This window comes from Mytilus edulis, unplaced genomic scaffold (assembly GCF_963676685.1).
Source record: "Mytilus edulis unplaced genomic scaffold, xbMytEdul2.2 SCAFFOLD_194, whole genome shotgun sequence".
Taxonomy (NCBI): Eukaryota; Metazoa; Mollusca; class Bivalvia; order Mytilida; family Mytilidae; genus Mytilus; species Mytilus edulis.
This window is the reverse complement of record NW_027267280.1, coordinates 1-64,250: the sequence shown is the minus strand read 5'-3', so window position 1 is coordinate 64,250 and position 64,250 is coordinate 1. Positions and strand designations below refer to the sequence as shown.

General features: G+C 32.6%; 2 protein-coding genes across 2 annotated transcripts; both read left to right on the top strand.

Moving 5' to 3' along the window:
• The first annotated feature begins 32,328 nt into the window (after window positions 1-32,328).
• LOC139505102 (ATP-dependent RNA helicase glh-1-like) lies at window positions 32,329-33,344 on the top strand. The gene is made up of 2 exons (XM_071294914.1): window positions 32,329-32,563; window positions 33,196-33,344. The coding sequence occupies exons 1-2, from the start codon at window positions 32,329-32,331 to the stop codon at window positions 33,342-33,344; spliced, it is 384 nt and encodes a 127-aa protein (XP_071151015.1).
• Window positions 33,345-48,517: 15,173 nt separating this feature from the next.
• LOC139505103 (E3 ubiquitin-protein ligase Mdm2-like) lies at window positions 48,518-61,370 on the top strand (the record flags this gene model as incomplete). The annotated part of the gene is made up of 8 exons (XM_071294915.1): window positions 48,518-48,544; window positions 52,333-52,518; window positions 52,714-52,788; window positions 53,329-53,462; window positions 55,234-55,345; window positions 59,118-59,244; window positions 59,465-59,517; window positions 61,158-61,370. Coding segments are annotated over exons 1-8 (912 nt in total), but the record flags the coding sequence as incomplete, so codon positions are not given.
• Window positions 61,371-64,250: the final 2,880 nt, after the last annotated feature.

The following is a 64,250-nucleotide window of genomic DNA, read 5'->3' as shown; positions in this document are numbered from 1 at the left end:
GTGTTTTCCCTATCAGGAGAATCATTTTGTTTTAGAAATACTGTTATACCGTTCGTCATCACGTTATTTCACTATGTTAAACCTTGGTAATCTAAAAGTCGTAAAGACCCTTTGATATTAAAATTTAAGGAAGTAAGCAAGATAATATTATATTCAATCGGCAGATATGACACACAAATATGTTTAGAAATGAACATTTGGTTACGAAAACCCTCACAAAGTATAACGTCAGAGTATCCCCCCTTTTTTCTCTTCGTATGCATGGTGATTCTTTAAAGATTCATGAACAACTCAAGTATGAAAATGTGAAAAAAAAAACATTATTTTACATCTTTAATGTGTTTATCTCTAGTTAGAAACTATCAAAATGTCGATTATTTCTTTCCCGGCATTTTTACACCGAAAAGGGGAATAATCGATCTGAATCAATTCAGTGTTTAAATGTCGCCGAGTAAGGACTTCAATATCATTCATCTATAAAGATCGCATTGGCGCACCCCATTAACATTTCTTGATCTCTTTAAAACTTGGCATATGCTGCCTCTGAATTGGTCATTTTAAGGAGAAATTTTCGTTTTTGGTTATTATCTTGAATATTATTATAGATACAGATAAAGTTTAAACAGCAATAATGTTCAGCAAAATAAGATCTTCAAATAAGTCACCTTGAACAAAATGGTCAGTTGACCCCTAAAGGAGTTATTGCACTTTATAGTCATTTTTTACCAATTTTTCGTAAATTTTTGGTAAAGCCATTTTTATTATTCGTGATTATAAAGACTCATGACAGTTAGAAAACATTCCGAAGCAAACATTCAGTATAACATAGAATTCAACATAATGTATTTAATGACGTAAGAAACTGACTTCAAGTGGTTATGTAAAATGATGAGATACAATCTCCCAGAAGCAATTTGTATGTCACCCTCCATAGAATCCATCAATAGCTAGCTAAACCTCTCAAGTGTTGTATAGCTGACAGGTGTCATCTGACCTTGACCTCATTTGTATGGTTCAATGGTCAAAGTTAAGCTTTTGAGGGTTTTTTTATGGCCCTGCAAAGAAGTTGTTGGTGCCATATAGTTTTACCCTTTGCACATGTTGCACTTTGAGAATTTGTTGTAAATCGTTAAAAATCACAGTTATAAGGACTTTTTTTCTAAACACCTTCAGATATGGGGCTGATTTTTATATGTGACTTAACCATGATGAGTTACAGATCAAGTTTAATTTTAATTCAGCTCCACTAATTTATGCCGAAATAACGGGCTTTGGACTTTGAGAATTTGTTGAAAATCACAGTTTATATACAGTCTTTTTTTTAAAAGCCTTCAGATGTTTGGCTGATTTTTGGTATGTGAGTTGTTCATGATGAGTTACAAGTCAAGTTCAAGTTCAGTTCTGCTCCACTAATTTTTGCTTAAATTAAGGGCTTTGGACTTTGATAAATTATTCAAAATCACAGTTATACAGTTTTTTTTTCTATACGCCTGCAGATTTTGAGCTGATGTTTGATATGTGAGACTACCATCATGTATGTGTCCACATGTGTTTATATTGAAATTGCGTATTTTTCAACTTTTTGTGATGGGGCCATTCGTGTCGCTTTGACACATCTAGTTTTTTTCCAATACTGCCGGTATATGCAATAGGTCAACTATATTTGGTGTATGGAAATATTTTATGATCTATATGTCATTCCTGTGTGTTTTATTTGACCTTGACCTCATTTTCAAGGTTCATTGCTGTGTTAAGTTTTGTGTTTTGGTCTGTTTTTCTTAAACTATAAGCAATAGGTCAACTATATTTGTTGTATGGATGAATTGTTAGGTGTACATGCCTGCCTCGCATGGTTCATCTGACCTTGCCCTCATTTTTATGGTTCATTGGTCAATGTTTATTTTTGTTGGTTAATGTTAATTAAGTTCATGTGACAGTTGTAATAAAGCTTTCTATTTAGGGCTTTCAACATAGGCGAGACATTTCAGCATGTGCACTTTTGTCTAGATTAAGTATGTTTCTTAGAAACTAAAAGCAATAGGTCAACTAAATTAATTTAAATTTAATTTTTGAATTTCAAATATATATAGATAAACTAAAAGAGATTTAGCCATTTACAGAATTTGTGGTCTGGTATATTTTTTCAAGTAAATTTGTAGTAGCATCTTTTTAGCTCACCTGGCCGAAAGGCCAAGTGAGCTTTTCTCATCACTTGGCGTCCGTCGTTGTCGTTGTCCGTCGTCGTCCTGCGTTTACTTTTACAAAAATCTTCTCCTCTGAAACTACTGGGCCAAATTTAACCAAACTTGGCCATAATCATCGTTGGGGTATCTAGTTAAAAAATTGTGTCCGATGCCTCGCCCAACCAATCAAAATGGCCGCCATGGCTAATAATAGAACATAGGGGTAAAATGCAGTTTTTGGCTTATAACTCAAAAACCAAAGCATTTAGAGCAAATCTGACGAGGTAAAATTGTTTATCAGGTCACTATCTATCTGCCCTGAAATTTTCAGATGAATCAGACATTCTGTTGTTGGGTTGCTGCCCCTGAAATGGTAATTTTAAGGAAAGTTTGCTGTTTTTTGGTTATTATCTTGAATATTATTATAGATAGAGATAAACTGTAAACAGCAATAATGTTCAGCAAAGTAAGATCTACAAATAAGTCAACATGACCAAAATGGTCAGTTGACCACTTTAGGAGTTATTGCCCTTTATAGTCAATTTTTAACCATTTTTCGTAAATCTTAGTAATCTTTTAGAAAAATCTTCTTCTCTGAAACTACTGGGCCAAATTTTACCAAACTTAGCCATAATCATCATTGGGGTATTTAGTTTTAAAAAATGTGTCCGGTAACTCGGCCAACAAACCAAGATGGCCGCCATGGCTAAAAATAGAACATGGGGTAAAATGCAGTTTTTGGCTCATAACTCAAAAACCAAAGCATTAAGAGCAAATCTGACACGAAGTAAAATTGTCGATCAGGTCACGATCTATCTGCCCTGGAATTTCCAGATGAATCGGATAATCGGTTGTTAGGTTGCCTCCCCTGAATTGGTAATTTTTAGGAAATTTTGCTGTTTTTTTGTTATTATCTTGAATATTATTATAGATAGAGATAAACTGTGAACAGCAATAATGCACAGCAAAGTAAGAACTAAAAATAAGTCAGTATGACCAAAATAGTCAATTGACCCCCTAAGGAGTTATTGCTCTTCATAGTCAATTTTTAACAATTTTCTTAAAATTTGAAGATTTTCAATAACATTTTCCACAGAAAGTACTGTTATAGATAGAGATAATTGTAAGCAGCAAGAATGTTTAGTAAAGTAAGATCTACAAACACATCACCATCACAAAAACACAATTTTGTCATGAATCTATCTGTGTCCATTGTTTAATATTCACATAGACCAAGGTGAGCAACACAGGCTCTTTAGAGCCTCTAGTTTACAAGAAGCAGAGTTGGTTTTAAACATTGAGGCTTGTATAGGGTATATTGGGATACGGGATATTTGCCATTTTAATTTTAGGGATATGGGATATTTGTCCTAAAAGTAAATGGGATATGGGATATTGATGCATTTATAAGGATATTGAACTTTTAACATGAAAAAAAAATGTGGAATTTACAATTCAAGTACAGAAATATTTACATCTCACTTGATAGTCCTTGATAAAATTGCCAAAAAAGTTTAATATTAAAGGTCATTTTAGTGCTTTGTGGATTTTAATTGAGTTTATGGTCGTTTTATTTAAAAGTCATCCAAACCCAAGCGAAAAGTATTGATTTATATGCTCATGTGTACTGATAATTTTAAAAGTATTTGTTTTGCTTTCTATACCTCGTTCCTTATTGTTAATTTTCCTTTTTTAGATGGTGATGTTCTTTTGGCACTATCTTACGGTGTTTGTATATCACAACTCCTCCGCTTTGCCCGTGTCTGTTGTAACGTTTTTGATTTTAATGAACGAAATATATGTATTACTGGTAAATTATTAAGTCAGGGATTTCGTTACCACAAATCACTTAAAATCTTCTACAAATACAAATCGGGCGCGAACATGAAGGGTGCGAACGTGTAGAGTGCGAAAGTATATTGGGCGCGAACGGTATATAGTAATTTATTAATATTTTTAATTATTTTTAACTAAAGTAGGGAAGGCAATTCAAGATGGCAACTTGGATCCCTTTAGGATTTTTCAGTATACGGATATGGATAGTAAACTGCACATTGCCAGAAAACAAAGAAATAGTGATGGCAACGTTAGATGCGTTAAGGGCATACGATACAGTTACAGGGAAGGTAATGACGTTGCTAATGTAAAATGTTATTTTTGCGACGTCAAACTATGGCATATCGGGAAAAGATGCATTTTTCGACTGATTTTTTCATTTTGCAAGGAGATTATGTGACCCAAATTTTATAAAACTGTAAATAGCGCAATTTTTTTTAATTTTGATAAACATGCAGCAAAAAATTACGTTTTTTCCTCTATTGATGAACATTTGATAAATATAGAGTTATTTCGGAATAAAAATTGCATAGTTTTTAATGATACTTATAAAATACAGAAATTACCGATTATTTAACAAAAAACAATTTGTGTTTACCTTTACTCTTTCGAAAAAGAAAATACGGACACAAATCTGAATTTTGAGCAAATATACAAAATTTCGACCTCATTTTACTCAAAAAGTAGCACATGAATTTTAAGGTATATTTTTTATTACATATTTGATTTAATCAGGTAAAAAATAGCCTATAGGCAAATTTTCATCAACTTGTAAATACAGGTTCAAAACTATCGTATGCCCTTAATAAATTCATGCAAATAGAGAGAAAATAGTAAAAAATAAATTAAAAACATTGATTTACCAAATTTTAATCTGCTAACCGAGTCCCTGTGATTTAGAGCTGGGAACAGTATATCTAACATATATATTCCTGTTTAAAGTAAACAAACGCTATCTAATTTTGATGGTCAAACATAGAGTAGCCTCATTAAAAGTCTAGATGTCAGCAGTGTTTAATAAACCGGGTGTGAATCAAACACTTTTAAAGTGGGGTGGGGGTAAAGCAAGCCAACATTTGAAGATACTATCAAATAGGTTATTTGTTTCACATATTTAAAGTTCTTTAAAAGGGGGTGCTTCCTGTCCCCTCCATCCCATAAAAACTAACCCGCCTTGCCAAACAAACTATTAGATGTAATTCATGTTAATATAGCTGTACAGTGGAGCCTATAGAAAGTTTGCTATTTCATAACCAAAAATCAACATATTTTTGGAAAATGACGCTTCAGCGGCATTGTTCCGATACCATTGACCAGAACAACAGGAAGTCGATTATTGCCTCCGCCTACCGTACTCGGTTTCATATTTACTATTTTACACACTAACTGGTATCTGCTTGTATTTCGCTACACTCGAACAAAGTGTTGTAGTTGGAAGGGCACCAGTTTACATACTTTGTTTTATTTACAACAAAAATGTTGACCTGTCTATAGAAAGGCTTGTATAGTCCGCGGTTTTATTCACCAAAATTGGACCTTCCAGAGGGGGTGCGGACAATAGAGTACAATAAGCAAGACATAAGAGAACAGGTTCAATTTCGCGGCGAGGTGGTTGTTTTCGTTCCGCCATCATTGATATTGTAGAGGGCACTCTCATCATTTTTCAAACTAGTAATTTTAACTCATCCATATTAATAAGTTATTTCTATTTAATATCAAATTAAAACTGATTAATATAAAAACTAAACCTTTCATTACAAATTTCTCGTTTGTTTTCAATGCATTTGAAATAAACTGGTATCTGCTAGATTGAAACGATCCAAACATAGTAAAAAAGACAACCGTAAACCAGCTTAGAATTTGTAAACTACAAAACGTAATCGGTTTATTGTTCATTCCGTTTTGGTGTTTCATACCGACTTGTGTGGTTTGTATAAGCTTAAGACCCTTCAAACATTAATGTGATAGGTATAATAAAGACTTTTTTACAAGAGGATGGAACTGTTTTACTTTCAAAGTCGTATTATAGTGATATAATATACCTTATATACCACATGTACCCTGGTGGGTGTAACACAGGAGGATGTTATACACCTTATTTACCACATGTTCCATGGTTGATGTAACACAGGAGGATGTTATACACCTTATATACTACATGAACCATGGTTGATGTAACACAGGAGGATGTTATACACCGTATATACCACATGTACCATGGTTGATGTAACACAGGAGGCTGTTATACACCTTACATACCACATGTAACCTGGTTGATGTAACACAGGAGGATGTTATACACCTTATATACCACATATACCATGATTGATGTCACACAGGAGGATGTTTTACACCTTATATACCACATGTACCCTGGTGGGTGTAAAACAGGAAGATGTTATACACCTTATATACCACATGTACCTTGGTTGATGTCACACAGGAGGATGTTATACACCTTATATATCATATGTGCCACGGTTGATGTAACACAGGAGGATGCTATACACCTTATATACCACATGTACCATGGTTGATGTAACACAGGAGGATGTTATACACCTTACCACATGTACCCTGGTTGATGTAACACAGGAGGATGTTACACACCTTATATACCACATGTGTCCTTGTTGATGTAACACAGGAAGATGTCATACACCTTATTAACCACATGTACCTTGGTGGGTGTAACACATGAGGATGTGATACACCTTATATACCACATGTACCCTGGTGGGTGTAACACAGGAGGATGTTATACACCTTATTTACCACATGTACCATGGTTGATGTAACACATGAGGATGTAATACACCTTATATACCACAGGAACCATGGTTGATGTAACACAGGAGGATGTTATACACCTTATATACCACATGTGCCATGGTTGATGTAACACAGGAGGCTGTTATACACCTTACATACCACATGTAACCTGGTTGATGTAACACAGGAGGATGTTATACACCTTATATACCACATATACCCTGGTTGATGTCACACAGGAGGATGTTATACACCTTATATACCACTTGCACCCTGGTTGATGTCACACAGGAAGATGTTATACACCTTATATACCAAATGTACCATGGTTGATATAACACAGGAGGCTGTTATACACCTTATATACCACATGTGTCCTGGTTGATGTAACACAGGAGGATATTATACACCTTATTTGCCACATGTACTGTGGTGGGTGTAACACATGAGGATGTGATACACCTTATATACCACATGTACCCTGGTGGGTGTAACACAGTAGGATGTTATACACCTTATTTACCACATGTACCATGGTTGATGTAACACAGGAGGGTGTTATACACCTTACCACATGTACACTGGTTGATGTAACACAGAAGGATGTTATACACCTTATATACCACATGTACCCTGGTTGATGTCACACAGGAAGATGTTATACACCTTATTTACCACATGTGTCCTTGTTGATGTAATACAGGAAGATGTTATACACCTTATTTACCACATGTACCCTGGTGGGTGTAACACATGAGGATGTGATACACCTTATATACCACATGTACCCTGGTGGGTGTAACACAGTAGGATGTTATACACCTTATTTACCACATGTACCATGGTTGATGTAACACAGGAGGATGTTATACACCTTATATACTACATGAACCATGGTTGATGTAACACAGGAGGATGTTATACACCGTATATACCACATGTACCATGGTTGATGTAACACAGGAGGCTGTTATACACCTTACATACCACATGTAACCTGGTTGATGTAACACAGGAGGATGTTATACACCTTATATACCACATATACCATGATTGATGTCACACAGGAGGATGTTATACACCTTATATACCACATGTACCCTGGTGGGTGTAAAACAGGAAGATTTTATACACCTTATATACCTCATGTACCTTGGTTGATGTCACACAGGAGGATGTTATACACCTTATATACCAAATGTACTCTGGTTGATGTAACACAGGAGGCTGTTATACACCTTATATACCACATGTGTCCTGGTTGATGAAACACAGGAGAATATTATACACCTTATATACCACATGTACCATGGTTGATGTAACACAGGAAGATGTTATACACCTTATTTACCACATGTGTCCTGGTTGATGTAACATAGGAAGATGTTATACACCTTATTTACCACATGTACCCTGGTGGGTGTAACACATGAGGATTTGATACACCTTATATACCACATGTACCCTGGTGGGTGTAAAACAGGAAGATTTTATACACCTTATATACCTCATGTACCTTGGTTGATGTCACACAGGAGGATGTTATACACCTTATATACCAAATGTACTCTGGTTGATGTAACACAGGAGGCTGTTATACACCTTATATACCACATGTGTCCTGGTTGATGAAACACAGGAGAATATTATACACCTTATATACCACATGTACCATGGTTGATGTAACACAGGAAGATGTTATACACCTTATTTACCACATGTGTCCTGGTTGATGTAACATAGGAAGATGTTATACACCTTATTTACCACATGTACCCTGGTGGGTGTAACACATGAGGATTTGATACACCTTATATACCACATGTAAAAAAAGAAAGACTTGTATAGTCCGCGGTTTTATTCACCAAAATTGGACCTTCCAGAGGGGGTGCGGACTATAGAGTACAATAAGCAAGACATATGAGAACAGGTTCAATTTCGCGGCGAGGTGGTTGTTTTCGTTCCGCCATCATTGATATTGTAGAGGGCACTCTCATCATTTTTCAAACTAGTAATTTTAACTCATCCATATTAATAAGTTATTTCTATTTAATATCAAATTAAAACTGATTAATATAAAAACTAAACCTTTCATTACAAATTTCTCGTTTGTTTTCAATGCATTTGAAATAAACTGGTATCTGCTAGATTGAAACGATCCAAACATAGTAAAAAAGACAACCGTAAACCAGCTTAGAATTTGTAAACTACAAAACGTAATCGGTTATTGTTCATTCCGTTTTGGTGTTTCATACCGACTTGTGTGGTTTGTATAAGCTTAAGACCCTTCAAACATTAATGTGATAGGTATAATAAAGACTTTTTTACAAGAGGATGGAACTGTTTTACTTTCAAAGTCGTATTATAGTGATATCTGTTATGTACGGATTCGACTTTCAACGGTTAATTTCTTCTTTAACACGTGCTTTTTAAACTTCCTGTTTAAACATCGCAAGTTTCAAAATTGTTTTTTAAGTGAATTAAACTTATTTTAACAATCATGACGCGTTTTAGAATCATTTTTACGCAGTTTCTACTTCTGTTTGATGATGGAAAACAGCTTTTCTCAAGAAAATACGGCAAACGATCGCAGAGGATTTGAAATATACAAGTCAAATCGGCACCTGGTTAAATCGGCATCTAGTCAAATCGGCACCTATTTCAAGTCAATTCGGCATCCAATAATATTTGTTATAATATTTTCCATTCAATTGATAAAATAGTTCAGAAAAATAAATATATACAAAATGTACATGAACCCCCAAAAATGTGAAAGTTAATATTTTTGGACAATCCCTTCCTAAGGTATTTATATCTTTTTGCTTAAATACTGAACAAAATTCTGGCAACCCCTTTCTTATTTTTACTCTTTTTGCTGAAAACACTGTTAAAAATATATGTTTAACATGGGTGACGAATTGACTATATCAGGTGTCGATTTAAACAGGTGCCGATTTGACTATACCGGGTGCGAATTTAACCAGGTGCCGGTTTGACTACAATTCTTTGAAATTACCTGAGTTTCATTAGACCTTTGATAACAGTAACAAAACGATTATTTACCTAAACTTTTGTGGGGAGAAGGGGGTTCTGAATATGTACCAGTGAGAAATATACAAGCCTTTCTACGGTATTTATTTGAACAATTCAGGTAGTCTTGACCTATTCATTTGTCTTTAAAAAAAACAGCCAGTTGTCATCTTCACTTCACACACACACATATACAAATATCAATTGTATGCTTACGAGACATGCTGCATTGTTAAACTAATTACGGTATGTGAAAATCAAGACTTGCATAAAAATTATACCAATATTAGAGACAGTGGCGTCATTTTTCCTCAGAGCTTTCAGCTCTTTGATTAAACTCTATTTGTTGGTTCTGGGAGAGAATCTTGGTCAATTTAAAATATAGGACAACAGAGTTGGTGTATGTGGGTTCGATTCCCACCCTAAGCAATCATTTGTTTCAGCTGGTGCAAAGTGGGCAGTTTAGCTTAGTGGCCCCACACTGACTTTGTTGTTTCTATCAAAAAATTCAGGCGGCCGCGGCCAGGTCTTGACATTTTTTTCTTTTGAATTCCTAAACAACAAAACCATGGTATAATTGTGAAAATTATACCATGGATAGCTATGGTATAATTTTCGGTTATTGAGATTTATACTCGGGTTGCACTCCCATAAGTTACATTGTACAGCTATAGGTTTATGATTATATATTATAGGGAGATGTGATATGAGTGCCAATGAGACAACTCTCCATCCGAATAACAATTTATAGAAGTAGAACATAATGGGCCAAAGAATGGTCTTTAACATGGAGCCTTGGCTCACACCGAACTGTATTTGCTTATCTAGAGCGGAAATTATTCACAGCTTGATTTGACTTCTTGACTTGAAGTTATTAACCCTAAACTGGTCCGGAATTTCATCTATGGCTTCACATGTACAACAATCCCTACGGCTATGCTTTTTGTCCATACTAGGTACAAATGATTGGCAATTGCATAAAGTTGCATTGACTTAAAGACCCAGGTGGTTTAATTTATGAAACTTGATGGGGTAGACTGACTTTTCAATCCCCCTTCTTTAATTCATAAAAAAATCCTACCGTTAGCTTTTGTCCATACCAGGTAAGAATGATAGGCAATTACCCAAGGTTGCCCGGACCAGCAGACCCAGGTTGTTAAAAATTATAGAATGCTTTAATTGATGTCCAAAGTTAGGGTAAGGTGACCCTACCACCTCCGTTCTTGAGTTCTTTAAAGATTTTCTACGGCTAAGCTTTTGTCCACACTAGGTACAAATGATAGGCATAAGCATAAAGTTGCCTGGACCTTAAGAACCAGGTGTTTAAAGTTATGGAACTTTTTTTTATTGAGATCCGAATTTGATGTCGGCTGACCTTTACATCCCTTTTCTTTAATTTATTAAAGCAATCCCTACGGCTAAGCTTTTGTCTAACTAGGTACAAATGATTGGTACGCCAGACGCGCGTTTCTTCTACATAAGACTCATCAGTGACGCTCATATCAAAATAGTTATAAAGCCAAACAAAAACAAAGTTGAAGAGTATTGAGAATCCAAATTCCAAAAAATTGTGCCGAATACAGCTAAGGTAATCTTTGCCTGGGATAAGAAAATCCTTAGTTTTTCGAAAAATTCAAAGTTTTGTAAACAAGAAATTTATAAAAATGACCACATAATTGATATTCATGTCAACACCGAACTGCTGACTACTGGGCTGGTGATACCCTCGGGGACGAAACGTCCAACAGCAGAGGCATCGACCCAGTGGTGTAAATAGTTATCAAAGTTACCAGGAGACCCAGGTGAGTGAAGTTATAGAACTTTTTTGATAATGTCCAAATTTTAGGTCGGCTGACTTTTCCAACCCCGTTCTTTAATTCATCAAAATTTGCCTATGGAAAGCTTTTGTCCACACTTGGTACTTATGATAGGCAATTTCTTAAAGTGACCAGGAGTGAAGACCTAGGTGGGTATTCATATGGAACTTTTTTGATTGAGGTCCAAAGTTGGTAGGGTGACCCTACTACCTCCCTTCTTTCCTTCATTAAAAATTCCCTACGACAAAGCTTTTGTTTACAGTGATAAATAGTTTTACAAATAATAGGCAACTGCCTTAGGTTGCCTGAACCCAAAGACCCAGGTGCGTAAAAGTACGGAACTTTTTGAATTGAGCTCCAAAGTTGGGGCAGGGTATCCCTACCACTTCCCTTTTTATAAACTAAAGAAGGGGATGGAAAAATCACCCTTTCATAACTTTGGACCTTAATTAAAAAGTTTCATGACTTTATCCTCCCGCGTGCAGTCAAGCTTATGATAACCCTTTATCCACACATGGTACCAATAATAGCCAATTGCCTATCATCGGGTTGCTTTGTCCGAACCCCCAGGTGGTAAAAGGTGGGACTATTTTAATTTAGGTCCAAAGTTATGGAAGGGTGACACCACCTCATCTATTCTGCAATTCATAAAAAAAATCCCTACAGGAAAGGTTTTGTCCACACTTAGTTCAAATGATAGGAATTTTGTTTAAGGTTGTCTGGACCCAAAGACCAAGGTGGGTAAGGTTTATAAACGTTTTTGATTGAGGTTAAAAGTTTAGGTAGTGTGCCCCTACCAACTCCCTCCTTTAATTTATCAAAAGTTCCCTACGGCAAAGCTTTTGTCAACAATAAGTACAGAGGTTGTTTGGACCCAACGACCAAGATGGGTAAAGTGTTTTAACGTTTTTAATTGTGGTGCCAATTTGGGGTACGGGGACCCTACCACCTCCCCTCTTTAATTTATAAAAAAAATCCCTGTGGCAAAGGTTTTGTCCACATAAGGTACAACTGATAGTGGATATTGCATAAGGTTGCATGAACCAAAAGACCCGGGTGGGTTAAGTTATGGAACGTTTTTCAATTGAGGTCCAAAGTTGGGGTAGGGTGTCCATAGCAACTCCCTTCTTTAATTCATTTAAAATTCCCGACGACAAAGGTTTTGTCCACCTTTGGTACAAAAGATAGGCAATTGCTTAAGGTTATCTGGACTTTAAGACCCGGGTGGATAAATTCAAGGAACTTTTTTAATTGATGTCCAAAGGTGGGGTAGGCTGATTTTTCCATTCTCTTTTAATTCATACAAAACTCCCTACGGCTAAGCTTTTATCCACACTAGGTACAAATGATAGGCAATTGCATAAGTTTTCCTGGACCTAAAGACCCAGGTGAGTTAAGCTATGGAAATATTTTGATTGAGGTCCAAAGTTAAAAGAATACATGCTCTGAGAATACATGTCAGTTTTCCAAATCCCATGTACAGAATGAGGATAAATCATGGATATCTATATATTAATAGATCAAAAAAAAGAGGGACGAAATATACCAGACGGACAATCAAACTGCCAACGAGGTTCACGTTTTGTTTTCTTATTTTAATTGCTTCACGGGAATATAATATACGAAATTTTTATATTTAGAGAGCTTATATTTTTCTGCATTTTTTAAACTCGTCTATAAATAAAATTAACCTTTGAAGTACATTATCATAACATTAAAATAAATTGCAAAAAATACCAATTAGTCCAAAATCAAGATATTTATAAATATCTTCGAAGTTGGGATTGAGAACTTTGTTTTCTTAAAACATATCTTTTTTGCAGTTTAGCAAGATTCTTAAATTGAAGAAAATACAGTTCTAAAATTTACATTGGTGACATAAAGTAAGAATTGTATGTATAGTAAAAATAAATGTGACATACATATTCGATTCGTTAAGTTGTCACATATTTATACGCATAATTTCTACATGACGTAATGAAATAAACAGCCTCACAATTATTTTTGGGTTTTCCCGAATTTCCAGAATTTGACAAATCTGTGTGTTTTTTCAAAGTGAATAAACAAAGACACAACTTATGGATATAGAGGTAAGATACAATTGAATTGTACAAACATATCAATTGTTTTTGTTTCATTTGAGTTTTAACTTATTTCCTGATATTTATTCGTTGACGTAGTTTGAAAAGGTTTCATCGAAACTATTTTTACATTTCTCTCATGAACAGTTTCCGGTTAATTGAAAAGTATATATATTCACCAAAGTAGGCATGGGGTTTAAGTATGCATTTCCCTGCAAATATATTATATTTTTCTATGAAAAACTTATTTGTTCATTGAATTACGGTATTATTCTTAAAGGCTTTTACATTATCTTTCAGATGCACCAAAAATTAACTCAATTGCGTTTATTTTAGTTAAATGCCGACACTTCGAAATTTGAAGACGTATATATATGATGACCTATGCGCTTGCTTCAAACTATAACTTAAGTGTACGGTCTTTAATCATATATATCTCAATTAAACTGATGTATATCTTGCTTTTTATTTATGAAATAGATAAAGTGTAAAATACCTTGATTTTTTGTTTAAATTATATAAAACCAACTTTCTTAGTTAATTTAAAAGGTAATTTTTTCTAGCAATGAATCTCACGTGATCAAATACGTCACTTGTACTATGTTACGAGTTATCAAGGTATGAGACTTCCAAATAGAATTTTATTTGTATTATTTGTTCATTGTCAGTATCATAGATATAATAGATAGGTAGTCCATGCATCTAGTTGTAATTGTTGGCGAGATGAGTTGTTGACCTACTTAACAATACCTTATTTAGCGTAGATTTATCACAGACCCTAGCGGATCTAGAAATTTTCATAAAGTAAGGGCCCGCTCTTCTCATTCTTTAGTGATTCCACAGTGGCGGATTCAAAAGGGGTAAGATTTTTTGTTCCCTATACAATCCCCCCTTTTTGTCCTGGGTTAGGAACCCTTTTTTAAAAGGCACTGGCTACGGTTACATGGAAATGTAACAATAATAAAAATATTATTGTTACATTGAGACTAATTGCCGGAATGCAAAGTTGGGTGAGGAACCGATTAATTACAAATGTAACAATAATTACTGAGGCTACGGTTACATTACGTTATTGTTACATGAAATACAGCAATGGACGCTAGATTGATTAAACTTAAATCTTCTATAGTTGTACTGCTTCATTCTTTCATATGTACTAAACAATACTTGTAATTTAATACTGATAAATAATAAAATATTATTATTCAACAAATGGTGTACAACTTGAATAGTTTTACTACGTATTAATGGTTTTGATGTTCTTAAAGATACTACTCAAGATTAGGAGTGTGACTGTCAAAGGCGAAAAATATAGTTCAATGGTTTCACTTTTTTAAAGTATTTAACTGCACACCTACTCTTATTACTGTCATTATACTTTGGACCAATTTTGTTTATGGTGGAAAAAAAAAATAAAACTTGGGATGCGTTTTAAATGAAACTGAAACAATATCAAGACATACATTTCATACAGCTTTATAACTTGACGCAAATTAATAATCAAAAGCAAAGTTTGCTAATTGTAACTTAAATACTAAGAAATTCTGTATGTACACGTATCCGTGGAGGACGTAATTTCGTTCATCAAAAATGTGTCGGACTTTAAAACAACTTACTGGATTTGTAGAAATTGTCATTGTAAATATAAATAAATTGTATGTTATAAATGTATGTAATAAATGTCCTCAACTTTTATTATTTAGTACATATTACTAGTCCCATCGTACATTGCTTTTTTTTTTATGTAACAATAACTCAATGTAACCGTAGCCTCAATAATTATTGTTACATTCGTAATTAAACAGGTCCTTACCCAACCATGCATTCCGGCATTTAGTCTCCAATGTAACAATAATATTTTTATTATTGTTACATTTCCATGTAACCGTAGCCAGTGCCTTTTTAAAATGGATTGATCCGCCTGTGTTTCCTCTATATTCAACCATTTGTTTAGAAATAAAACCCTGCTTCCCTTAAATCTACCTCTGGGCTCTGGGTTATATCTCCAATTGAGGAAGAAAAAGGTACAATAAAGGCCCTAAAACTCGTGATTTTTAGTACGGGTATGGATAGTAAACCCCATATCGACAGAAACAAGTTACTGTGCATTTCAGGGGCAGTAACCCAACATTGGGTTGTTGGATTTTTCAGAATAATTTCGTGCCAGCAGTTAGTGCCAACCTGTTGAATAATTTGACTCCTTATCAATTTTACTATAACTACTTTAGTTTCTGAAATATGAGTAAAACACTGCATGTTATCCTTATTTTCTATTTTAGCCGAATGCGTGACCAGGTGACGGTCACGTTTCTTGGCCACAAAAGAATCAAATTATATACTTTAAGCAAAATACCATAAGGACCAATATAACACGTTTACATCAAGAGCAAGTAAAAACGACTGAATCACGATCGAGTTTTCGGGCCTTTACTCACAGGCACTTGTTTCTGTCAATATGGGGTTTACTATTACCCATACTAAAATTAAAAATCGAGTGATTTTTTAGTACGGGTATGGATAGTAATCCACATATTGACAGAAACAAATGCATGTGCTGAAATGTTATTGAATATAGATCTATATATAGTAACAGTATCTATCCGTTACTCCAACTGCCCAAGGCGTTTTGAACGCAAATGCTGTGAAACTGTTTGACAAATATCTTTCAAACTTTGATGGTTTGTATGCAATCATATTTATAAAAAAAACAAAAAAAAACAGAAAAACACAGATGTGGTATGATTGCCAATTAGACAACTCTGCACAAAAGAACAAATGACACAGAAATTAACAGATCTTTATAGGTCACTATAAAGCCTTCAACAATACGCAAAGCCCATACCGCTTTGTCGCCTTTGAAAGACCCCAAAATCACAAATATGAAACCAAACGACAAAACTACATGTATATTAATGTAAAAACAACTGAACGAAAAACAAATGTTTAACACAGCAACAAACGACAACTGAATTACAGGCTCCTAACTTGGTACAGACAAATATATACAAAATGTGGCAGGGTTAAACATGTTAGCGGAATCTCAACCCTACCCTTAATTCGGACAGTGATGTAACAGCATAGCATATGAACGAACTATATGTCCATTCTCAATTTTATAAAATTGTGTTGAAAAAGGCTAAATACATATAACAAAACACATGGACCTGACATGGTACTTGTACATTCCAACAACAAAAAGTACATATCTGAGAAGACTCGCAGTCAGTGACAGCTAGTTCAAAGCCAATAAAAACAAGAGTGCACACACTGAAATGTCTCGCCTTCTTTACTAATCATTGATATTATGTTGATAGTCCTAAGTATAAAGCTTTATTACAACTGTCACATAAACGTTACATTAACCAAGATAACTAAACAAAGACCAATGACTCTTATAAATGTTTTCTATTTTTTCATAAGAGGTACCTTTAATCTTTTCACATACTATGAGTTTTAAATTAGTTTTTTCAGGACTTACAGAAATGACTTTAAAATTGCATATAAGCAACTGCTTAGATAAAGCATTTATATGTTTTCCTGTTCGTGTTCCACTTAAACATGCTATAGGGACATTGTTGAAGAAAGATTTCAGAACTACTAATTCTGAAAAACTTTTTCTGAATTCTCTTCCCGGCCCTGAAAAATAAAAACATGTTTTATATAATGGGTAAAGTTAATAATAAGACTAAAACTAAATAACTTATGTTTTTTATGTTGTTTGTAATATAAGTATATTTAGAAAATACTGTGAACAGTCTAACTTTAAAATCAATTCTGTGTGTGTGTGTGTTACACACATTATGTTACATTACCGGTATATATTTTATAATCAAAAGCATTTATACTGCTGATGACAGGTACTGTTTTGTATTGATCATTTCATTTAACTGAATGTGATGCTATATAAATTTTACTGAATGTAATGGTACTTAGATTGAATGTAATTCTATTTTAATGAATGTGATGATATTAAGATTTATTGATACTTCTTTTTAACTTAATGTGATGCTATTTAGATTAAATGTAATACTACATTTGTATCTAAATGTCAAATGAATGTGATTGTATTTAAAATTAGTTGAATACTATTTTTCTGAATGTGATTTGAATTGAATGCAATACTATTCTACTGAATGTGATGATATTTTAATTGAATGCAATACTATTCTACTGAATGTGAAGATATTAAGCTTGAATGCAATACTTTTCTACTGAATGTGAAGATATTAAGCTTGAATGCAATACTATTCTACTGAATGTGATATTTTAATTGAATGCAATACTATTCTACTGAATGTGATATTTTAATTGAATGCAATACTATTCTACTGAATGTGATATTTTAATTGAATGCAATACTATTCTACTGAATGTGATTTAAATTGAATGTAATACTATTCTACTGAATGTGATGATATTAAGCTTGAATGCAATACTATTCTACTGAATGTGATTTAAATTGAATGTAATACTATTCTACTGAATGTGATGATATTAAGCTTGAATGCAATACTAATCTACTGAATGTGATGATATTTTAATTGAATGCAATACTATTTAATGAATGTGATGGTATTGAGATTTATTTTTCAGCCCATGAATTTTATATGAATCTGACAAGTAATTGTTGGGTTGCTGTCAATAAATTTTAATTGAATGTGATGCTCTTAACTAACTTAAGTGTTATGCTTTTTTGATTTAATGTTATTCAACATTAATTGAATAAGATGTTATTTTGATAGAGTGTAATTCTATTTTGAATGAATATGCTATTTTGATTGTATGAGTGTGATGCTATTTGAATTAATGTAATGTTAATTTGATTGAATGTAATGCTATTTTAATTTAATGAGATACCATTTTGACTGAATATGCTGCTACATTGATGTACATTAATGTTTTGATTTATTGCTTGACTGCTGTTAAATGTAATAATAGGTATAATATAAAGAATTTTCCAATCTGTTTAAAACATGGTATATTAACTTTATCTAAGAAACTTTGTAAACACAATTTCCTTTGTTTGTATGCGTTCTGTATTTGTGACAGAAATTAATACAAGTGCAAGAATAAATGTGACAATCACAAGGAATATTTGCAAATTCTTCGCAAAGAAATTCGCATCACTTGTCCACAGATGTTTACTTGTGTCTTTCTGCATTCCGACACATTACAATTCATGCAAGCAACCTGTACAATCAAAAAACTATGTCAATAAATATTGCCCTCAATCATATAAAATGGTATGTGATATAGTGATTATATGAATTAGAAAAAAAGATTCTGTGATTCTTATTATTTTTATGTGGTGCATGTATGAATATATTGGTTTTCTATCTGTGACTCTATTTATTTTGATGTTTGTTCAAATATGAATTAATAGTATTTGTACATGTATGAAATAGTGAATAAACAATTATTGTGTACTCAAGGTAAATTGTATGATTTAATGTATTGTACCTATAGATACTGTAACAAGTTATATATCTGTTAAAAAAAACTTGTGCAAATACATATGGTCCGAGTACACAGTTATCGTCCCTTGATTTTCGTTGTCCACGAATATAGTCCCTAGTGTGGACAGTGTGTTACTTGTCAATTATTTTTATACCCCTTCCAAATTTATTTATTTATGTTTTATGCCTCAAGTAGCAAGAAGGGGGATAAAATTACACTGTAAAAAAAATTGATTCATGAATTATAATGTAAAGTAGTGATTTGGTTCAGTTGAAAAAGGTCAAAAATTAGCATTTCGGAAGCTGTCAAAAGATTTCAAGACCCCCTTCACATAAAATTGTCCATATTTGGAGTTAGAGCTGATGAAGTTTTCTATAATTTTGATATAATTTGTCCCAAAAGTAGTACAACACACTGTAAAAATATTATGGAGAAAGCGCAGGTGGAATTTTTTTTTTTCCATTTATTGTCTAAAGGAAATGCACTACGAAATAACTGTGTACTCGGACCATATGATTAAAATAGGGTGGTTGGAAAAATTCTTTTCCTTGTTCAAAGAGAAGTTATGAAAGGCTCAAGTTAACAACTTTCTGTTATAATAAAAAAAAAACATTTTGACATTTCAAATTGAGTTATTTTCCTTAGTCCATAATGTTACCTTAAAATCTCTTCTGTGTAAACATGCCAACCAGGCTGTAAATCAGTAATAAATCGAAAAGAATAATGTATTCCACTTGAAATTGAATTAAATTAATTTTGTTAAATTATCAGAGTTCTGATAAGAGTGATTTTATGGCTACTGGTAATCTGTACTGCAATAGTGTGCATAAAACTACAAAATAACTAACAAAGAACATTTTAACTGTCAATAACAATTTCAGAAATTATACAAAATACAAAAGCCTTGAAAAAAATCTAATGTTCAACAATGGAAACTTCTGAATTACCAGTCATCAATTTTGTGCATCAATGACAATTGTGCCAACTTTTCCCTCCAATGCTCGTAACAATTTAACACCATTTTCTGCAACTAACTGTCCCTCAGGGTGTGTCAGAATGATACTGGCACTAAGTGATTCCTGTATGACTATATTATATACATAGATAAGTAATTTGTTCAGTTTGAGAAGTAAGGGCTTGACCTCAAAGGGATTCGATCCCATGCATCACGCAACCCTTCAATGAACATCAATGCCAATATACATTTAAAAATGAAGATAAAGGCACCAATATGAGGAGAATCTTTTTCACTTTTGAGTATTTAATATTTCTTAAATAATACAGTAATAAATGTGAAAACTTTCTTAGTTTCTCAGACAGTTGATTTGTCATTAATCAAGTTAATGTTTCATTTCGGCAGAAAAAGATAAACCTCAATTATAATAAAGAGGTCTTTCCCATACTGAACTTATTACAGAAAATAAACTCAAATTATTAAAGTTATTTTAACATTCACATTCAGAATTGCTAATAATGAAAACATTATAAAATAATTCCTTCTTATTCAGAATCAGGTATTGTTTAGAAACAAATGCAAAAAAGTATATGTTGCCTTCTTGGTGTTATTGTTTTATGCTACATTTTGTATACTGTTTGGTTGCTATTCATCATGTACATATTGATAATACCATGAATACATACCATTTTCACAGCTGTCTTTGTTGTTCTCAATGATCTGGCACTTCTGCACTTATCAATATCATTGACAAATGGTTGCAAGAAATGAATGATGGTAATTTAAATCTAGCAATTTTATTAGATTTTAAAAAAGCTTTTGATTTGGTAGATCATGATATTCTTTGTTTAAAGCTTGAAATTTATGGATTTAGTGAGGCTACTGTTAGTTTTTTTAAGTCATACCTCAATAACAGAAAACAGCAGGTAAACATTTGTAATGTTTATTCTGAACAACAACATATAAAATTTGGTGTCCCCCAAGGTTCTATACTTGGTCCCCTATTGTTTGTACTATTTATAAACGACCTTCCCTTATGTATTGAAAATTGTGAAACAGACCTATATGCTGATGACACCACTCTTCATAAATCTGGGAAAAACATAGAAAACATACATGATGATGTTCAAGAAGATTTATACAGGGTTGAAGAGTGGTGTAAAATGAACAACATGTTCATTAATGCAAATAAAACAAAATGTTTGGTTACTGGAACAAAACAGAAACTATCAATTCAGACTTATCAACCAAACTTGATAATAAATTCAAAAGTCTTACAAAATTCTTCATGTGAAAAATTATTAGGTGTTAAAATTGACAGCACACTTAACTGGAAAAATCAAATTGACCAAGTTTGTGCTAATATATCATCCAGAATATACCTTCTTTCTAAAATAAAGAAGTTTTTAGATATAAATGCAAGGAAAACATATTACAATGGGTATATTCTTCCCTTAATTGACTACTGCTGTATTATTTGGGGTGAATGTAAAAATGAAGGGAAAACAAGAATTTTAAAACTCCAAAAAAGAGCAGCAAGATTAATTCTAGATGCAGATCCTTTATCCCCCTCAGCCCCCTTATTTAAAAAACTTGGGTGGATGACAGTTGACAATAGAATAAATTACCACAAATATTTACTTCTATATAAATGTATGCGTATGGAAGCACCAATGTACCTAGTTCAAAAGTTTAAACTGAAATCAGATAATAATCCTTACTCCTTAAGAGGTGTCACTCAAGGTAATCTGATAGTTCCTAAGCCAAAAGCTGAACTATTTAAGAAATCCTTTGCTTATTCTGGATCAGTATTATGGAATGGACTACCACACAAAATGCGTAAGGCTCAAAACACTTTTACTTTTAAGCAAAGTATCAAGAAGTACCTAACACAATCCTGATAAGAAATATTTGCTACAATCATGACAATGCATTTGTAATGTATATTTTTTTTTATTTTCATTTGATTTTTTTGACTACATGTATACTTCTTAAACAGCATTATATCTTATGTTAATAACAATACATTGAACTACATGACTGTAAATTAACTATTGTGTAAATATCTGTTTTGATTGTATTGTAATTTGTATGTGAGGGCCTCAGGGAAGATTAGTTGATTGTAACTGACTGAGTTTACCCTCTTTAAATAAAGAATTTATTATTATTATTATATTACTTCTGGCTAAGCTGAACAACCTTAACATTAATCTTGTTCAATTTTTTACACAGAACACCAGTCTAACAAAAACTGGGTGATCTAAGGTGCCCAGGAAAGGTAAGCAAATCCTGCTCCACAAATGGCATCCAATGTGGTTATACTTGGATACAAACAAAAATATGGAAACAATTATTCAGTATATCTATCAAATCGTGTTACAGGAAGCACTCTTACAGTTAGGTGTGTACATGTATTTTCCCATTTTGGCACCTGTGGATTTTTGAAATAAGAGAGCAAGTGTGCAATAAAATTCTTGTTTGGATAGCTGAGGATTAATTTATATGAACATCAAGATTATGTAATGTATGTATTAAATAGAGGCTGTTTTCTGTATGTCAGTCAGTATTTGATATATCCATACCAAACATTGGTCCAGCATATATTGTAACGTTCTTTTCAATTTTTTGGGGGGAACAAACCTTGTGATTATACATGTATATTAAGAAAAAAAAAGTAGGCGAAATAGACCCATTTTTTATTTGATCATGTCATAAGGTAGATTACTGTCAACAGTTTCTGATAAGGAAACACTCAAAGGCATTGAAATTCTAGTTCATTTTAAAATTGAAATTTATATGGGGGATATGTGACATTTTCACCCCCTTTTCGCAATATTCCATGGTAAATAAATGCAGAATGTTGCCATGAATACACATAGAGGAATTATTTTTCACCATTTTAACTTTTGAAAATCTATGGAAGATACTCATTACATACATATGCACATGTATAAGCTTTCGGGTCGATCCGGCCCCAAGTCAATCCGTCCCATGTCGATCTGGCCCCCCCCGTCGATCCGGCCTCTCAAAAAAAAATTTTATAAGGATAAGGAATAAAAATAAAGATATAAATTAATTGTAATTCATAAATGTTTATGATTTTTATTATATACAACCCCCAGGATTTGATTGAATTAAGTGATTACGAGTGGCATTACCTTAGTTCACAATCATCAGACAATTGTTGAATAAACAGACCAATTATAGACTAATGATTTCGTTTATATATACTGTTCAAATTTGTCACAAATTCCTCCATATAGTGAATATAGTTTATTCATATTTTATTTTGGGGCCGGATCGACGTAGGCTGGATCGACTTGGGCCGGATCGACTTTGGGCCAGATTGACTTGAGACCGGATTGGTTTGGGGTTGGAACGACCGGATACCCATGTATAACACAAACAGCTAGGTTAATGTATTAGAAAGCCAGGAATAGAGAATGATAAAACATTTTGTGGTTCAATTTTAATTTTATTTTCTTACGGTGAATTGTGGAGTGCTACCATTATATAACTAAACCACAAATCAAAAACAAAGTTAGGAACAACCCTTCATATATATACTTCTTATATCTAGGGGTACATTTCAATTTTGTTGTAAAAACCCATTTTTGTTACAAAAGGGCACACGTCTGTATTTTTGAAGATAAAATAGCCTTGCCAGACCTCACAATTATTTGAACTCATCTACAAATGATCTACAATGAATGTTTCCACATTTAAGTTATGTTTTTCTTTTTAATATATTATAAATGATCACTTGCAGACTTGGCCCTTGTCTGAGCCCAGGGACAGTTACTGATTTCAGGCCTGAGTGATTCTTTTTGTTAGGTGGTGTTCCGAACCCAATTTAGGAGTGGACAAATATTTAAAAGAGCCGTCAAGATCGAATTATAATAAAAGTTAGAGTGTACAAAAATATATATTTTTACGATGTTTCATGTTTTGATTAGTTGATGGAATTAATATACTCACTGGGCAGTGGGCAACAAATGGAATATTATATTATATTATACTCTTTCCAAACCCAACAGGCAGTAATGTTCATGAACTTTAATGTTCATGAACAATTCATGAACAAGAAAGGTTCATGAGCATTTAAATGTTCATGAACAACAATGATCATGAACCCTTTCTTGTTCATGAATTGTTCATGAACTTTGTTCATAAATTGTTCATGAACATTGAAGTTCATGAACACTTAAATGTTCATGAACCTTTCTTGTTCATGAATTGTTCCAGTAGATTCCACTGGAATTATCACTGGTAAATCCACAAACTGATTAACTAATATAAAAATTATGTGTGATATATAAACTTCTCTTCCTTTCTGTAATTCAAAACTTGCTGTCTCTGTATTTCCAACAATAATTGCTGAATAAAGGTATTAAAATGGAGTCTGCATAAAATCTGTTTCATATCATTGCTGGCAGCTCATATTTAATCCCCTAAAAGTACAAAAATATCCACAAAGAATCAATTGTTCAAGAGGTAATGATTGTATGAAGCAATACATTCAATAGAAACAGCATTATGCATCTTAAATTGCATTGGAAGTTTAAGTTAAACTCAAATTTAGTACCCCCCCCCCCCTCTTTAACCCTTGAAGATGAAACTGGCGACTTAAATTATTATTAACGTTTCACCAAGTTAATTTACGATGAATATTATTCACACAATTTAATTTCTACATATCAGATTATCATATATACCCATGTACCATTTACATGTCAGATTACGATATGTCTGTTATGAATGTGACAACAATATATCAATTTATCATTCTTCATTAATTTATTGTCTGCCTAAACTTTCTGATGTTTTGCTCAGATTAAAATCCTAAATGTTTTATATTGCCTCAACAAATTGTATTTCATAATCATTATATGTTAAATCAAATACTTATCTGAAAACATCTGCGTTTGGATTCTCCATTTTTGTTATCCAGCGTAATCATATTACGTCATATTTGCAAGTGCGTTTAAGTCAAGGTGTCAATCTCGTCCCATATAATATCGGCCCGAAGTTGATTCGTCCCTGTTATGGTATTTCAGTGAACTTCTCAAAATCGGTCGACCGTTGGACTACGGAAACAGCCGATTTGCGGGGTTTACCGGTTTGTAGAAATTTAAAATCACAAGAGTTACTTCCCCTTAATATGGGTGTTTGAGAATGTTTTGAAAATGTATTTCACTTTCATTAAAATATACGTTTTCCTTTAAAAATTTTAGTTTTGTATATAATATCTATCTTAAAATACAGCTACAACTTCTATTTCATCTTATTTTATTTTTTTATTTTGCAGGAATAAAAAAATAAAAACACCATACATTTATGATATTTCACGAATAATTAGGTAAAATGTTCTACTCTAAACAGTCGAAACGGTACCTATGATACTCATTTATACGTGTGATGTATCAGTTATAAATGTTACACCTAGTGATTCATCAAAACTTCATGAACATTCATAAATACTTTTAATGAACATTTCATGAATTTTTATGAGCAGCTAGTGATTCATCAAAACTTCATGAACATTCATAAATACTTTTAATGAACATTTCATGAATTTTTATGAGCAGCTAGTGATTCATCAAAACTTCATGAACATTCATAAAATACTTTTAATGAACAGTTCATGAATTAAATTCATGAACCTTCATTTATGAATCATTTATGAATTTTCATGTACCATTCATGAACATTCACGAACCATTCATGATAGTTCATGAAGTCATGAATTTCTTCTCGCCGGGGGAGGAATATACAACATTTTTACCAGTGACAAACATTAGATAAGAACATTTCAAATTTTAAAACATTTTATTATATTTTATTTTATTTTATTCTCAAAAACTGTATGACTTTATTAACATATTTCATTCTCTTTCACTAAATACATTCAATACATGTAACCAATAACAACATGGACAATAATAGAACACTATGACGTCAAATATTTGATGCCGCATTTTAGTACTTCAGAGCTTATTTTTATGTATACTATGTCCTGATGACGCCGATCTAATCGGTGAAACATGTCGACTTAATAAAAATTGCAGATAACTTAAGTGTTGTTGTCAATCTAGTGGCTATTAGATTTTTTCTTTCTTTTGACAACCCTGCATACCGTCGGTATCCACTTAAGGAATCTCTACCTTCACGAAACTTCAGAGGCGTTGGTTCAGCAATCCGCTATTTATTAATATAGTACAAAATTCCATACAAACAAAAATAATTTTGACATATTTAATTTTTTTTCAAGAATGTTGAAAAAAACCTACGCTAGCATTAGGAGTTGGTGGCAGTGGTAAAGTCAACGTAGCGTAGTAAAGAGGACTCAATCAAATATTCATTCTTAATAAAAGTACAGAAAAAATGTTTCATCTTGAAGAATTTAGGACTTTTTTTTTTTTTTACATATATTGCCACTAAATGGAAGTAGTCTGTTTTCTGGTGTTTATTCTTCTCACGGGTAATCTTGAAAACATAATATATATAAAAATAAGATGTGGTATGATTCCTAATAAGAGATCAAAATGACACAGAACTTTTCTTTTATATGTATTCAATTATATTTTATATGTTAAAAAGAATGTGTTCATAGAACACCCATGCAGCATTCACAGTATCATTTTCGATGTTCAGTGAAACATGAAATTGTGGTCAAAACTGTAATTTGGCATTAACGCTAGAAAGATCATATGATAGGGAACATGTGTACTAAGTTTCAACTTGATTGGACTTCAACTTCATTTAAAATAAACCTACCTTAACTAATAACTGAAACCCAAAGAGGGACAGACAGACGAAGGAAATTTTTAATCCACAGACCCAAATGTAATGCTCCTACAACAATTATATAGCTTTTTCAAAATAGAATATATTTATTCTTATTCTAAATCTATATCTATATCTATTTTTTTACCCAAAATCATGGCATATTTCTGGAGAAAAGTTGGTCATTCTCTTCTTCTGTGTCTTTTGATACAAAAAAGTGGAAAAACAATGTTTGCTAGATGAAATAAAACCAAATAAACGAGAAAATGAGGAAAACCAATTTCTACAAACTGAGGCTTCATTTTGAAATAATTCATCAATCAAATCAAAACTATCTGAACCAAAAACTAATTTTAATTTAGAACTAAAGTCATAATCAGAACATTTCTTTCCATTGAAATTAAATTTAACAGAAATTCCAGAACTAAGACAAAAACAGCAATCAATTGGGTTTTCTTTTGTTGGTGTGGTATCTGCATGATCTGTATTTTCCATTTAAAAGAGATGACAAAATTGTATATTTTTGGTAATTAGAATTATCTGATCATTTTAATGTAAATATTGAGCAATGAAAATGGTCTCCGAACAATTGGAAATAATCAACATGATCAATCAAATTTATATTTTTTCTCATTAAAATGTAAGAGTTCAGAATAAAATAAAATCTGAAATAACTCATAAACTGTTATAACTTGTACCAGATGGGATGATTAAATCCAATAGAATTTGTCTATGTATCTCATCATGTGATATATAGAACCAATGAAAAGAACTAAATTCAATAAGAAACATTTTACTTATGGCCTAGCCAAGATCAGATGTGCATTTCATATTGGGTCTATGTTATAGGCTTGTAAAGACCATGAAAGACAAGAAGATAAACTTTACACAAGTAATACATCTTTGAACTGAAGAAGAGAATGTAGGGCTTCACAATGAATATCAAATATCATGTATAGGTGTTACCGTTTTGAAAAAAACCCACTAAAATACACGCTGAAAATGGGCAAAATTTCACGTTATGTTGTTTCATTTAAAATTTCGCTGTTTTAATCAATTGGTCCGAGAACACAATTATTTCGTAGTGCATTTCTTTTAGAACATAAATGAAAATAAAAAAAATCCCACCTGCGCTTTCTCAAAGAAATTTTTACAGTGTGTTGTACTACTTTTGGGACAAATTATATCAAAATTATAGAAAACTTCATCGGCTCTAACTCAAAATATGGACAATTCTATGTTTAGGGCGTCTTGAAATCTTTTGACAGCTTCCGAAGTGCTAATTTTTAACCTTTTTCAGCTGGACCAAATCACTACTTTCCTTTAAAATTCTGGACCCAAATATTTTTACAGTGTAATTTCACTCCCCTACTTGCAATTTGAGGCATTAAACATGGAGAAATAAATTTGGAAGGGGTATAAAAATTAATGGCAAGTAACCCACTGTCAACACTAGGGACTATATATATATTCGTGAACAACGAAAATCAAGGGACGACAATTGTGGTCTCGGACCAATTGATAGTTAATAAGTTAACTTAATTTGAACTACATTACTGGTTCATTGCTATAAACAATTAATTCATCTTTCTTTTACTGTTTGTTGCAACAAAAAATCTTCACTGGTTACAAAGTTATGATAAAAAGTTGAATACTATGCGCTTGTTATGAAATTTTGTACTTTTGTTTTTAGCTTGCTCAGTGTAGTGATAAAAGAGAAAAATAAATCAAATTTATGCTATTATGTGTTTTGTTTTCTCTTCTAGTATATACATTATCAAAAACTAACTCATTTATCAAAATTGAAGTACCCTAGCTGGAGATATATATGCCATCAAAGTTGAATATACAAATAAAGTGAAAAAATGTCTTGTCCGTAGACATGCATTCCCTAGTAAACTGGAAGCATTATTACATTAATGTTGCATTGCTAAGTTCCTGTTCTTTTGTAGATATGAAAACACTACTAACATTTTTTTCTACCATCTATTAATAGAGGGAAAAATTCAAAAATATGTCAGAATGTCTTGTCCGTAGACACATGTCTTGTCCGTAGACATGTCTTTTTATCAATATTGCTTGGCTTTATGGGTCTTAATTAGTCCTATGTGTTGTTTAAACTTAGAAATATCTTATTTCTAATAAATAAATGGTAATTTAAGTGTTCTCAATTTTTGTAAAATTACTTTACAGGAGTGGATTTTAAAAAGTGTCAGATTATCAGTCATAAAAAGCATACCTTATTTTACTTCAATATTGTTTATTCCAGTTGCTGCATACCTTAAAAGATTAACTAAATCAAATGAAGAAAAAGTATTTTTCTCTCTCTAACTTTATCTTTTGCATTTCAGTATTAACAGCAGATGAGGAAGTGTCTACAGACAAGACACTTGTACATAACAAGTATTAAATTCAATTATTTGTCTGCTATGGAACTTAAATCTTATTTATAGGTGATGAAAGTTATCTATTCAAATTAAAACTCAGTATTTTCAACATAAATATAGTCACAATTGATTCTAACAGATTTTTTTGACTGAAATTGTCTTGTCCATAGACATTACCACAATATATTTGTATCCAATTTCCTTGAGTTCAGCCTAATATGATAGGTAAAATGTATGTTATTTTTTCAAGAGAACACATTTAACTATGTCAAAATTGAGTTTTAATAATAGTTTGATTGTTTTAAACAGTCAGAGATATGGATTTCAGTTAAAAGAATGTGTCTTCATTTTGGCTTAATCAATAAATTATTGAGCATGTTGAGATATGTAAAGAATTATGGGTACATTTTTATATTTTTCAAACTTAAAAAACACCGCTTAAAACTTAATTAGTAACTTTAAATCTTAACTTTAACAATCATCTTTGAAAGCATTTAATTGAATATCAATAAAATGTCTTGTCCGTAGACATTAACAAAATGTATTTGTTTCCATTTTCCTCGAAGTTAAGCATCATTTGATAGATAAACCTGATAAAATGTATGGTTTTTTTCAAGATAACACTTTCAGCTATATCAAAATTAGGTTTTAATAATGCATTTCATTAAATATGAATACAATGTCTTGTCCGTAGACAAAACATATAAATTGTATTGCTAAGTTTGATTGTTTATTGTAAGAATATGCATCAAGTTATTTTAATGTTCTATACACCAAAAGAAAGGGTTCTTTTGGAAGTTTTGTTATTTATAGATAATTTTAGATACAGTTTTATCAGATAAGATTAATGATCAAAGAAAGCTACTGTTGTTTGAAATAACTGTGAGTCAAACATGTTCTTGTTAATTTTTTTTCAATTAAAATGTTTGATATTCAATAGTTCTAAACATATTTTGTTGTCTTTGTCATTGACCAAAAATCTGTCACTGGTGACCATGTCTTGAAGGCAACCATTAAAGAAAATTATACAGTTTTTAAACAAAAACTGCATGTAATTATATAAATGCTTCCAGTGTTAGCCTAACGATGGCAATTTTTCATAATTTAAACCATTTTTGAACCAAAATATCAAAAGAGTTTTTCAATGAGGTGATACTCATTTTTGACTTCATGTGAAACACAAAATGCACATATCTGATCATGCTGATTGTGGCTAGGCCGAAATAAAACTGATAAATATTATTACTTTAGAAACATTTTTGCAAATAACAGTGAAATGAAAACTGAGACATTTCTGGATTATCCAAGAACTTGAATTATTTTCACAGAAATAAAGAAATGTACAATTATGTAATTCCCAAAGCCGTTATACAATGATTTTCAAGTTTTTCATATAACATTTTGGAAGCAAACTTTACAAACAACTGACATTGGCAATTTTGTAATATGCCTTATTTCAAACGTTTTGATTGGTCTAACTGTTTGCTATTTTGTAATACCAAAGATTTTCTCCCGCCCATTTACAACATTTTAGAAGCCCAGCGACGATATAATAGCATTTCAAGATGTCATAATTATTTGGACTAAATTACACAGTGCTTTATTTAATATGCAAAATACGCATAAGTGCACATCCTTTAATGATTGAAAGGGGAAGACATCTTAATATTCCTAGAGAGGAAAGATACTGTCCTGTCTACATGTAAAAATGGGGAAATTGAGGATGAACAACATTTCTTATTTAAATGTAATAGATATACCTCAAAGCGAGAAATATTAGAAAATAAAATAAATGTTATATTTCAAATACAGCGGAACATTACCGCTGATGAAAAAATATCTCTATTGGTCAATAATAGCTCAGCATTATTACTTGGACTGTCTTCCTCTTTCATATCAGAATGTCTAAATATAAGAAATAGTGAACTTATATAATACATCATTTTGTAACTTTTCATAATTTAGCATGATATGTTATCATGGAACCTTTCATTCTACCATGTCAATTATTATAGTTGTATGTAACGCCATAGGTCTTAACCATTTATTGTTATAAATGAGTTTGTGCCAATAAAAATATTTGTATTTGTATTTGTAATAGAATATTACTTTCTGTTTGGTGGAATTATGAAATAGAAGTCAAAGGGGGGCGTACGTCCTCTACGCCCTCCTCTGGATCCGCCACTGACTAAGTAAGGTTGTCTATCAATAATATCACTAACCTGATGACATTAGATATGGCACAAAATGTGCACCCGAATATAGGTATCTTGTTTTGTTACCCCCATTGAAGCAATGGTTACATTGGTTACATTGGTTACACACATGGACCTTAAGTAAATGATATGCAATAGTGACTTAATCTGTTGCAAACTGTACATGCATGGCTGTCCATGGGGAATCCAGTAAAAATTTGTAACAAGCCTGGGAAAGTTGGGTTACAATGGTTACATGCATGGGAAATCAGGTTACAATGGCTACATACATGAAGAATAGGGTAACAATGTAACATGCATGGAGAAATCGGTTATAATGTTTACATGCATGGAGAATCAGGTTACAATGGTTACATACATGGGAAAGTCGGGTTACAATGGTTACATACATGGGGAAAGTCAGGTTACAATGGTTACATGCATAGAGAATCAGGTTACAATGGTTACACGCATGGAGAATCAGGTTACAATGGTTACATACATGGAGAATCAGGTTACAATGGTTACATACATGGAGAATCAGGTTACAATGGTTACATACATGGGAAAGTCAGGTTACAATGGTTACATGCATGGAGAATCAGGTTACAATGGTTACACGCATGGAGAATCAGGTTACAATGGTTACATGTATGGGAAAGTCAGGTTACAATGGTTACATACATGGGAAAGTCAGGTTACAATGGTTACATGCATAGAGAATCAGGTTACAATGGTTACACGCATGGAGAATCAGGTTACACTTACAATGGTTACATACATGGAGAATCAGGTTACAATGGTTACATACATGGAGAATCAGGTTACAATGGTTACATACATGGAGAATCAGGTTACAATGGTTACATGCATAGAGAATCAGGTTACAATGGTTACACGTATGGAGAATCAGGTTGCAATGGTTACATACATGGAGAATCAGGTTACAATGGTTACATACATGGGAAATCAGGTTACAATGGTTATATACATGGGAAAGTTGGGTTACAATGGTTACATGCATGGAGAATCAGGTTACAATGGTTACATACATGGGAAATCAGGTTACAATGGTTACATTCATGGGAAATCAGGTTACAATGGTTACATACATTGGAAATCAGGTTACAATGGTTACACGCATGGAGAATCAGGTTACACGCATGGAGAATCAGGTTACAATGGTTACATACATGGGAAATCAGGTTACAATGGTTACATACATGGGAAATCAGGTTACAATGGTTACACGCATGGATAATCAAGTTACAATGGTTACACGCATGGAGAATCAGGTTACAATGGTTACATGCATGGAGAATCAGGTTACAATGGTTACATACATGGGAAAGTCGGGTTACAATGGTTACATGCATGGAGAATCATGTTACATTGGTTACATACATGGGAAAGTCAGGTTACAATGGTTACATACATGGGAAAGTCAGGTTACAATGGTTACATGCATGGAGAATCAGGTTACAATGGTTACATACATGGGAAAGTCAGGTTACAATGGTTACATGCATGGAGAAGGGAAAGTCAGGTTACAATGGTTACATACATGGGAAATCAGGTTACAATGGTTACACGCATGGAGAATCAGGTTACAATGGTTACATACATGGGAAATCAGGTTACAATGGTTACACGCATGGAGAATAAGGTTACAATGGTTACACGCATGGAGAATCAGGTTACAATGGTTACATGCATGGAGAATCAGGTTACAATGGTTACATACATGGAGAATCAGGTTACAGTGGTTATATACATGGGGATTCAGGTTACAATGGTTACATACATGGGGATTCAGGTTACAATGGTTACATACATGGAGAATGAGGGTTACAATGGTTACATACATGGGGATTTATGTTACAATGGTTACATACATGGGGATTCAGGTTACAATGGTTACATACATGGGGATTCAGGTTACAATGGTTACATACATGGAGAATGAGGGTTACAATGGTTACATACATGGGAAAGTCAGGTTACAATGGTTACATACATGGGAAAGTCAGGTTACAATGGTTACATGCATAGAGAATCAGGTTACAATGGTTACATACATGGAGAATCAGGTTACAATGGTTACATACATGGAGAATCAGGTTACAATGGTTACATGCATAGAGAATCAGGTTACAATGGTTACACGTATGGAGAATCAGGTTGCAATGGTTACATACATGGAGAATCAGGTTACAATGGTTACATACATGGGAAATCAGGTAACAATGGTTACATACATGGGAAAGTTGGGTTACAATGGTTACATGCATGGAGAATCAGGTTACAATGGTTACATACATGGGAAAGTTGGGTTACAATGGTTACATGCATGGAGAATCAGGTTACAATGGTTACATACTAGTACATGGGAAAGTCAGGTTACAATGGTTATATGCATGGAAAATCAGGTTACAATGGTTACATGTATGGAGAATCAGGTTACAATGGTTACATACATGGGAAATCAGGTAACAATGGTTACATACATGGGAAAGTTGGGTTACAATGGTTACATGCATGGAGAATCAGGTTACAATGGTTACATACATGGGAAAGTCGGGTTACAATGGTTACATACATGGGAAATCAGGTTACAATGGTTACACGCATGGAGAATCAGGTTACAATGGTTACATACATGGGAAATCAGGTTACAATGGTTACACGCATGGAGAATCAGGTTACAATGGTTACATGCATGGAGAATCAGGTTACAATGGTTACATACATGGAGAATCAGGTTACAGTGGTTATATACATGGGGATTCAGGTTACAATGGTTACATACATGGAGAATTTGGTTACAATGGTTACACGCATGGGGAATCAGGTTACAATGGTTACATACATGGAGAATTTGGTTACAATGGTTACATACATGGGGATTCAGGTTACAATGGTTACATACATGGAGAATGAGGGTTACAGTGGTTACATACATGGGGATTCAGGTTACAATGGTTACATACATGGAGAATGAGGGTTACAATGGTTACATACATGGGGATTTATGTTACAATGGTTACACACATGGGGATTCAGGTTACAATGGTTACATACATGGGGATTCAGGTTACAATGGTTACATACATGGAGAATGAGGGTTACAATGGTTACATACATGTACATGGAGAATGAGGGTTACAATGGTTAATTACATGGTGATTTGTTTATCTTTTGATGTGAACTTCCTTTTATATGAAATAAATTTTAGATTTTATGTTTCTGAGTTATGGGGTTAATTATCATTAAAAAAAAGAGGGATCTTCAAGTTTTCGAACAATAACTCAAGAATGCTATCATTGACTTGCAAGAACTTCTGCTGAATTGTTTATATCACAGACATATAATATAGAATTATATGTCTCAGTTCATATCTGCATGAACTCCCTTTAGATTCTCATAAATTTTAGATTTTACGTTTATTGGGTTTCTTCAGGGTTAATTCACCGTCATAATAATTAAAAGAAGGATGATTTCCAAGATTTCGACAAAAAATCAAAAATGCTTTCAGCAGTTCTCATAAAACTTTGGTGAATTGTTTATCATCTATTGATGTAAGCTCCTTTTAGAATTGTTTTAATTTAAGATTTTACATATCTATTCATTGAAAAAAGGGGAATTTCCCAGTTTTAGAACAATAACTCAAAAGAATTTAAGGGTTCCATGGAACATAGTGTCTCGCCTACTTTATGAATGTAATTAATGTTTAGAGAACTTTAACTGCAGATTTTATGTGCTGTTAACTGGAAGAATATATAGAAAAACTGGAAATATATTTTTACAAAATTTCCTTCTGCATACTATAGCTATTAATCATAAATAAGCTTCTGTCCAAGTTTGGTACCTTAGAAATCCAGGATAGTTAAAGAAAGTTATTAAAATTTTAAAAACTTTAACCACTGATTGAATATTTGTGGACGCCCTTGATGCACCCGATGGAATGTAGAATCGCTATGTCTTGCTTTTTTCGACAAAAGTCAAAGGCTTGACAAAAATGATTTAAGGAATTGTCATGAAATTGTAAATTGTTTATATCTATTTATGTGAACTCCCTTTTGATTTTCAGAAATTTCAAGTATGCCATTGAGAAGTAATTGAACATTATTCTTTGCAAATTTGACAGGCGTATCATGCGCTCATGGTGCAGATGTTTATTTTATTTGGCCCTAGCCATATTTGATGACTGTCATTTGACACTTGTGATGTATTTTATCAATTGTAGATTAAATTTTATGTAACATATGTTCATTTCTCTGTTTAGAAAATTGTTCATAAGCCTTGTCAAAAGTAAATCTATAAAATTTTAATCATATATTTCTTAAAATACAAACTTTTTTTTAAAACAAGTTTGTATACGACCGCAAAAAAATATTTTGCGTCCTATATCACTGTATATTGGGTGATGTTGTCGTTGTCTGCGTCGTACAAAGACACATTTTGTTTCCGGACAAAAACTTAAGTGTAATGAATGCATCTCTATGAAATTTTACCAGAAGGTTCAATACCACAAAGAAAAAGTGGGGGTTTTTGGGAAGACTGGGTATGAGTTTGTCTCAACATACTCTAAATGTGCTTTTCAAGGTCATAACTTAAAAGTCTGTTTTTGTCCAGACATACTTTATACTTTATGATATAAAATCTGTTTGAAAATGTCTTATGCATGTACAATCTGAACTGACTTGGTGTCTTCTGTGAGTAAAATAAAAAAAAAAATATTCTGAGACAGACCTCAGAGACTAAGTATAACACAGTAGTCTCGGGACCAACTTAGTGAAGTTGTTAAACTCCCTTAGTAGAAGGACTTTGTTAATGTTCATGTCAAGACCAATTACGGAATCACATTTAGCCTGGGAACATTCTTTTGAATAATTCGGTGTTTTATCTGAATTCATAAATGTTAATTGATTATATGATTGTGTTTTTTTTGTGTTGACAATGATCATCTAAAAAAAATTAACAATATGCTGGTTGTTAATCTTGAACAGTAAAAAAACCTGAAACAACATCTTCTACTCATTATTTTAGTCTAACTTTTTTATATAATGCTATTCAATTTTTAAACTTGCCTTAAAATTAATGAATTAATAAACATCTTCCCCAATGTAACATTATATCAATTTGTTTATTACTTATAATTTAAACTCTGTTTATAACCTACAGTCCAAACTCTGTTTATTACATATTATTTAAACTCTGGGTATAACTTACAATCTTAACCTTGTTTATTACTTATAATTCAAACTCAGATTAATACCTAATTTATAAATGTTTACATCTTACATATTGTCTATTCTAGAGACATATAATATATGCATTATATGTTTCTGTCATTTCATATTTCATATTTGCATGGCATAATATATCTATATAATTATTTGTTTCAAATGGAAAGTTGTAAATTTCTTCAACATGCATGGACATGTTCAAATGTAAATCAAATAGGTTAGAAAAATAAATATAATTAATATCAAAATTATTGAATTAAAATTAGAGTGTGTCCTTGTATTCATGTACGTATTTATTGAAAAAAAACTGTATTAAAATAAACCCTAAAAAAAGGTTAGTCCTAAAATAAAACCATTCCCTTTATATTGAAAGGTTTAAAGACATTAAAATGAAATTTTAAATTTGTTTAACTTATATCAAAACTATAAATATGTTATATACATGTGAAATTCAACAAGAATAAACAGATTGTTGAAGAATTGGTTGATAAGATAATCAATGTCTTTGCCTCTCTGTAATTGTTAATTTTTATAGGGATAGTGATCCGGTGGCGGCGGCGTTAGCTTAGTGCTTAAAAGCTTAATATTTTAGAAGGTGGAAGACCTGGAAGCGTCATACTTGGTATATAGATGCCTCATGTTAGGAAGTTTCCGTCAGTCACATGTCCAATGTTCTTGACCTCATTTTCATGGTTCAGTGGTTATAGTTAAGTTGTTGTGTTTTGGTCTGTATTACTTATGCTGTATGTAGTGAATGTAGGACAGAAAGTCACAGGACAAAAAGTCACAGACAAAAAGTCACGGACAAAAAGTCACAGGACAAAAAGTCACAACTCATTTTTCTGATTATTTTCTTTCAATAAAAAATGCTTATTTTTACAAAAACATTTTTGTATTTTTCTTGAAGTATTGTATATTAAACAACTTTGTAAGCAAAATTTATCAAAAAAATATCAAAGATGATCAAATAATTGTTAAGAAAACAAAATTAGGTCTACTATTTGGTGTATAGAATGATTGAATGGTGTACATGTCTAGCTGACAGGTGTCATCTGAACTTGACCTCATTTTCATGGCTCATTGGTCAAAGTTAAAGTTTTTAATTGAGTTTTGGTATTTTTTTCTAATGCTATATGCAATAGATTAACTAGATTTGGTGTATGAAATATTTTATGATTTATATGTCAGTAGCGCAGGTTTTATTTGACCTTGACCTTATTTTCACAGTTCATTGGTCAGTGTTAAGTTTTTGTGTTTTGGTTTGTTTTTCTTTAAATATAAACAATAGGTCAACTATATTTGTTGTATGGTAGAATTGTTAGCTGTAAGCTGAAAGTTAAGAAGACCGCATTAAATAATTTTAATTTATAGCATTATGAATGCAATCTCCTTTATGAATGCAGGAAAGAAAGTCACAGGATTCTATTTTGGAAATTTTAGAAGAAACTGGGACTTCAGAGGCGGATTTAGAGGGGTTTTCAGGGGCCAGGCCCCACTTTTCTGGGATAAAAATGGTTGATGATATAGGGAATCACTGAAGCATGACTGGAGTGGGCCCATCTTAGGCAGTTAGTGGGCCCCACTTATGAAAATGTCTGGATCCGCCACTTTTAAACACAGGTGGTTAAACATGATGGGACTTGAGAATGTTTTGGTAGTAATTGGTGCTTACAACTACAGCAAAGGACTTGTCTTGGTGCACTAGAAACAAAGTTTTAAAACTAATTACGGTACCATAAATCAGTGTTTTAGAAGCACAGAGTGCATATATGAAAACATTTAAGAAAGATCTGAGAGTCTTTGTTCAAATTGCTTAATTGGTGAAGTTGAAGATGAGCTTTATTTATTTGTTAGAATGCCCTCTTTTTGATATTCAGAGGGAAGATTTTTTTTAAATACATTTCTCACAATTGTTATAATTTTAAAAATTTAAATAAATCTTATAAATTGTTATGGCTCTTACCCAAGAAAATTTAACTCTTATGGAAAAATTATATTTGTGACCGTTTTGAATTAAGGGGATCAGGTATACATATTGAATATAAGTCGAGTACTAGTAAACGATTTGAGAATGAATGCATATAATATAATTTCATTCTTTTAATTATTCACAATATATATGTGGTTTTGGTTCTGCTTCTGCCCAATGCTTATATACTAAATATATATTTACATTTGACTATTATTGTTGTTGTTACCAATTATGTAAATCAATTGTATCTGATTTTATGCCCCTTATGGGCCCTGTAATTTGGGAAATAAAAAAAATATTCTATACTATTCTATTCTATTATATTCTATTCTATGATGTAAGAAAAGATAAGCATATAAAACCATAAATAAAAATTTTGGTATTTACAGATATTATGACTTTGTAATTAAATTACTTTATAATCAGCACATTACACATGACTGATGACTTAGTGCAAATTGCAAATTATCATGTTCAATCAACCATATCAGAGACATAAATACACACTGACCATATCCAATAAACAATTGAAAATTTAATGGTCATGATGGTAGTTATTGACTTCACTGAATGGCTTGGGGTTACAAATAAGGCATCCCCCTAAAGTCTCAATTTATTGTAAAAGAAGGTGATTTTATTGCAACTATTTTGCTTCATAACAAGAACGTGATGATGAGCGGTGAAAATATTGAAATATATCTATAGGTCTGTTTTTTGTTAATTAATATATGACAAGGTATATATTTTTTATTAACAAAATATATGAAAAGGGTGGGGTATCGTACTTGATGTTTCAGCTGCTCACCCCTACCAAAAAAAGTTTGAAGTGGCCCCCCTCCCAAGCCTAAAGTAACATAAAATCCAAATTTATTTGTTTAAACAATATTTATTCAAAAAAGTGCATGAAATATAAATATACAATATAAATACAGGGATTCGGAAACAAGAAAAACTTATATAAATCCGTCTCCCTTAAGAAAAAATGACAAAATTAGGAACATAGTATATAAGAAACTCGTATAATCTAATTTTCAATTCACATTTAACATGTTTATTCTGTGGTTTGCCAGTTACTCAGAAGTCAGTTTGATCGAAAAATGGGATCAACTCTTTTTATTATAATTATGGTTCATGTATCTGAGAAATGTGTAAATGTTCCAAAAAAAAGGTAACATTAAATCAAAGTTTCAACATCTAAATCGACATCGACATAAAGATAATTGTTATGGACCAAATCTCCCTGTTTCTAAAATAAATCTTTGTACAACTTTAAAAATATTTTCGTTTTCCTCATCACTGATGAGTTCACTACCTGATACTAATGTTTGTACATTATATATTGGTAGTGTAGAAATGGTTTGTGCCCTGATGAGTCTATAATTATGACATTCTAACAAATAATGTTTGCTGCTCTCAACTTGCCCACATTTACACAGGCTTGAAAGAACAATATTTTTCTGGAAAAGGTGTTCATTTAAGCCACTGCAGTTCAACCGGAGTCTGGCGTGAAGTATTTGGCCTTTTCTACAACCAGTATTATAATATGTAGGGACTTTCTTAGTATCTCGATTTATGTAATTTTTAAGTGTAAATTTTGATGGATTACATCTAACTTCTTGTGGAAGCCTGTTCCATTCACGAATAACAGATGGTAGGAAAGAGTTTTGATAAAAGGTAGTTCTTCAGTTCATATTTTGGACATTAAATGCACTTCTAGTATTATAGTTATAGACTTGATATAGTTGTTGAGGTACGAGACTACAGAGATAATTAGGAGCTTGATCATGAAACATTTCGTGAAATTTAATAATTTTATGTCTGGATCTTCTTTCACTCAGAGATACCCAACCAGTATCATTATAAAGATTAGATTTAGAGCAAAGCTTAGTGGCACCTGTGACTATACGAGCCGTTTCTATTTGTTAGCATTTAATTGCAAGTTTTTTCCGTTCTCTAACATTAGTTTGCCTCAAACAAATGTTATGAAACTTATACACAATGCTTATTACCACATAATACAGGCTTGGGCACAGGACATTTTAGCGAGAGAGAAAAAGACTACTAGGGAATATTTTAGCGCCTACATTAGAGCCCATTTTAGCGTGTGATTACTCTGTTCTCCTGTATTTTGGATAGTCCATTTTAGCGAAAGCTGACCCTGGTTGAATAATACTAACCTTACTATAACCATGAACAATAATTTATTCTGGTTTAATGTTTAAGTTGTTTATATGTTCATCATGGAAATACAATAAGAGATGTATCGAATTCGCAGATTATCTCTTAGAAGAAACTGGGAAGAACTGAAGATTCTATATTCCCACTTAAGCTTTGGGCAGTGTAATTCAAAGCAACCAATTAATGGTCCAGAGTCTTTCCATACCCATTATAATGAGCAATTTTATAGTTGTCACCCAGCTATTTACATTTTCCTTGATACTATTATTAAATTTCAAACAACAACATATTTAAAATTACAAAGTATACAGGAAAGAGCACCACATTCTAGACAAGATAAAGAGAAAGAACAGTTCCGTGTGCAATTCTATGAATAGTATTGTACAGGGAGTATATTCATGCAGAGCCCATTATGTACTTTCTCATAGGATATATAAATATCAGGGTAGAACAGAATTTTAACGTTTGATTTAACCTTTTAGACTTTTAGTGCTGTATTTAATCTGGAATATAAATTACAGACTAGAACAGACTTTTAACATTTGAATTAATCTTTTAGACTATTAGTGCTGTATTTTAATGGACAAGATATGTTTTATAGTGCTGTCTTGAGTCTATTCCAGTTTTTTATTGATCATACATTATTTATTAGAATGGGTTAAAATATTTCTCTAAAATGGTCATTGACATTTTTAATTTTCACTAAAATGGGTTAAACATCTGGTGCTTAAAAGGCTTCTTCTTTGGCGTTAAAACATCAGATTCCCTGTGCTGTGGTTTCATAAATATGTTTTCAACCTGTATACATGGTATACATGTATTGGTCTTAGGACACATCTTAATTAGTCTTAAGAAAGTGTTCTAAGATAAGATGTTTGAATTTTGGGGTCTTAGGATAGTTGTAACAGTTACAATGTCCCAAGTCAAAATAAAAACAACAAATGAGGCATAAACTAAATAATAAAAAAACTAAAACAATATTAAACTATTATAACAAATGAATTAAATAAACAAAGTATTCCTCAATTTTTGTTAAAGATTTAATTGTGTTAAATTATTTCAGTAAATTTCAGACAAATTTGATGAATTAGATACTTCTAGCTATCAACAAAGATTGTATATAAGTAATTAGTTTGAGTTTTGGGAATAATAAGGAATATTACTAGGACTTTGTCTGGGTGTTCTAGAACCAACCTAAGGGAGCTACCATTTGTTTTTTATGGGGGGCTAGGATGAAATTTGAAAAAAATAGGCAGGACAGGAGTTTTGAGTAAAAAAAAAGGCCGGATGAGACACTTGCAAAAAAAAAAAGTCAGGACGACAATTTAGGTAAAAAAAAGTCAGGATAAACTAAAAAAACAAAGGCAGGACCGAACAGAGTGAAAAATAAAAAAGCAGGACAGAGATTACAGCTAAAAAAAAATGCAGGACAAAATTTTTCATCCTAGCCCCCCCCCCACCCCCATAAAAATCAAATGGTAGCTCCCTAATGCACATATCTTAATATATTGATCACATGGTTATTTAAACTTTACAGATTGCACAGACTTTTTGCGATCTGGTCAAAAGATTTAGTATATATTTTGTTTTGTTAACAAAAAATATTTTTACTGTTTCATTTTATGTATTCTACTCATTTCGCTATCTATGTTATTTGTAAATTTATGTGTATTTGTCTCAGTAAACGGACAGAAAGTCGCAGAACAAAATGTCACAGGACATAAGTCACAAAGATAGGACAACAAGTCACATGACAAAAGGTCACAAATAATTTGTTGCCAATTGTTTGAATATGTAAGTGATGTATTCACTTTTTAATTCATATATTCATATTAAAGTTTAGGAAATGTGTCATTATACTTGAAAAATGATTATTTATTTAATAAAAATCATGCAAAGGATATATTGGCACAATGAAGCCATTAAAGTGTCAAGCCACTTTCACATTTAGTTTTTTTATACGACCGCAAATTTTCAAAAAATTTTCGTCGTATATTGCTATCACGTTGGCGTCTGCGTCGTCGTCGTACGGCGTCCGAATACTTTTAGTTTTCGCACTCTAACTTTAGTAAAAGTGAATGGAAATCTATGAAATTTTAACACAAGGTTTATGACCACAAAAGGAAGGTTGGTATTGATTTTGGGAGTTTTGGTCCCAACATTTTAGGAATTAGGGGCCAAAAAGGGCCCAAATAAGCATTTTCTTGGTTTTCGCACTATAACTTTAGTTTAAGTTAATAGAAATCTATGAAATTTTGACACAAGGTTTATGACCACAAAAGAACGGTTGGGATTGATTTTGGGAGTTTTGGTCTCAACAGTTTAGGAATTAGGGGCCAAAAAAGGGCCCAAATAAGCATTATTCTTGGTTTTCGCACAATAACATTAGTTTAAGTAAATAGAAATCAATGAAATTAAAACACAATGTTAATGACTACAAAAGGACGGTTGGTATTGATTTTGGGAGTTAAGGTCCCAACAGTTTAGGAATTAGGGGCCAAAAAGGGACCCAAATAAGCATTTTTCTTGGTTTTCGCACCATAACGTTAGTATAAGTAAATAGAAATCTATGAAATTTAAACACAAGGTTTATGACCATAAAAGAAAGGTTGGGTTTGATTTTGGGAGTTTTGGTCCCAACATAATAAGGGGCCCAAAGGGTCCAAAATTAAACTTTTTATTTGATTTCATCAAAATTGAATAATTGGGGTTCTTTGATATGCTGAATCTAACTGTCATGACTGTGTATGTAGATTCTTAACTTTTGGTCCCGTTTTCAAATTGGTCTACATTAAGGTCCAAAGGGTCCAAAATTAAACTTAGTTTGATTTTGACAAAAAATGAATCAGTTAGGTTCTTTGATATGCTGAATCTAAAAATGTACTTAGATTCTTGATTATTGGCCCAGTTTTCAAGTTGGTCCAAATCGGGGTCCAAAATTAAACTTTGTTTGATTTCATCAAAAATTGAATAAATAGGGTTCTTTGATATACCAAATCTAACTGTGTATGTAGATTCTTCATTTTTGGTCCTGTTTTCAAATTGGTCTACACTAAAGTCCAAAGGGTCCAAAATTAAACTTAGTCTGATTTTAACAAAAATTGAAATCTTGAAGTTCTTTGATATGCTGAATCCAAAAATGTACTTAGATTTTTTATTATGGGCCCAGTTTTCAAGTTGGTCCAAATCAGGATCTAAAATTATTATATTAAGTATTGTGCAATAGCAAGTCTTTTCAATTGCACAGTATTGCGCAATGGCAAGAAATATCTAATTGCACAATATTGTGAAATATCAAATTTTTTTTTAATTAGAGTTATCTTTCTTTGTCCAGAATAGTAAGCAAGAAATATCTAATTGCAAAAATATTGTGCAATAGCAAGATTTTTTTTAATTGGAGTTATCTTTCTTTGTCCAGAATCAACTTAAATCTTTGTTATATACAATATACAATGTATATTCACTTTTTACTACCAACTGATAAATTAAAATAATCTTTACCATTCAGTGATAACAAGCAGTTGTTTTACATCTTAATATTTTATGATGTATTTAAATGAGTAGTTATTGTTGCAAACTCCATTAGAAATTTTAATTGAGATTAGTTTTGGAATAAGGGAAAGGGGGATGTGATTAAAAAAATTGGGTTCAATTTTTCTCATTTGAAATTTCATAAATAAAAAAGAAAATTTCTTCAAACATTTTTTTGAGAGGATTAATATTCAACAGCATAGTGAATTGCTCTAAGAGAAACAAAAATTTTAAGTTCATTAGAACACATTCATTCTGTGTCAGAAACCTATGCTGTGTCAACTATTTAATCACAATCCAAATTTAGAGCTGAATCCAGCTTGAATGTTGTGTCCATACTTGCCCTAACCGTTCAGGGTTCAACCTCTGCGGTCGTATAAAGCTACGCCCTGCGGAGCATCTGGTTAACAATTATTTTAATCATCTTTGATATTTTTTGGATAAATTTTGTTTACAAAGTTGGTTTATATACAACATGTACCATAGTTAAAAAAAAATACCAAAATATTTTTGTAGAAATAAGCGTTTTTTATTCAAAGAAAATAGCCAAAAAAAAATAATTGTGACTTTTTGTCCTGTCACTTATTGTCCATGACTTTTTGTCTATTACTTTTTGTCCTGTGACTTTCTGTCCTACATTCTTTGTCGCTCCTGTTATGCAGGAAATCTGCGTCCGAGTGTATTTTGAATAAACAGTTTAAACAGTACAGTAGATATTGCGGTGGAATATCAAATTTGTATAAATGCTCATTAATTTTTGTTATCGCTCATTATTTTTTTTTACCATATTGAAAAATTTTCTTAGCTCTCAGAATAAAGTGAATCTTATTTCATTATGAAAAGAAACTAGTTAATGAAAAATTGTCTTGCTTTTTAAAACAATTGAAAATCAAGTATGTTATCGACAGTTTGGCTAATATCTGTCAGTTAATAACCAAAATTTGTCTTCATAAAAAATAAATACACTTCTACCATGTCTATAGATTGTGACATTTTTATGGTCTATTAATAAAATCATTTTTTTTCTCTGTGTATTATATTGTCGAAACTGCTGCATGGACTGGCATTATACATATATATACACATTGGTAATGAAAATGTATTAAATTTTAAACATGCAAAGGATATATTTATTGGCAAAATGAACCAATTTAAGTACCAAGTCACTTTGGCATTTTTTTTTCATATAAACAATTATTTGATAATTATTAATGACATAATTTATTAAATACATTTTAATTACAAAGTTGCTTCATATATTAAACTTCAAGGCAAATACAAAATTTTTTTGAAGTGTTTTCTTATTCAAAGAAAAATAATCTCAAAACTGAATTGTGACTTTTTGTCCTGTGATTTTTTTGTCCGTGAAATTTTGAGCTGTGACTCTCTGCCCTACATTCATATAATCTTGTATACATTTGCCAAGAATATTTCACTTAAAACCAGACCTTTTAGATAAAGTTAATACATTGTAATAACTGCAGGGACTTGAATGAATTAGACTATTTAAAGATACTTGTCTAGTAGTCTCAGATATATGACACTACAAAATATTATCAAATTTTGCTGTAATAAATATATTTTTAATACATGTATATGTGTAATAAATATATGTTGAATATATTTATTCAATAGAGAAATAATGAATTGCCTAAATAATATTTAAAATAAGTCCTAAAGCAGAGGCGGATGTAGGGGGGGGGCAGGGGGCCCAGGCCCACCCCTTTTCGGGAAAAAATTGGTTGCTTATATAGGGAATCACTGAAGGGTGACTGGAGCGGGCCCCCTCTTAGGTCAGTCAGTGGGCCCCCACTTATGAAAATTTCTGGATCCGCCACTGTAAAGATATTATCTTAAACATTTTGTTAAACAATGTTAAATGCAGATCAGTCTCTCTTAGTATAAACAATTTTGAATTTAGAAAATTGATTTTAGAAACACCTTTTCAATAGAAAAAGACAGGTATTGTGAAAGTTTGCATTATATATGAAGATGACATTCATTTAATCTTCAGTTGTCAAAAAGTACTTGTAAAAAATAACATAAATTGATAGAAGTTAAAAAAAAAATTTAACATCAAAACAAAGTCACAAGACATTTAAAAAAAAATGTTATAAGGCTATATGGGTTTTATATGTCTCTGGTTCAACTAGTTGTATTATTTCATTTTATTTTTTGAATTTTCTGGTCATATTCACAGTAATTAAATTTGACAGACATATATTTTACCTGAGACACTTTACCTGTAGCTTATGTAATTTTAACACTTCAATGCAGTCATGATTTCCCTTTATCCTTGACTAGTTTTTGATTAATACCTTGTGTATTAATTAACAACAGGGAGTATAATGATGGACACATAGGGCCATCATGGTGGACATAGTTTTATAGCCACCGATAAAAAGATAAAGTCACAAGTATTTTAACCATTGTAACCTGACTTCCCAAGGAATGTAACCATTGTAACCTGATTCCCCAGGCATGTATGTAACCATTGTAACCTGATTCTCCATGCATGTAACCATTGTAACTTGACTTTCCCATGTATGTAACCATTGTAACCTGATTCTCCATGCATGTAACCATTGCAACCTAATTTTCCCATACATGTAACCATTGTAACCTATTTCTCCATGTATGTAACCATTGTAACCAAATTCTCCATGTATGTAACCATTGTAACCCGATTCCCCATGTATGTAACCATTGTAACCTGATTCTCCATGCATGTAACCATTGTAAACTGATTTTCCCATACATGTAACCATTGTAACCTATTTCTCCATGCATGTAACCATTGTAACCAAATTCTCCATGTATGTAACCATTGTAACCCGATTCCCCATGTATGTAACCATTGTAACCTGATTCTCCATGCATGTAACCATTGTAAACTGATTTTCCCATACATGTAACCATTGTAACCTATTTCTCCATGCATGTAACCATTGTAACCAAATTCTCCATGTATGTAACCATTGTAACCCTATTCCCCATGTATGTAACCATTGTAACCTATTTCTCCATGCATGTAACCATTGTAACCAAATTCTCCATGTATGTAACCATTGTAACCCTATTCCCCATGTATGTAACCATTGTAACCCGATTCCCCATGTATGTAACCATTGTAACCTATTTCTCCATGCATGTAACCATTGTAACCAAATTCTCCATGTATGTAACCATTGTAACCTATTTCTCCATGCATGTAACCATTGTAACCTATTTCTCCATGCATGTAACCATTGTAACCAAATTCTCCATGTATGTAACCATTGTAACCCTATTCCCCATGTATGTAACCATTGTAACCTATTTCTCCATGCATGTAACCATTGTAACCTATTTCTCCATGCATGTAACCATTGTAACCAAATTCTCCATGTATGTAACCATTGTAACCCTATTCCCCATGTATGTAACCATTGTAACCTGATTCCCTATACATGTAACCATTGTAACCCTAAATCATTGTAACCTAAATAACTTATGTAACCTCACAGCCATGAATAATGGGGTTGCCATGGTAACAAGATGGCTAAAAGGGATTCTTGCATGACGTGTGTAACCAGTGTAACCAATGTAACCATTAGGTCAATGGAGGTTACAAATGTACCAGGATTTGAGAATTTCTGAATATGATGATTTATGATAGTTTGTATGAGTGTAACCAATGTAACCAATGTAACCATTATGTCAATGGGGGTTACAAAACAAGGTAACTGAATTATGGTGCACATTTTGTGCCTTATATGGATGACATTGTCCCTTTTGAAATGAAAATGAAAGTAGATTCCCGCGGAATCTCGTTTTGAAAATTCTTAATATAGTACACCGGAAGCACATGCTGGAAAATGGTAAACATGTTTCTTATCCTTATCTGAGGCTATAGATGATTTATATAAAAGGGGATTGAAAGCTTTATTTAAATATAATTTTTTTTAACTTATATATAAACCTAAAATTAACACACTTTCACATATATTTGATCATACTGTGAAACGTGTGTTGTTATATATCCTAGGTGTCAGACCACCCAAATTTTGCAATTTTCACAGCTTTCTAAATATTTTACCTCAAGTTTAACTTCATAGACCTTAATGGGAAACCAGGTATATCCTTAATTGTACATGAATCAGCTTTCTACATGCCAATTTTCACCATACCTTTAAAGCCTTCTAACAAAATAACTGACCTTCAAACATAGGTACTCCAAAACAAAAACCTGGTTTTCTGGAAATCTAAAATTAGTATACTATGCATACCCGTAGCCAGGGGTGGTTTCGGGGGATTCGGACAAACCCCCCCTTGAAAACAAATAATGACTGTTAAAGTCAACGTTCTGTTCGAATTGTGACTGTTAAAGTCAAGTTTTTGAGGCTAACGAACTCCCCCTTTGGAAATTCCTGGCTACGGGCCTGCTATGGAGCGCATTAATCCTCAATTTTAAATGCAAACTCATAGACAAGTAAATTTTGGCTCAAAAAATGATCTAGATATATTTCTCTTTCACCAAAAGTTTCATTTCTGCAAATTTGTTGGATAGTTTAAGTAAACAAGGACATCAAAAGCACTATTTTGTGTTAGAGTAGGGCTACTTTTACATACTTTCTAAATTGGAGGGAGTAATTGGTGGTCTGACACCTAAAAAGCAAAAAAAGTTGATCAGAAATCTTTTGTTCTGTTTATTCTTAATCCTTAGTCAATTTGAAGTTAAAAACATCCTTTCTGAGCATAATGCGCGACTCATATTACAAATTTCACAGCTCAATTTAAACTGACTGTAATGTAAGCCTATATATATTTTAATTTTAACCCCGCCGCATTTTTGCGCCTGTCCCAAGTCAGGAGCCTCTGGCCTTTGTTAGTCTTGTATTATTTTAATTTTAGTTTCTTGTGTACAATTTGGAAATTAGTATGGCGTTCATTATCACTGGACTAGTATATATTTGTTTAGGGGCCAGCTGAAGGACGCCTCCGGGTGCGGGAATTTCTCGCTACATTGAAGACCTGTTGGTGACCCTCTGCTGTTTTTTTATTTGGGCGGGTTGTTGTCTCTTTGACACATACCCCATTTCCATTCTCAATTTTATACTTTGATAGAAAATACTTGAAAATCTCATTTTGGACTAGAGAAACATAAACTTTCAATATTAAGATCAGCTTTTGTTGATTTTTCCTTGTTTGTTCTACTGCTTTAAAGACTTTTCACAATTTTTACAATGAGTTTAATAAAAAAATCTAAGGTATTGAAGAGTCAAGAAATATTGACCCCCCTTTTTAGCTCACCTGGCCCGAAGGGCCAAGTGAGCTTTTCCCATCACTTGGCGTCCGGCGTCCGGCGTCGTCCTGCGTCCGTCGTCCGGCGTTAACTTTTACAAAAAATCTTCTCCTCTGAAACTACTGGGCCAAATTTAACCAAACTTGGCCACAATCATCATTGGGGTATCTAGTTTAAAAAATGTGTCCGGTGACCCAGCCAACCAACCAAGATGGCCGCCATGGCTAAAAATAGAACATAGGGGTCAAATGCAGTTTTTGGCTTATAACTCAAAAACCAAAGCATTTAGAGCAAATCTGACGTGGGGTAATATTGTTCATCAGGTCAAGATCTATCTGCCCTGAAATTTTCAGATGAATCGGACATTTCGTTGTTGGGTTGCTGCCTCTGAAATGGTAATTTTAAGGAAATTTTGCTGTTTTTGGTTATTATCTTGAATATTATTATAGATAGAGATAAACTGTGAACAGCAATAATGTTCAGCAAAGTAAGATCTACAAATAAGTCAACATGACCAAAATGGTCAGTTGACCACTTTAGGAGTTATTGCCCTTTATTGTCAATTTTTAACCATTTTTCGTAAATCTTAGTACCGGTAATCTTTTAGAAAAATCTTCTCCTCTTAAACTACTGGGCCAAATTCAACCAAACTTGGCCATAATCATCATAGGGGTATCTAGTTTAAAAAATGTGTCCGGTGACCCGGCCAACCAACCAAGATGGCTGCATGGCTAAAAATAGAATATAGGGGTAAAATGCAGTTTTTGGCTAATAACTTAAAAACCAAAGCATTTAGAGCAAATCTGACAGGAAGTAAAATTGTTGATCAGGTCACGATCTATCTGCCCTGGAATTTTCAGATGAATCGGATAATTGGTTGTTATGTTGCTGCCCCTGAATTGGTAATTTTGAGGAAATTTTGCTGTTTTTTTGTTATTATCTTGAATATTATTATAGATAGAGATAAACTGTAAACAGCAATAATGTACAGCAAATTAAGAACTAAAAATAAGTCAGAATGACCAAAATAGTCAATTGACCCCCTAAGGAGTTATTGCCCTTCCTAGTCAATTTTTAACAATTTTCTTAAAATTTGAAGATTTTCAATAACATTTTCCACAGAAAGTACTGTTATAGATAGAGATAATTGTAACCAGCAAGAATGTTTAGTAAAGTAAGATCTACAAACACATCACCATCACCAAAACACAATTTTGTCATGAATCCATCTGTGTCCATTGTTTAATTTCACATAGACCAAGGTGAGCGACACAGGCTCTTTAGAGCCTCTAGTTTACACCTGGTGTCAGTAATGGGGAATATTAACTGATCAAAAGTGCAGTCATGGTCATTTAACTGTTTTATTTAGTATAAAACTTTCAATTGGGATAATAATTGCATTATTAATTATTGTGTTTAAAAACTTTTTATGATGAAATAATTGACTTAATCAGTCTGAACAAAGTTTTTGCATTCATCATGTTCATATTTAAAAAAAAAAAAATGAACTCCATGCATAAAAAATGAATCATGTTAATTTAAGGCCATGTACTACGATCAGCCGATAAACAGTTTTCTCTTCATGAATGAAAAATAAATGTTTAAATAATGTTAATTATCACTGAACTAGTATATAATATTTACATTTGTATTTAGGGGCCAGCTGAAGGAGGCCTCCCTGTGAGGGAATTTCTGGCTGCATTGAAGACCTTTTGGTGACCTTCTGCTGTTGTATGTTCTATGGTCAGGTTGTTGTCTCTTTGACACATTCCCCATTTCAATTCTCAATTTTAATGTTGTATTTATTGATATGTAATGATACGATTGAAATGCTTTAAATTAAGGATGTATTCTTTTGACATTTCAGTCTCAGTGAAGATATAAGGGGAAAAGATTGTGTATTTACAATGAGTAGTTTTTGAGTAATCAATTTTTAAAATTTTATTACCAATCAACATGATCCAGTCAGACTTTTTTGGCAAAATTTTTAGAAAATGGGTGAGGGGTACAAAAATGATTTTACCAGAAGCATGTACATCCCATATCTTTTTTTTTCTTTTCAAATTTCTTAGATATAGATATGTATTTTCTCAATCATTTATAACAAAGAAGTTGAAAAAATATGCATTTTGTTCTTCAAATACACAAATTTATAAAATCGACAGCATGGTGAATTTGACACAAAAAGCATCAAAATATGATTAAACTTTCTTATATTAACAATTTAACACCTACCTATAGTAATTTTAATTTAAACTTATTCAGATTGGTCCACTTCATCTTAATTGAAAGTATGAAAAAAAGTTTAATTGTGGATTTGGGTGTTTTTTTTCATGATAATAGCCCAAAAATAGGTAAAAATTTATGAAGAATGGGAAAATCATGAAAATTTGGTACTTTTAAAAGGCTGTAGCTAAACATTGCTAAAAAAGAAGTGCACCTGTCACTGCACCACCATATGATTTTTTCTTCACCCATTATTCTTTTACAATCTTATAAAACCAAATATCAGGTTAAGAAAGAAAGTTTAAATAAATTATTCTAGTTTTTTTTTTTGCTCCTCAGAGGTGTGCATCCTTAATTCAATTTAAATATTTTCATAATTTTATTTTATTTCAGCACAATTACACTATAAGTGGTCAAGTAACATCAAGCCAAGTAAACATGTGCAATAATCCAAATTTAATTGTACGACAGCCTCCTGATACATACAGCACACTTGCAGGATCAAATGTATCTACTTTGAAGCAACTCACAGAGTCCCATTACATAACAACTGAAGAATGTGAGGTCAATTATCCTATGGTAAGTTATCAGAAAGTTTTGGCAGTTTCTTTAAAACATTGGAGATTTGTTTGCCTCACCTACTCTAGTAGAGGGAATTATGTTTTCTGGATATTTGTTAATTTGTAATCTTTTTATCTATTTATAGTAGAACTTGTGAACATGAAATTGTATTGAAAGCAAATATCAAAATTAATGATCGTCTTATATTTGTAGGTCAGACCCAGACGTGAATTTCTTGACCTACTTAAACAAGTAGGAGCATCATGGGAAGTGTTATCCAGAAAAGAGGTAAAAATTTCTCTGAATTCAGAAATTATTTCCATGATTGTATTAATGCCAAAAATGCACAGCACCAGGTTTCGCAATAATTAAAGCTTTCATTCATATTTTCAGTAGTGATTTTATATTTATTGCAATCAGCATATTTAAGATGGTACCTAACACTACAGGGAGATAACTCTGTAAAGTCAGCTAAACGTTTTAATTACGTTGTGTTGTAAAGGGAATAATAAGCTTCTCAAAGATCAAAATTGGTCTTTGTCAAACTGCTATATAACCAGTGCAATTTTTCTGACAAAACGGTTGGTTCAAAATTTTTAGAATTTACATATTTTTGTTAAAGGGTCAAAGTAAATACTTTGTCAAAATTCTATCAAAATAAAACGAGCCAAATTAATTTTAGTGAAATGGTTAGGTACCACCTTAAATACTGTAAACATAACAATAAATGAAGAAATTTTTTATTATTGTGAAAAATGCTACCATATCAATTTTGACACTATAAAAACTTGCGTTCTTAATTTCAACTTAATTATCTGTAAATTGAAGGTCTGTAGTTATCTGAAGGATTACATTGGTAGCAGACAGTTGTATAATCCAAATGACCCTAGTATCGTGTTCTGTAAAAAAGATCCTCTGGGAAAAGTATTTGGAGTTGATAAGTTTACCTTCACAGAAGCAACGTAAGTATTTATCTATAATTGTATACATTATCACTGAACTAGTATACATATTTGTTTAGGGGACAGCTGAATGACTCCTCAGGGTGCCGGAGTTTCTCTTTGCATTGAAGACCCATTGGTGGCGTTCCACTGTTGTTGGCTCTATGGTCAAGTTGTTGTCTCTTTGACACATTCCCCATTTCCATTCTCAGTTTTATGTATATGTATATAATACGCATGTTCTGTACCATTGAGTTGACTGCAATGCCTAATTTTGTGATCGCTTATTTATTGTTTAATCAACTGTATGTTTTGATAGAAACATTATAATTTGCTATTTATTATTTGTATATCTATTGGATATGTCTGAAGGAATAAACATTAACTAATTATAAAGCTGTACTTTTTGATTGATTTGTATTTAGGAGAGAAAGGGCAAAAATTGAAATGACAGCAAGTTTATATAAAAATAATCCTATAAATTGGGTGTTTCAAGTCTTGCAGCAAGGATAAACATGATAAACAGATCTAAAAGACTAAAGTGAAAGACCTCATTTATATAAAAATGCATTGCAAGGAATTGTGTGCAACTTCTTGTTTCTTCAGTATTTAAATACGAAGATAAACAAGAAGTAATTGTAACAGGATGCTGTTAAGAAGTCTCCCAAACAAAGCTCCCATATTCATTTGATTTGTTTAATTGTCCAATACAAGAATAAATATGGTTAAGGGGTGGGGATCTTGACCGTTTACAAGTTTTCAAACAAGAGGGGGTGGGGTGACCCCCTAAGGACTTCCTTTTTTTCCCATTTAATTTGTTTTATTGTCCCCTACAAGAATATATATGGTTTAGGAGTTGGGATCTGGACAGTTTACAAGTAAATAGCACATTCTCAAATTTAATGGGGTGGGGGTGACCCCCAGGGACTTCCCTTAAATTTCATTTGATTTGTTTTATTGTCCCCTACAAGAATTTATATGGTTTTGGGGTGGGGATCTGGAACGTTTACAAGATAATAGCACATTCTCAAATTGAACGGGGTGGGGGTGACCCCCCAGGAATTCCCTTTTACAACATTAAATTTGTTTTATCGTCCCATTCAAGAATATATATGGTTTAGGGGTGGGGATTTGGACCATTTACAAGATAATAGTATATTCTCAAATTTAAGGGGGTGGGATGACCCCCCAGGGATTCCCTTTATTTCATGTGATTTGTTTTATTGTCCTATGATCATTTCTGAAGACTGTGTGTGTTTATCACTTAAAGTTTTCAAGTTATATTCATTTGAAAATTTTCGAAAATAAAATCCCATAGGGTTCTATAGTAAACCCCTCCCTTCTTTTGGCCCCCCAAAATACCCCTTAATAGACCCCAATGCACACATTTTATGAAACCCTAAGTAAATCTGACAAGTGGTTTTTGAGAAACGCTGCGGACAAGTTCATTTTTTTTAAAGTGGCGGAAGAAAAAGAAAAAGAAAAAGAAGAAGAATAATAAAAATCATAAGAACTGAGCAAAAACAATAAGTCTCCAAACTTTGTTTGGGAGACTTAATAATGAATGGTAACAAGACGTAACTGCTAATAAATGGAAGACCAAAGGATGTGAATAAGAATTATTGATTGATTGGTTTTTAAATTGCTGTAATATTGTCAAAATGATATATTCCCCTATCAACTTGTACAACGGAAGTAACTATAAACTTATCTAAACGGGAGGTCTGGGTCGATAATCTTTATCTGAAATTATGAATCTCTATAATGTTTTACATCTGTCTTTTATTTTCAGGAAATTGATAGATGCCAACTGCTACCAGTTACCTGACTCATGTATGGTTAAGAAAGAACAATTAGTCGCTATACCAAAGAAAAGAAGTAATTCATCAAATCAAGTAAATCAGGTAATTATTAATTTAAATTGATTCAGGGATCTTCAGATTGTTTTGAAAATGCTATGGCTGTGGCATCCAAAAATCTTTTCATTTTTTTATGACCGCTGCTGTGGACAATGATGACATCCAGTATTAACCCTGACCGCCCTTCCGTCCAGGGCATTTTCATTTCTTCACTCAAATTTAAGTTTTCCATGTCTAAATTTTTGAAACTTATACACAGATACATAGATTTGGCCAGTGAATCAATACTTTTCTAGAGTAATGCCCCTTTAAAACTTGGAAAATTGCTCACTTTTTAGCTCACCTGTCCCGAAGGGACAAGTGAGCTTATGCCATCACTTGGCGTCCGTCGTCGTCCGTCGTCTGTCGTCCGTCATCTGTCGTCGTAAACTATTTCAAGAATCTTCTCCTCTGTAACTACTGGGCCAAATACTTTCAAACTTTAACTGAATGTTCCTTAGGGTATCTATTTTATAAATTGTATCCGAAGTTTTGATCTATCAACAAACATGGTCGCCATTGCTAAAAATAGAACATAGGGGTCAAATGCAGTTTTTGGCTTATAACTCAAAAACCAAAGCATTTAGAGCAAATCTGACATGGGGTATTATTGTTTAACAGGTCAAGATCTATCTGCCCTGAAATTTTCAGATGAATCAGACAACCCGTTGTTGGGTTGCTGCCCCTGAATTGGTAATTTTAAGGAAATTTTGCTGTTTTTGGTTATTATCTTGAATATTATTATAGATAGAGATAAACTGTAAACAGGAATAATGTTCAGCAGAGTAAGATTTACAAATAAGTCAACATGACGGAAATGGTCAGTTGACCCCTTTAGGAGTTATTGCCCTTTATAGTCAATTTTTAACCATTTTTCGTAAATCTTAGTAATCTTTTACAAAAATCTTCTCCTCTGAAACTACTGGGCCAAATACTTCCAAACTTTAATTGAATGTTCCTTAGGGTATCTAGTTTGTAAATTGTATCAGAAGTTATGATCTATCAACAAACATGGTCGCCATTGCTAAAAATAGAACATAGGGGTCAAATGCAGTTTTTGGCTTATAACTCAAAAACCAAAACATTTAGAGCAAATCTGACATGGGGTAATATTGTTTATCAGGTCAAGATCTATCTGCCCTGAAATTTTCAGATGAATCAGACAACCTGTTGTTGGGTTGCTGCCCCTGAATTGGTAATTTTAAGGAAATTTTGCTGTTTTTGGTTATTATCTTGAATATTATTATAGATAGAGATAAACTGTAAACAGGAATAATGTTCAGCAAAGTAAGATTTACAAATAAGTCAACATGACGGAAATGGTCAGTTGACCCCTTTAGGAGTTATTGCCCTTTATAGTCAATTTTTAACCATTTTTCGTAAATCTTAGTAATCTTTTACAAAAATCTTCTCCTCTGAAACTACTGGGCCAAATACTTCCAAACTTTAACTGAATGTTCCTTATGGTATCTAGTTTGTAAATTGTATCCGAAGTTGTGATTTATCAACAAACATGGTCGCCATTGCTAAAAATAGAACATAGGGGTCAAATGCAGTTTTTGGCTTATAACTCAAAAACCAAAACATTTAGAGCAAATCTGACATGGGGTAATATTGTTTATCAGGTCAAGATCTATCTGCCCTGAAATTTTCAGATGAATCAGACAACCTGTTATTGGGTTGCTGCCCCTGAATTGGTAATTTTAAGGAAATTTTGCTGTTTTTGGTTATTATCTTGAATATTATTATAGATAGAGATAAACTGTAAACAGGAATAATGTTCAGCAAAGTAAGATTTACAAATAAGTCAACATGACGGAAATGGTCAGTTGACCCCTTTAGGAGTTATTGCCCTTTATAGTCAATTTTTAACCATTTTTCGTAAATCTTAGTAATCTTTTACAAAAATCTTCTCCTCTGAAACTACTAAGCCAAATACTTCCAAACTTTAACTGAATGTTCCTTATGGTATCTAGTTTGTAAATTGTATCCGAAGTTGTGATTTATCAACAAACATGGTCGCCATTGCTAAAAATAGAACATAGGGGTCAAATGCAGTTTTTGGCTTATAACTCAAAAACCAAAGCATTTAGAGCAAATCTGACATGGGATAATATTGTTTATCAGGTCAAGATCTATCTGCCCTGAAATTTTCAGATGAATCAGACAACCTGTTGTTGGGTTACTGCCCCTGAATTGGTAATTTTAAAGAAATTTTGCTGTTTTTGGTTATTATCTTGAATATTATTATAGATAGAGATAAACTGTAAACCGGAATAATGTTCAGCAAAGTAAGATTTACAAATAAGTCAACATGACGGAAATGGTCAGTTGACCCCTTTAGGAGTTATTGCCCTTTATAGTCAATTTTTAACCATTTTTCGTAAATCTTAGTAATCTTTTACAAAAATCTTCTCCTCTGAAACTACTGGGCCAAATACTTCCAAACTTTAACTGAATGTTCCTTAGGGTATCTAGTATGTAAATTGTATCCGAAGTTATGATCTATCAACAAACATGGTCGCCATTGCTAAAAATAGAACATAGGGGTCAAATGCAGTTTTGGCTTATAACTCAAAAACCAAAGCATTTAGAGCAAATCTGACATGGGGTAATATTGTTAATCAGGTCAAGATCTATCTGCCCTGAAATTTTCAGATGAATCAGACAACCTGTTGTTGGGTTGCTGCCCCTGAATTGGTAATTTTAAGGAAATTTTGCTGTTTTTGGTTATTATCTTGAATATTATTATAGATAGAGATAAACTGTAAACAGGAATAATGTTCAGCAAAGTAAGATTTACAAATAAGTCTGCATGACGGAAATGGTCAGTTGACCCCTTTAGGAGTTATTGCCCTTTATAGTCAATTTTTAACCATTTTTCGTAAATCTTAATAATCTTTTACAAAAATCTTCTCCTCTGAAACTACTGGGTCAAATACTTCCAAACTTTAACTGAATGTTCCTTAGGGTATCTAGTTTGTAAATTGTATCCGAAGTTATGATCTATCAACAAACATGGTCGCCATTGCTAAAAATAGAACATAGGGGTCAAATGCAGTTTTTGGCTTATAACTCAAAAACCAAAGCATTTAGAGCAAATCTGACATGGGGTAATATTGTTTATCAGGTCAAGATCTATCTGCCCTGAAATTTTCAGATGAATCAGACAACCTGTTGTTGGGTTGCTGCCCCTGAATTGATAATTTTAAGGAAATTTTGCTGTTTTTGTTTATTATCTTGAATATAATTATAGATAGAAATAAACTGTAAACAGCAATAATGTTCAGCAAAGTAAGATCTTCAATTAAGTCAATTTGACCAAAATTGTCAATTGACCCCTTAAGAAGTTATTGCCCTTTAAAGACTTTTTTCACAATTTGTTCATCATGTTGACATACTTTAAAAAATCTTCTCCTTTGAAACTGCTGTATCAATTTCAGCTTAACTTAGGCTAAATGAGTTTCAGAGTATCTAGTATAAATTTTATATTTTATTTCCTTGTATGTCAAGAAACATAGCTCCTAAAGCTAAAATAGAACATAGGAGAAAATGATTATTTTTTTTGGCTTTTGAAGAAAATAGGACGATCCAAAAAACATTTAAATAAATTGAAAAGCCAAAATAATCATTGATGAGAGATTTAACCAAAAGAATTAATGTGAGCGATTCAGGCTCTTGAGAGCCTCTTGTTTAGTTTCCACACTCTTAATTTATATAATTAGTTATCATGGTTATTCTCGTCAGTATTTTATGAAAAAAAGTTGTTTATTTTCAGATAGTGACTGTTTCTTGTCCAAAGTTGATTGACATACTCGTACATAGTCCCAGTACACAGACAGGGGAACAGCAGAAAAAACAAAATAGTTTCGAAGGTCAAACATCAGACACGAGTTCTAACAGAGGTAAACATGGAAAGTATATAATTATTACAGTTTTGTATGTTAAAATTAAATGGGCAACAACTCTAAATAACATGTTGGTACAAATTCGATAAGCTTTTGACATGTTTCAGCATTGGCAAGATGTTGTGTACATTGAGTTTGGTTTGTTTAGCATGACAGCATGTGCATCCTTGTTTTAGAGTTGACTTAATATTTTTATGAGTATTTCTATTCATTTTAGCACAAAACTTGTCAGCTGCATCTACTGGTAGGAGAAGACATAGATGGGTTTCTGTAAGTAAAAATCACAAATTTACATGTTGTTGTTTTGAACATGATATGTAGATAAATCAGTGGCGTAGCCAGGGTTAAAATGATGTGGATGCGAAACTGTTTTAAAAAAATTTTAGGACCTTTTATGCACTTTTTTTTTCTGACGTTTTTCCTGTATACATGTGTACTTCCCCTACAATCCAACAATGGCTATATTTTTGTTTAATTTCAAAATACCCCTCAATATATAAGTTTCTATCAGAATTTTGTTGTTTTCTCGTAACTACCATCATTAGATACAGTAATATGTGAGGTTAAAGTTTCACATCCAATTGAAATATGAAATCTCAAAATGGATCCATTACAAAGGCCCTTTTGCATATGGAACTTCGAAATATAGGCTCTGAAGTGATACCCCCCCTTTCCCGCAATTTGAGCCTCCACATGGGATTTTTTTATTACTTGTCTTAACGCGTTGCAGGGGACAGAAATGCCGGGTGTCCGTCATGTGTTGCCAGATTTTTGTGAAATTTATATCATCACCAATGTCTTTGAAACTCGCGAAAATAAGTCCTGATCAAATAATTTAACCAACTATGCCCCCTTTGAAATATAAATCATAATTGATATACCATTGCATTTGGCCTGAAGCTTTTATTTCTCTTAGATATTAAATGAAAAAAAAAAAAGGCTTTTTTTTTAGTAACTGCCCTTGTATACATATTAGAATAGATATATATGTGCACTACAGGGACTTTTGAACTCTTTATTTGAAAATAAAATTAATATTGTACCAAGTTTGTAACCGGTATTTATTAGCCCAGAAATGATCACACTCCATAATAAATACTAGTCGTATTTAATGTCACAGGAAACGATATCAGGCAATGATGTGTTCGTTGTTAACTAGTAACGTTGCTATGTCATCCCTCCGCTTGGTTCAATCTCAGACCAAACATGTCTGCAGGTCTACGTGTTATCATCCTCTGCGCTTGTCGTTTCCGACGATGCGCTAAGACGTAGACTTTTTACGAAAAAGTTAACAGCACTTTTCTGCGATTTATCCATCTTGTTTACATAAACTATAAATGATCTTAAAGGAAAGACCATGTATACTACTTTGGAAATGTTTTTATGTCCTGCTGTAGCAGAGAGAGTCATTAAGTTTTCCCTAGTCCATCAGTCTGTACTTTCAATAATTAATTTGAAACAACCAAATGTTATGAAACTTATTCATAATGCTTATTACCACAACACAAAGATCAACTTTGAATTTTGGTGAAGTCACTTATACCGTTTTAGAGTTATGCCCCTTTACAAATGAAATAACTGCTCATATACAAAAGGGGGCATCATCATATTTTACTGAAAAAGTCATAACCTTGTGTATATTGTGAGACCTGCAATGTTATTGTCATTCACTACCAATAGTCCCAATACCAAACTTTTACAGTAGGTCTTTCGAGGCATAAACATTATATAGAGTTGGTGGGGAAACCATTAATACCAGCATTTTCCATTTTGGCTGAAAGTTCACATTCCTATATATGTTCATCCACTAAGAAAAAAGAAGTGCTTTGAAAACACACTGTATAGCAATAAACCTCATTAAAACATATTAAGCTAAGAAAGCATAGTAAACTAGTGTATATCAATTATAGGAAAGGGGAGATTCTGAACCAGATATAATAGCCATCGAGCTAGATGCTGACAATGATGATGATGCTATAGGTGTAGAGGTTGGAACCAATGGTACTGAGGATGTTATGTCTGTAGAGGTTGATGCTGACAGAATCTCATTCGAGTATGAAGTCTGTTCAGATGAGGATGATATTATATCCAGCACAGCCAGTGTATCAGGAATCTCAGATACTGTGAGTTTTATAGGGATATCATACATCACTCAACCTTAAGGTCATATGCAGTTATTTAAGAATGGTTATCTATATGCTACCCTTTTTTGTTGATTTTACAGTACTCCTGTATACTGGATCTTAAGGGGGTCCTTTTGACTAGAGATCAGTAGTGTGCTTGTAACAGTTTATATCAAATTGGTTTTCAGCAGAATAGAAATAATTTGTGTTATAAAGAAGTCTAGGAAATATCTGATTATTACCAACACAAACAATTAGTCATTTTAAGAGCAGTGTTTTCTCCAGGCCAATTTTAGTGTTGTGGTATTAAAAGTATTATTATTAATTTTATGGAACCCACCACAGCTTGAAAGTTCAAACTAACAGATTTAGCTTTCAAAGGGACAATTAAAGTTCATTTTCAGAGATCATACAAATACAACCAATATAGTGTACAGTCGTCCGCCATAAGTATTCGTAAAAACAAAATGGCTGCCATTCAATGTAAATCTGCACATGAAAAAACTTGGAACTATTGAACAAGTAACAAATAAAAAAATCCTACCTTAAAATGTCATGAATTTCACGTTCCAGGTCTTTGGTGTTATTTATGTTCTGAGTTCGTTTTTGCAGTTCCCTTTTTAATACCCACCAACAATTCTCAATAATATTGAGGTCGGGACTCTGAGCTGGCCAGTTTATGCTATTTAGTTCCGTTACCCTAATAAAAATCTTGAACAGATCGGGCTCGATGGACGGGGGCATTATCATCTTGAAAAACATAGTTATTATCTGGAAAATGACGAACAACCACTGGCCACAAGTTATTGTCAATAATGTCAATGTATTTTAAGGCATTTATGTTCCCTTCAACAATGGTAATAGTTAAGACACCATGGTAAGTGATGCATCCCCAGATCATTAAACTATACTTGCGCTGAGATGGAGGGCAAATACAATCTGTCAGCCACTCTTCTCCGACCTTTCTCCAAACACTGACACGAGAATCTTGCCTAATGACTACCTTGCACTCATCGCTGAAGATTACTTTACTCCAGTGTGCAATAACAGTTTTATGTAAAATTCCCCCTGCAATATCTCCCTCATTTTTAGCTCACCTGTCCCGAAGGGACAAGTGAGCTTATGCCATCACTTGGCGTCCGTCGTCGTCCGTCGTCTGTCGTCGTAAACTATTTCAAGAATCTTCTCCTCTGAAACTACTGGGCCAAATACTTTCAAACTTTAACTGAATGTTCCTTAGGGTATCTAATTTGTAAATTGTATCCGAAGTTTTGATCAACAAACATGGTCGCCATTGCTAAAAATAGAACAAAGGGGTCAAATGCAGTTTTTGGCTTATAACTCAAAAACCAAAGCATTTAGAGCAAATCTGACATGGGGTATTATTGTTTGTCAGGTCAAGATCTATCTGCCCTGAAATTTTCAGATGAATCAGACAACCCGTTGTTGGGTTGCTGCCCCTGAATTTGTAATTTTAAGGAAATTTTGCTGTTTTTGGTTATTATCTTGAATATTATTATAGATAGAGATAAACTGTAAACAGGAATAATGTTCAGCAAAGTAAGATTTACAAATAAGTCAACATGACGGAAATGGTCAGTTGACCCCTTTAGGAGTTATTGCCCTTTATAGTCAATTTTTAACCATTTTTCGTAAATCTTAGTAATCTTTTACAAAAATCTTCTCCTCTGAAACTACTGGGCCAAATATTTCCAAACTTTAACTGAATGTTCCTTAGGGTATCTAGTTTGTAAATTGTATCCGAAGTTGTGATCTATCAACAAACATGGTCGCCATTGCTAAAAATAGAACATAGGGGTCAAATGCAGTTTTTGGCTTATAACTCAAAAACCAAAGCATTTAGAGCAAATCTGACATGGGGATAATATTGTTTATCAGGTCAAGATCTATCTGCCCTGAAATTTTCAGATGAATCAGACAACTTGTTGTTGGGTTACTGCCCCTGAATTGGTAATTTTAAAGAAATTTTGCTGTTTTTGGTTATTATCTTGAATATTATTATAGATAGAGATAAACTGTAAACCGGAATAATGTTCAGCAAAGTAAGATTTACAAATAAGTCAACATGACGAAAATGGTCCAGTTGACCCCTTTAGGAGTTATTGCCCTTTATAGTCAATTTTTAACCATTTTTCGTAAATCTTAGTAATCTTTTACAAAAATCTTCTCCTCTGAAACTACTGGGCCAAATATTTCCAAACTTTAACTGAATGTTCCTTAGGGTATCTAGTTTGTAAATTGTATCCGAAGTTGTGATCTATCAACAAACATGGTCGCCATTGCTAAAAATAGAACATAGGGGTCAAATGCAGTTTTTGGCTTATAACTCAAAAACCAAAGCATTTAGAGCAAATCTGACGTTGGGTAATATTGTTTATCAGGTCAAGATCTATCTGCCCTGAAATTTTCAGATGAATCAGACAACCTGTTGTTGGGTTGCTGCTCCTGAATTGATAATTTTAAGGAAATTTTGCTGTTTTTGGTTATTATCTTGAATATTATTATAGATAGAGATAAACTGTAAACAGGAATAATGTTCAGCAAAGTAAGATTTACAAATAAGTCAACATGACGGAAATGGTCAGTTGACCCCTTTAGGAGTTATTGCCCTTTATAGTCAATTTTTAACCATTTTTCGTAAATCTTAGTAATCTTTTACAAAAATCTTCTCCTCTGAAACTACTGGGCCAAATATTTCCAAACTTTAACTGAATGTTCATTAGGGTATCTAGTTTGTAAATTGTATCCGAAGTTGTGATCAATCAACAAACATGGTCGCCATTGCTAAAAATAGAACATAGGGGTCAAATGCAGTTTTTGGCTTATAACTCAAAAACCAAAGCATTTAGAGCAAATCTG

Bases quoted from the DNA above. Each gene is read 5' to 3' on its own strand.
- LOC139505102 (XM_071294914.1), top strand. From the start codon at position 32,329: ATGGTTACATACATGGAGAATCAGGTTACAATGGTTACATGCATAGAG. The intron at 32,564-33,195 runs GTTACAATGGTT...ATGGAGAATCAG, and splicing joins TTACATACATGGGAAATCAG to GTTACAATGGTTACATGCAT.